Source organism: Oreochromis aureus, linkage group 3 (genome assembly GCF_013358895.1).
Source record: "Oreochromis aureus strain Israel breed Guangdong linkage group 3, ZZ_aureus, whole genome shotgun sequence".
NCBI classification, from domain to species: domain Eukaryota; kingdom Metazoa; phylum Chordata; class Actinopteri; order Cichliformes; family Cichlidae; genus Oreochromis; species Oreochromis aureus.
The window spans coordinates 87,499,025-87,571,113 of NC_052944.1; the positions used below are offsets into that span (position 1 = coordinate 87,499,025).

At 41.5% G+C, this 72,089-nt stretch overlaps 1 protein-coding gene and 1 long non-coding RNA gene across 2 annotated transcripts; one reads left to right on the forward strand and one right to left on the reverse strand.

The window, feature by feature from the left end:
- The first annotated feature begins 36,460 nt into the window (after positions 1–36,460).
- Positions 36,461–39,163, forward strand: LOC120438459. Its single transcript, XR_005611928.1, has 3 exons — positions 36,461–36,519; positions 36,595–36,753; positions 38,416–39,163. It is a non-coding gene; the product is annotated as an uncharacterized LOC120438459 (long non-coding RNA).
- Positions 39,164–43,181: 4,018 nt separating this feature from the next.
- Positions 43,182–45,716, reverse strand: LOC120438397 (zinc-binding protein A33-like). The gene is made up of 2 exons (XM_039608804.1): positions 45,585–45,716; positions 43,182–45,483 (listed from the first exon to the last, which is right to left on the reverse strand). The coding sequence occupies exon 2, from the start codon at positions 45,464–45,466 to the stop codon at positions 44,078–44,080; it is 1,389 nt and encodes a 462-aa protein (XP_039464738.1). The 5' UTR covers positions 45,467–45,483; positions 45,585–45,716; the 3' UTR covers positions 43,182–44,077.
- Positions 45,717–72,089: the final 26,373 nt, after the last annotated feature.

Genomic DNA, 72,089 nt, shown 5'->3' on the forward strand with positions numbered 1-72,089 from the left:
TGCCATCTTGCATTTTTGGAGCCAGAGTCTGTGCAGTAGTGATTTGAGGTGGAGCGGCCCAGGGATCCCTGTAGAGGCCAATCCACACATATTGAGCCCCTGATCCATTCAAAGTGACCGTGATGTTGGATTTCTCCTCTTTGCTTGTTATACTGGTCAGGTCTGTGTGGTATGTCCTGCAGCACGACTGAGCCTCTGACCAGGAGCGGCTCTCCATCACTAAGATGTAACTTGTACTGCTAGCTGTGAAAGAATAAAAAAGGATTAATTTTAAAACACGCAGATAATATAAAAATATAAATCTTATAAAATTATAGGGATAACAGTTTCTTTTTTTAATACCATCATAACACAGGAAAGGGTAAGAATCTCCACAGGGTCTATCATACATCTGTGTTTCTCCTGCAAGAGCCACACAGTATTCATTTGTATTTTGACAGTCTGGTTGGCCGTTAGCCCAGATCAAAAATTCATGTGTACTGCCAACATAAAGTAACTTTTCCTCCATGGATCACTTCCAGCTGTAACGATCATCATAGAGCCCTGTCCACTCATTAACCCTTGGTGACACTGAGAGAAGCAATTGGTTGATGTTGCTGTTGTAGATGGTGACCAAGTCAATGAATTATTCTTTGAAGTGACTCTGAGCTTTGGCCCAGTTCATTTTCTGGTTCACAAAGTGGTATTCTCTGGAGTGGGGAGGAAGAGTGGAAAGTCCTCCTGAGAAAAATAAAACAAAGGTTTTTTATTGTGTAACCTGGGCCCTTGGGTGAATCACTGAAAACGTAAAACTTACAAAATAAAACTTGCAACCATTTAAATAGTCATATTATTTGGAGGCTAACAAGAGGTGGGAGGTTACAAAGTAACTTACAAACGTAAAAGACAGTCCTACTGTTGTGTCAATCACCGGGGCTTACCCCACACAAAGAGATGAAAGAGGCAAAAACATAGAGTTTATTTTTAGGATAGATGATGAATGGGAGGCAGAGCCTTCAGTTTTCAGGCCACTCTTCTCTGGAACCAGCTTCCAGTTTGGATTCAGGAGATAGACACTATCTGTACTTCTAAGATTAGGCTTCACACTTTCCTTTCCTTGAGTCCAGCTCCGTACTTTTTTGTTTTATTTAATTTAGGACACTACTACAGCCGACAAGCTGTGCTACAGTCAACTTTTATTGTGATCCAGACTGCAACTGCTTTTAATTGTTCTTTTAAATAAAATATATTTAATAAAGCCATTTTAGTATTGGAAAAAATCTGTCTCAGTAGTGCATTTTCAAAACTCTGTAGCCTTTTGGTTATCTTGTTTAACCCTTTAAAACCGGTCGGAGCGGGCACGCTCCGTTTTGCGTAACTATTTTTAAATCCCGGTAGCTCTGCAACCACGTAAGCTAGAGCAATAACTTTTTTTGCATATGAAACCGGAGAAGTTGTACTTACATCTTATGCCATCAGCTTGTCCTAGGTCATGGTTTCCTTCCACATATAGCTTTGCAAAAACTGCATAAAAAGCGCTTGCAGCAACAAAAACATTATATTCCAGAAACACGCTTTGCCGATCCGATCAGCTGTTCGTAAAACACTTCCTACGCTGGAATAGACGTCAGCGCAAACTTTCACATGTCCGCCATTACCTGCTCGAAACCGGAAGTGACGTCATTTTCGCGGAAATTTTTTTACTATCAGGGCCTCATGAGCCTATACTGGTGTTTTTAAAACTTATCTTTGACTTTATGACTTTCTGTGTCGTTTCTGGGATGCTTAGGACTCATATTGCACTGCTGGAAATAGTTTATTTTGATGCATATGCTGCTTTTTTGCAAATTTGCATCATAATATTTATTTTCGTTTTTCCTGCAGTATATAAAAATTGGTGTATTTCAAAAATAAAACTATGAAGACACTCAAAATAAATTTCCTGTGGTGGGAAACTATTTTGTGCAACTTTTTTGTATTTACAGTTTTGAGGGATAAGCCTCTTAAATTTCTCTAACTAGAAATATATGTTAAAAAAACAAAAACGATTTTCAATTTTTTTGTAGTTTATTGCACGTTTTTGCAATTTATGTAATTACTATGCACTTAATGCATACATATTATTAAAATGTGGGCTATGATGGTTGTATTGATGTATATCAACTTGAAATGCTCCCAAAATTGGCACTGCAGCATGTAAAAATATAATATAAGCTCTGGCGGACTTGGTTCTATGGTAGGTCTTAAAGGGTTAAAGAGTTCGTCTTCATATTTTCTACTGGTGAAAATGCACTCGGTGGCATTGTTGCAAACTTAATCATAACACCCCTTGACCACCACGCCACACTTCCTTTAGAACAGTGGATCAAATGCATAGGGAAAAATATATATCACATATGCAGGACACCTTAAACTACTTTTTTAATTAAGCAGCAAGGCAGAACAAAATCAGGGCTGTATCAAGACACGAGGACTAAACCCCAATTCAACCAAACCCAGATATGATCCAGAATTAAAACAGGACTACAACAGTTCAAAATCAGGACTACTTAGGATTTAACCAAGACAGAACCAGAATCAAATCAAATCACTTTTATTGTCACATCACATGTGCAAGTACACTGGTACAGTACATGGCATCTAACTATGAAAAAATTACATTCCAAAAGACCCCGGGCTTCTGAAAAAACAACCCGGGCTTAAGTGTTTTTTAATCAATAAAACTGTTTTTTAATACCTTGCTGCATTTTGTATAAGTTCATACTCAAGTTTAAATAAACAACAACACTAAAGCTATTCTGTTATACCTGTATGTAAAAAATACACTGCATTTTTTCATAGTTCAGCAATACTGATCAATCTAATAAACTTAAACCTACTCCATCCTTCCTATTCTGGTATTTTAAAGAGTACTGTAACAGTCACAATGGTGTGGTGTCCCTTTAAGACACCCAAGTCGAGGGTTGATGGTGTCATCAGGTTGTGCCACTGCTCTCTCTCTGTGATTCTCTGGACATGTGCTTGCACGCTAGTGCATGAGGAGAGACCTTTCTTTTGTTTTTCTTTTTGTTTGCAACGCTTGGGTTGTATGAACACTGGGCGTTATGTTGTTGAGCCACAGCCGTTCAGCCGGGCTTTTATATGGTTGTTGAAGATGGCGTATTAAAGAACCACCGTGGATTACCGATACCAGCGTGGGTGTGTGTTCTTCTGACTAGCCTGCTAGGTGTTTTGCCGCCTCCTCTCAACCGCAACACAACCCAACGTTACAAAATGGCGCCCGAACATCTTTCCTTGGACCTCAGCATGCAGTATCTTCAAGCAGTTGATGATTGATACATTAAAAGGTACATCGCGGCAAAGTGGATCTAGCAGTAGTCGGCCATACTTCGCGGAAGCAGACCAGGCTGGCCTCGACGCGGACGTCGGGAAGGTCGCCGATTCACCGGATCACGGAGGTGTGTTTCCACGGCAACGGGTGAAGCCTCCGCAGCGCTGTTTTCGGGATATAATATCGTTATCTGCTGAACGACTTTACCGCGACGTTTTTGGATTAACGTGGATTCACGCTACCTGGACACAAGACGGATGCCGCTTCTTCTTAGTTTCTGAAGTGCATGTATGCCGGGTGAAGCGCACCGGATTTTCTTTTCTCTGTCCTTCACCAGCCGAGCTCACGCTGCAGACTTTGCTTCATCCGTACGGTCTCTGCAAGTGGGAACTTTTCCACGGGACAAACCTCTATGCCGTGTCAGGACTGGACAAGTTTGGAGTCGACCGGAAAATCACCGAACTGATGTTGTGAGTGTATATATTTGAAAAAAAAAGAAAAACAAAACAAAACAACGCTGACTATATTTCAAACTGATTTGCTATTGATTCTCACTGGCTTAACTGTTCTTATTGAGATGCTGTTTTAAGTGGAGTGGTGTTACTCTTACACAGTTACTCATGAGTTTGGATCTATTTTGCAGCTAAACGCTTTTGATTTGGGGTGTTTACTTCTTTTGCCTCCACGTTTCAAAGTCAGAGAAAACATTTGCTGCTAAAATTAAGAATTCAAATGTCTTGGATATTTTTGTGAGATAAGAACTGAAGTTACTTTCTGCTGCCTTATATAGATTTTGGTTTTTGATAAGTGTGTATTATGGCTACTCATCCTGACTTAACTGACATGTGTGATGATATAGACTTTATGTTACACCCTGACCGACTTACTGCCAGACATAGTACTGCTGACCTTGGGCATAAAGTGCAAAGTCTACAAGCAGAGGTTGATATGCTTCAGCAGTGCCTTCATGACTCTTTGGACCTCCAGAGGAATATTTTGGAGCAGTGGACTCAACAAAAAAGACCAGTCCCAAAAGTGCCAGCTGCCCAGATTACTCACCCTTTTCCTCAGGCCTCCTCTACTCCATATGTGCCAGGCCTACCAACCAGGGAAACGGAGCAATCTATCTCAACACCTGGCCCTGCGCATCCCGCCAGGGCCTTGTCCCAATCCCAGTCAGATTCGCTGGAGCTAATTAACACAACCAGAGTCCTTGCTGCAGCATTGCACCAAGCTAAATTAGAGCCCACTGTGTTCGCTAATGATGGCAGTCTTCACCCAGAAGAATGGCTACAGTCTGTTAATGCTTATAAAACCTCCTTGGACTTAACAGACGCCCAAATCCTCAGAGAGCTACCACACTTCCTAGCTAAGGAGCCAAGAAAGTGGTTTAATGTGCTCATTCCTCATGTAGCTACATGGGCTAAGTTTTGTGAACTTTTCAGAACTGTCTTCTTGCCTGCTGACAACCAGGAGCAGATTTTGAGAGGCATCCTGGACCGTTTCCAGCACCCTGAAGAGCCTCTGCCAACGTTTGTTGCCCATATGCTCAGTGAATTCAGGAGACTGAGGAACCCACCATCTGAGCAGGAGCAAATTGAGCTAATCTGTAAACACGCAGTGGAGAAGTACAGAGTAGCACTGTATGGAACACCTGTAAGGTCAGTAATTGATCTAGTGCTGCGTGCCCACGAGCTGCATTCTGTTCTTGGCACCAGCCTTTCACAGCCTTCCCGAGCTCAACTGAAAAACAGAGCTGAGGGAGGACCCCGCTGTTTTAAATGTGCCATGCCTGGTGTTACATCTCGTACGTGCCCTAACTGTTCCACTGATTTTCAGGGAGCTCGCCACTCTCCCAGGACGGCTCCGGAGCCTCCTCAATCGCTGCCTCTTGACCAACATCCAGTAACTCAGCCTGCGGATCCAGATGAAACTGGCATTGTCAGAGAGACGAGACCAGCTGGCAGGAGGCAGGGAAACTTCAGGGGGGGAGAGTGTTTCACAGGGGCAACCCTCCCCCCAGCCAATAACTCAGCCCTCATTGCCTATGCCAGATCCAAGTGTGCCACCTGTGCTCAATCATGTTGAGGATGGAACTTCGCAGTCATCGTGGAACACCCCTCTCAGAGTTAAAGTGAACTTTAATGGGGCAGCTCTGGATGCCACACTAGATACAGGGGCATCTCTTTCAGCAGTAGATGCAGACCTGTTACCTGAGAAAAACCAAAATCAGGCATTGAAGAATCCGTGGGATTCTCCACCCATAAGACTGGCCAATGGTACTAACTGCAGTCCATTGGGAATAACCTGGTTAACCATTGGATTTATGGGCAAGCGAGTCTATCAGCGGTTCGTGATAGTGCAGGACCTGTCATCCCCCTTTGTTCTTGGGATGGACTTTATGACTCGCACTTCACTAACATTACATGTCCCAACAAGAACTGTGATTATGGATGATAACCCCCCATGTCTTGATGAACTCTTTGAAAATGGCTTTGTGGAAGCTGATCTCGAGTGTGGTACAATGACTTTGCAGGGCACCCCGCAGCTCTCCCTCCAGGATAAGGCTGGAGAAGCTAACTTGGATTCTGAGGGGAAGGAAAACCTGTTAGAGTTGTTAAATAGTTTCGGTGACCTGTTTGATGGCCACCTTGGTCGCACTTCTCTGGCAGAACATGTCATTGTAACTGGGGATGCAAAGCCTGTTAACTTGCCACCATACCGCACCTCACCAGCTAAAAAGCAAATCATAGAAGAGCAAGTGCAAAAAATGCTACAGGATAACATCGTCGAACCTGCATCAGGACCATGGGCGGCCCCCGTGGTCATTGTGAACAAACCCCCCCGCGAACCACGGTTCTGTGTTGACTTCCGTGGTCTGAATCAGCTGACCATGAAGGATTCTTACCCACTCCCGCGAGTGGATGAATCACTGGACTTTCTGTCGAGAGGGAAGTTTCTCACAACACTAGACCTTGCTAGAGGTTACTGGCAGGTCCCCATTGCTGAAGAAGCTAAACCAAAAACTGCTTTTATCACGCACTGTGGCCTGTTTCAGTTCAGAGTCCTTCCTTTCGGCCTGTGTAACGCCCCTGCGACTTTTCAGCGGCTTATGAACAATGTTCTAGCTGGCCTGATTTATAAGTCCTGCGCGGTGTATCTAGATGACATTGTTGTCGCATCACCGACCTTTGAGCAACACCTGCTTGACTTAAAAGAGGTCCTTGGTAGGCTTCAGTCTGCTGGCCTCTCTTTAAAGCTGAGCAAATGCCAATTCTGCCTTTCAGAACTCACCTTCCTTGGTTATCGTGTTACGCCGGCTGGCATTCATCCTGACCCTGACAAGGTGAGAGCCGTGACTGAGTTCAAAGTGCCAACCTCAACAAAGCAGGTGCGACAGTTCCTTGGCCTAACTGGCTACTATCGCCGCTTTGTACAGGACTATGCCCGCCATGCAGAGCCACTCTTTGCCCTCACTAAAAAGGCTGTGCAGTTTCACTGGGATGACAAGTGCCAGGCAGCTGTGGACTTTCTGAAACATGCTATAACCTCAGCACCAGTCCTCAGGTTCCCAGATTTTTCGCGTCCATTCTTCATTCACACTGATGCATGCGATGCTGGTCTTGGAGCAGCATTAATGCAGAAAGATGGGGATGGCAAAGACGTTGCTGTAGCATTTGCTAGCCGTGCTATGCACAAATCGGAAAAGCCCTACTCGACTCCAGAGAAGGAGTGTCTGGCCGTGATCTGGGCCTTGGAACATTTCCGACCCTATGTCGAAGGCTTGCACGTAACCATTTACACTGACCACAGCAGCCTCAAGTGGTTGATGTCTCGACCAAATCCCTCTGGCAGGCTTGCTCGGTGGTCTCTTCGCCTTCAAGACTTTGACCTCAGCATTATCCACAAACCTGGAGAACGTAATAAGGTGCCCGATGCCCTTTCACGTAATCCTCTACCAGATGTGGATGCCCCTATTGATCTTCTCCTCCCTATGCCGTGATTGGGAGCATGGACCTTCGTGCTCTGCCTTCTGTAATTGTTTTGGGACCGCCCGCATGTTCGTCAATTGCAGCTTGAGGACCCAGTCACAGGCTCATTGCTCAATCAGCTGGAAAGTGACCAACGAACTGGGGAGGATAATCAAGATCTGGAAAAGTACGTTGTACATGATGGTCTCCTCTATTTCCTCGACCCAAAAACGAAATGTGGTCTCCACCCTCTCAAGCAGCTTAAACTGTTTGCTCCTACTACATTCCGTGGTTATCTGCTTAAGTATTACCACGATCATCCTACAGCCGGACATCTGGGCATTGCAAAAACGCTGGCACGCTTGCGTCTCAGATTCTTCTGGCCACACATGAACTCTGATGTGAAGAAGTATGTGGTTTCCTGTTGTTCATGTCAAGCCACTAAGCCAAGTCAAAGAAAAACAGCAGGCCTTATGGTCCCTATCCAGCCACAAAGACCATGGGAGTACGCTGGGGTGGACTATGTTGGCCCACTGCCCCGCACACAAAGAGGGAATGCTTATATCCTTGTTTTTGTGGACTATTTCTCAAAATGGATCGAGGTGAGTGCTGTGAGAGAAGCCACGGCTCAAGTTGCTGCGAACAAGTTCATTACTGACATTTTTGCCCGACATGGGTCTCCCTCCTACCTTATTTCTGATAGGGGAACACCTTTCGTCAGTGAACTCTTTGAGCATGTTTTGTCGACTCTTGGGACTGAACACAGACTGACGACTGCATACCATCCTCAAACGAATGCAACTGAGCGTGTCAATCGCACTTTGAAAACAGCTATTCGAGCATATGTTGGGGATAAGCACACTTCCTGGGACAAATATCTTCCCCAGATCTGTTTTGCACTGCGCACTGCGCCTCACGAGAGCACAGGCCTGAGCCCGTCCATGATGCTGTATGGGCGAGAGTTGGACACGCCCTTGGACCTTGTCACTCAACCCTCCTGGGAAGGACTGAGCGACCCTGAAACGTCTTACTCAGATGACCTGAGAGCTTCACTTCGGGATGCTCATGAACATGCTCGCTTGGCGCTCGAAGAGAGTCATAAAAGGCAAAAGCACTACTATGATCTGAGACGTCGCACAGTCTCTCATGAAGTTGGAGACCTCGTCAGAGTAAAGTCGCACCCAAAATCGGATGCATCGTCCAACTTTTCTGCAAAGTTGGCCCCCCTTTACACTGGTCCCTACCGCGTCTCCAAGAGGATGTCTGATGTGAATTACTGTCTCACCACAGTGGACACTGGGGAGAAAGTTGGAGTTTTTCATGTTGCAAACCTGCAACCATTCTACACCTGGGCCTCAGCTTTATCTGGCAAGCATGCAAAGCTAAAGGCTGCAGCAGCTTTGGATCTCAGTGTCCCGGACAGCAGCTTGCCTCCTGCTCTTTCAGTCCCAGGCCGCAATGACTGTGACGCTGTTGACGCAACCCCCATTGTCTCTGGCGACACCCCTGCTGGGACTGACTTTGACTGTACTGACACTGTCCCGCTTTCCGTGGACCAGAACTCTTTCCAAGAGCCTGCTGACATTGCTCTGGAGACAGAGGTTAACAGTTCACCTCCTGCTGGAAATGGGTGTGCTGTAAGAGGTTCTTATAACCTCAGACCAAGACGAGTTCCTAGAGTCACCAGTGACTGGTCAGTCAATAGGTGGACCAACCCTTTTCATACTGACAGATTTGACCTAAAGTGACCTTATTTGCTTTTTGATGTGTTTTATGTGGTCTACTGTTGTAACAGGACCGTTGTTTGAGTTTTCTGCAATACATGTTGATAATGTTTTCATGTTTTGGTACGGTGTTCCTGCTGACTGTTGCAGTTTTTGAAAAAGAAGAAACGCAATGTAAGAAAAAAAGGGAATTTCATTCTGTAATTATCCTGGCTGTCCTGAGTTTATTTTCTTTCGCATTTATTTAAATGGACATTCACCATGTGGGACACTGTCATGTATGCCAGTTGTCAATATTGCACTGTACATTTCCCTGTTTTGGTTTCATCTTCTTATCCTGCTGACCATGTATGGAGGCTGGTTAAGTTTGGACTGTACCTTTGCTGTGTTCGGCTGGGGACAGCCTTTGTTTAACCCGGGGGGAATATGTAACAGTCACAATGGTGTGGTGTCCCTTTAAGACACCCAAGTCGAGGGTTGATGGTGTCATCAGGTTGTGCCACTGCTCTCTCTCTGTGATTCTCTGGACATGTGCTTGCACGCTAGTGCATGAGGAGAGACCTTTCTTTTGTTTTTCTTTTTGTTTGCAACGCTTGGGTTGTATGAACACTGGGCGTTATGTTGTTGAGCCACAGCCGTTCAGCCGGGCTTTTATATGGTTGTTGAAGATGGCGTATTAAAGAACCACCGTGGATTACCGATACCAGCGTGGGTGTGTGTTCTTCTGACTAGCCTGCTAGGTGTTTTGCCGCCTCCTCTCAACCGCAACACAACCCAACATTACAGTACTTAGCAGAAATATTAAGCAACCTAACTAATAGGGTTGCAAACTCCCAGCAAAACAAAATAGGGAACCGCCCCCCACCCTCCACCTCATGATGCTTAATCGACGTAATCAAATTTAATTTGATGTAGAGTGGGGGGAAAAAATGCACAGAATTAAATTATTTTTCAAGAATAATTAAATAGATTCAACATCTTTCTTCTACAGAATTGCAGACTGCACAGATGGTATCTTCCCAAAGGAAAAAGTAGTATAGCTTACTAGGGTATATTAGACTTAACAGTTACTATATACAGTAATGCACTTCTATACATTTTACATCAGATTAAAACTTTGGGTGTAAGATTCAGATAATTATTTATTAAAAGCTAGATATTTTAAATGAGAATAAGAAAGAAAAGTATGTCTTTGCGCCCACCTTTTCCCTGTTCATGCCCTATCGGCCCCCCTGGCTAAACTTTGCTAGATCCGCCCATGCACAGTTACCAGCCGTCAGCTACGTAGAAAAGGATCCTGGTCTAGAAAGTAATATTAAATAAATTCTAACAACAGCTTATCAAGGTTAAACAAGCTGATGTTGTTCAGCCGCTGGTTTCCTCTTTCTGGTGCAAAGTGGGCCAAAAACAAAGAAGAGAGATGGACTTGCGACAGAAAAGGCGATCAGCTGATCATTGATAAGTTTCATGATTGAAGTAGCAACAGGAGAGGGAGGGAGAGAGAGAGGCAGTCGCTCCATATATCGGTTGTTAAGCTTAATGTGGGAATGCTTTACAAACATTCAGAGATGAACTTACACACTTGCTTTAGTTCTCTCTGGGATAAATTCCTCTGAGATAAAATGCCTGTTTGGTAGTGAGGCTACAAATACACACAGCCGCTCTATCACGTGAGCATACTGCTCCAACGTGCTACGGTTATGGCCGAGTTACACCATGTCGCAAATTTTGTGAGGTGCTTTTTTGATATTTAATGGATCGGATTACATTTTTTATTTCTCTCCGATATCCGATCCAGTAATTTACGCCAGTATCGGACCGCACCACGACCAAGGGGGGTTGTACCCCGTACATATGGAATATGTAACGGTGTGGAGAGATAGTCTCGATATGCTAGAGAACTCCATAGTTGTAGTTGTGTGTAGCATCAAATGCTTTGCTGACACTGTATTTGTTCTAAACAGAAAGGGTGACACCTACTGGACAAATAGTTCTTTGCATACACTTTAGCTTCCACATGTGTCATCCCCCCCCCCACACACACACCCACCCAACACCACTTCCTGTTCTTGACACATTGCTGTTGTTTCTGTGTTCACTGAAAGCCTGCAGCTGCATGTTTTGTGTTCTCTTTCTGAGCACGTTTAAAGCAGAGAGAAGCTGTCAGACACACAGAACACCCTCCATCTGACATTGCTTCTAAACAGCAGATTGCGTCAGTATTGTAGAATAATTTGTCCATCATTTCATATGCAAAATGATGGAAAATCCTATTAAAACAGCCATCCAAGTTTCAAAATCATAATACTTTATTAATCCTTACGAAATTACAGAAATTTGCCTGTCAGTGAGGACACAGTCAGATTCAATGTTTTACTTTACACTATTAACATTACTATATCTCAGGAAATCGTTTAAGAAAAAAATTACATCTCGGAAGACGGAAGCAGTGATTCTGGCGGAAGATCTGATCAGTGTGCAGGTCTGACTTCACAGTGATGCAATATGAAGGTAACGGCTCTACTGAGGCAACTCGGTGAGTACACGTATATCGAGTTTCACTCTGGACTGAGATTTGACAGTCAGGGCTTTCTCCATGTGGACATACTATTGTAAAAGATTTTAGCTGAATAAGTACTCAGTTGTTCTCAGGATAAATCTAGTTGATCATTAGCATAGGACAAATGATAAAAATGTTTGCTACAAAAACCTCAGTTTTAGAATATTTAAATTGTTCACGAATCTAACTCACCTCTGCTAACAACTAACAGGGGTAAGTTCAGAAAGCATTTGTGTGCCGTTTCTCTCCAACAAGAAAAAAATATAAGTTTGTCACTTCCTTTCAACATGTCAAGTGCCAAACCTCAAACTAACACCTTCAGCGTGTCTTCAGTTTTCAGCTCAGTGCTGTGCTGCACAACAAACCAAGGTCAGTAAATGTCTTCTATCAGCATTCAAACAACCATAATCTAAAAACATTTTAAGAAAGTTTTAGTGTAGCAAGAAGGCTGCATTAATGCTACAAATGTCATGGTTCCTTGTGTTTCCACGACATTGTTGTTGTTGTTATTCTCTCTCGCTCTCTGTTGCTGGGGCAGAACTCATTGTGGGTTCCTGCCTCTGGCCCATGCACCTGCAAACGATCAGCGTTGTCCTGACACTGCAGCCACTACTAAAAGCAATGGCTCAGTGTTTCTCATCACTGGATCTTTATACAACACTCATTTTCTTGGACCCATCCCTGTTTCCACCCCTGGAGTTATGATTGTTTTGAGTGGCGTGTGCGGCCAAAGAAGAGTGTGGTTTTCCCTCCACCTTCCCTGGATTCCCTGGAGCACCCTTCCCCTCGCATTTTGCATATGGTACTCAGTGATTGTGTAAATAAAATGTTTATATTCAACAGTAACAGAGTCCTGCGCTTCAGTCCGCTCATTCATTGTGACAACAAATTTTTCTCAGTGATTTGCCATCATAAAATCATATTACAGGGAGGACAGGGAGTTTGTCTAGACTGTCTTTATAGATGCAGCTTTCCTCTGACTAACTTACCTGGTAACACAGACAATGTAGCTGGCCAAACTTAGCTTCCTTCATAAAGCATCATGAGTAATGTTTTTGTCCTCATGTGGAGTTTGTTTTGGAATCAGTTTGTATTGCTAAAGAGAAGTATTGAGGCAATGAGAGCATTAACAGCATATCCAGTGAGTTTTAGGCCTTCACATAGAAGTCACTTCATTGGCTGTGAACAAAGATTCACAGAAGATTTAATTTTAACAACAATCTGCTCCAATACTCTAAAATCTTCCTATATATGAAAAAAACCCTGAATTGACAATGTTAGTGTGCATATATTCCTCTTTTTCACTACAGCTCGTCTGACTGTGAGTCCCAGCAGCTCTCAGTTCTTTGAATATGACTCTGTGTCTCTGAGCTGTGAGGAGGACGACAGCTCTGCTGGATGGACTCTGAGGAGAAACACAAGCAAACAACAAATGACCCAGTGTGGAGTTCAATGGGGAAGGTATACAGGTTCTTCTTGTGAGATTCGCTTCATCGACCCATTGGACAGTGGAGTTTACTGGTGTGAGTCCAGAGAGGGTCCCATCAGTAACATGGTTAACCTGACAGTCACTGGTAAGCTGAGTGTGTGGAGTTAGTATTGATGAAGCTGTGTGTAAATGGATGAAATGCTGTAGTTTGTCTCTGTGTTGAGGTGGATCAGTGATCCTGCAGAGTCCTGTCCTCCCTGTGATGGAGGGAGATGACGTCACTCTGCTCTGTAAAACAAAGACCACTCCCTCCAACCTCCCAGCTGCTTTCTATAAAGATGGCTCCCTCATCAGGAAGCAGCCTACAGGTCACATGACCATCCAGCATGTTTCCAGGTCTGATGAAGGCCTCTACAAGTGTGACATCAGCGGTCATGGAGAGTCTCCATCCAGCTGGATCACTGTCACAGGTGAGGAGCCTTCATCAAATTTCTGATTTGGTATATATAATATATAAATAAATATTATATAAATGAAATCGAATTGAATTGAATTTGGATAGAAGCTTCACTCTGATATCACCACTTTTTTTCATCCACATATTTATCTGATCAAGTGGGACTCTCTCTACAGGTCAACCCTCAACCACCACCTCACCCACCACCTCAGCCTTGGCCACCTCTGAAGACCAGTCTCAGGTCTCAAACCCTCTCCAGCTTGCATTGACCCTGACCCGCCATCTGCTGGTGTTCTGTCCATACTTTATCTCCACTATCCTCATGATTTCTTTGTATCGGGAAAAACCCAAAGGTAAAACTCTGAGTAATTCATTAAACTTACAAGTCAGGTGACACAAATCAATTAAATTTCCTTCTTATCTTGAATGTCTTACATACAGTGTACATTTCCTCTGCATATCTTCCTGTGAAGACACTTCTGCTTACTGTCACCAAGCGGTGCTCATAGTGGTTTATGGGTTTCTCATGGTTTCTGGCTCTCTGACCCAGAGTTTTGAACTTGTGGGACATTGAAGTCTTCTCAGGAGTCCTGTCTGATTCCTAGTTTATCTGTTTTTATATTTAGTGTTCATGTTTTATGTATCATGAACCTTTATTAATAGCTTCAGTTTATTTCCATATATATTCTGATTAGAGTACCTTGAGTGTGCGCCATTGTTTCCTATTATTTCCTGTGTCAAGTTTTGAATATGTTACTATTTTGCCTCAGCGTTATGTTAGTTCCCTCCGTGAATTGCTACCTCATTGTGGTGGAGGAGTTTATGCGTCCCATGGGATCTATATGTTGTCGGGAGCAATGAAACTTAGGCTTGACAACATGAAACACACAGAGAAGACACACATGACAGACTAACCCAGAAGACCAATGTGAAACATAACCTACACTAAAACTCAAAGCAAACTAATAATCGTCTCACTGTAACCAGACCAGGGGACGGTGCCAGAGAGCGAGCATCTGGTGGCCAGACCTTAGTCCATGGGGCCTGGCCAGGCACAGCCTGAATAGAGGCATTAGTCCATCCTCCTGTAGGCCACACACCTGCAGGAGGTGCCGTAGGGGTCAGTTGCAATTTGTGTCGGGCGACATCCAGGAGTAGACGTCCTGGCAGTCCTGGTATCAGTTTATTTCCATTTATATTATGATTAGAGTACTCTAAGCGTGCTCCTTTGTTTCCTCATGTCAATTTCTGAATATGTTACTATTTTGTCTTAGTGTCATGTTAGTCCAGGATTGCTACCTTATCATGGTGGAGGGATTTGTGTGTCCCAGAGATCCTAGGCGCTATGTTGCTATGTTGCTCGGGCAGGCCTGGGGAGGGTGAGCATCTGGTGGCTTGACCTTAGACCATGGTGCCTGAAAAAGAGACATGAGCCCATCCTCCTGTAGGCCTACCACCTACAAGAGGCGCCAAAGGGGCCGGGTGCAATGTGTGTTGGGCGAGGGCCAGGAGTGGAGGCCCTTGCAGACTGATCCCTGACTACCAAAACTAGCAACTTTGACATGGAATGTCACCTCTCTGCTGGGGAAGGAGCCTGAGTTAGTGCTTGAGGTACTGGCTAGATACAATCAGGCTCACCTCAATCCACAGCTTGGGCTCTGAAACTAATCTCCTAGAGAAGGGCTGGACTCTGTCTCAGTCTGAAGTTGCCCTTGATGAGAGGTGGTGGGCTGTTAGTTGAGAGTGAAGAAGTTGCTTAAATGAGTAATGAAGCGTTTCTCCCACTGAAAATGTTACATTCAGATCAACAGAATCAACTTTTTTGGGATTTGCAAAACTAAACAAATATTATAACTCAGCTCATATCACAACGTACAACAATCTTCTGCTAAAAATTTAAGGGTACATGCTACATGGCCATATCTGTAGCTACCACCACCCCTGCTCCAAACGCCCTGATGTACAAAGGTAACTTAGGGGAGTAACTTCATTTTCTCAGGTGAGTTGTTGCTTAATTGGTTAGTAATATGTGGGCATGTATACATGTTTAGCTAGCATGAACACAAACTCATACTATGAATGGACTCATGCTTAAAGTATTTGCATTTGCACAAAAATCTTGCTCACCTCAGTTCAGAAGCAGCATGCCTCTCACGTGAATGACAGTTCTATACACCCTCTGTTAGAGCCATCTGTAACAACGTCTAACTTTAGTACTGTTGGTGTTGAGATTTCACGAATCTAGTGTACATCACAGGAAAACATGTAAATACTGTGCTTTAAATGCTGCTACTGACAGTGACATATAAATAAAAGATAAAAATGCTGAAAAGTCAGGATATAAAATGGAAAAAAAAATCACTTAAAACTTTTTTTTAAGTTGATCTATATTTTCTTTCAATTTTGCTTCTATGGTGGTGACCCTGTCTACTGAAGATGAGCAGCCATTGGAGAAGAAGAGGGATGACGTTACTACAGAGCATTACTTCTGAACTGAACCTGTACAGATGGAGAAATTCATTAGAATTCTTATTTTATTGATCTTGGTTGAAGTTATTATTTTTTTATATTTTCAGACATCAAAATTAAAGAGATAAATCAGACAATATTACATGACACCTATCAAATGAACATATAAAGCTCAAGATTTTTTAAATGTTGACAAAAATTGTTTGTTTTTTTGACTGAGCATGAAGTCATAACTCATTTGTTTTTATCGTTGCACACAATGTGTAATTTCTGGGAAAATCAAACAAGTAAAATAAATGTGTCAGAAAATGTTTATCTGAAGTTATCTTGTCTTTGGATTTCTTTTTTTTATGAACATTGCAATTACTGTTTATCAAAACTTATCAATACTGTTTTATCAACCTTCAAACATGCGATTGTTCAGCCCCTTCTAAAGAATCATAACTTCCCTTTAGTGTTGCCAATAACTGTCACATTTTTAAGTTACCCTTCCTTGGAAAGAGTTTAGAAAAATATGACTCCTCCCTGTTCTGCTTTATTTAAATACTAAAAAACCCCAAACCCTTTATTGTTATGGTTATATGCGTATATGTAATTGCATGGTAGAAAATGTTTACAATCCTAACCACTGACACAGATCCTTCCCCCCTCTACACAGTGATTAGTTTAGATACTTGCAGATATTTTTAGAAAATTTAAAAAAAAATGCAGCCACTGGACTTTTCTTCTTTGTCATTGAGAAAGCAACAACAAATGGGACAGCATTATTTTGTGAGGTTGCAGGTATTTAATGTACCGATTAATTGCTTCACTTTCCTCATGCAGGTGTGAACCTCACTCCAGTGCATGCTGGAGAGCTGTGGGTTGCTTCACAATAAAGAACACTTTGTGTGTCCCGCATTAGTCTCAATTGTATAATTTCAATGTTCCTTAATGACTCATTTCATATACAATCATTCAAATATTAAATGAAATGATTTCAACCAAAAAGGATTCCAGATTGAAAAAAAAGGAAGTCAACTAATACATTTCTGTAGATATTTTTTTTGTTTTGCTTAAACTCAAATTGGTTCTTCATATTTGAGTCTTGACTTTGATTTAATGCGGTTATGATCTCATCCTTTCAGGCAGTGTCCATACTTCTGGGATCAGAGGGCAGGATGGGGCATGAAAGGTTTTACTCAGAACTGTGGAAGTGGAGTCAGTCTTACTGCTGTCAGGGGTTGTGGAAGTGTTGGAAGGCCAGACATCAGAGCAGGAAGTTGAACGTTCAGAGGAAGATGCATCAGCTTTTGAGCAGGGACAGTGTGACTGCACCTGCCATCCATAATGAGACAGTGTTTAATGTAGGGCTCTGAAGTTTTTAGGCATCACGATATCCAGAAGGGGAGAGAACTTTTTCAGTTGAATTTTTTAGGATGAAATGTAAAACATTCGCAATGCTGCCCACAACCATCAAACAGCTGATCCACCGATTACATAAAACCAAAAACAAAATTTCAGAAGAAAAAAAACAAACAACACACAAACAAGAGCGAGATGGTACATTCTAAAAGTAGCATTAAAATTGCTCTCACAACCTGGCTTCAAGGACGTAAAAAGTAAGTGGGAGACCACACACAGGCTTTCAAAGGATGTAAGATATTTTAATGAATTAAAGCAAAGGAACCCAAAAACAGGTCAAATGGTACAACAGCCATAACTGAACGTAACCAAGGGAGCATAATGAGCCACAGATGGGGAGCTGGCGGTTTATTCAAAGTGGCTTTATAATACACTGGGACTGGGCTTCTCAGGTGTGCTGCATCTATAAGTGGATCAGCTCCACCTACCAGATACCTGAAAGAGACAGCCAACCAGAAAACAAGGCCAGTCCACCTGCTGTCACACTGCAAACATTCAGGAATTCAGACACATTCTTCAGCACGTCTGTGGTCACATTACTTAGATGACCTCCTTGTTACAGCCAATTCAATAAGTTGAGACAGATTCTTCAAGATTAGGCAACCATCAAAGGGACAAATGATCTTGATTTCACTGATAAGGGGGCAAAGAATAAAGCCTTGTTTCTTAAACAAAAGTCAACAAGGTTGCCATGTAAAGAAGATTCACTTCAAAGGATGGTGTCCTGTAACAGCGGAGAAACCAAATCCCACAACCTCAGAGCCCAAGCTTATACACTACTTCTTATCCATAACGAACTTTGGATGTCGTTATTCTGCCAGCTCTCAGAATCCTCAAAAACTGACTTGTCCTCTGTTTGAACTTTCCTCATCTTGCTCTAATGTCTTGTCCTCCTCCATCTCATGTCCTGACAGCTTTAAGTATGAATGTGCCTATGAAACACAATTCTTCAACTAGAAAAATTTGCATTTCCTGCGAAAATGCTGTGTGGATGCCTTAACGCTGAAGCTGTCTGCTGAAAAGCTGAAAAAGATGAAAAGTTGCAAAAAGTTGTATGGTGGTGAAAAAAAATTGTCACCCTGAGCAGGATTCGAACCTGGCCCTCCTGGGCTCAAGGCGGCTGTTCATCTCACTGACCCAAACTCACTCTCACAAGGAAAGAGATGGAGAGACTGACAATTATGGTGAAATGAGCAGAAACTGCTGAGAATTATGCTGATAAGAGGTGAAAAGGCTGAAAATTTTGCAGAAAAGAGGTAAATCAGCAGAATTTCTGCAGAAAAGAGGCAGAACAAAAGAACAAAAGAGAAAACTGAAAACAGGTTTTGCCATGACCGGGATTTGAACCTGGCCGTTCCCGTCTCAAGGCAGTTGCTCATCTCACTGAACCAAACTCTTTCTCTCAAAAAGAAGAGATGGAGAATCTGACAATTTTGCTAAATGAGCAGAAGCTGCTGAGAATTGTGCTGAGAAGAAGTGAAAAGGCTGAAAATTTTGCAGAAAAGAGCTGAATCAGCAGAATTTCTGCAGAAAAGAGGTAAAGAAGCAATAAGTTGCGCTGAAAAGAGATGAATCAGCAGAATTTCTGCTCAAAGGCGGCTATTCATTTCCCTGAGCCAAAGTCATTCTTACAAAGAAGAGGTGGAGAGACGGACAATTCTGCTGAAATGAGCAGAAGCTGCTGACAATTGTGCTAATAAGAAGTGAAAAGGCTGAAAATTTTGCAGAAAAGAGGTGAATCAGCAGAATTTCTGCAGAAAAGAGGCAAAGAAGCAGAAACTTGCGCTGAAAAGAGATGAATCAGCAGAGTTTCTCCTCAAAAGAGTTGTCTTTTTTCTGAATACAGCCAAAAAAGCTGGAATTTGTGCTGAAAAGGGGTGAAAAAAATGAAAATTTTGCTGAAAAGGGGTGAAGAAGCTGAAGAAGCTAAAGTATACTAAATCAAAGTATTTGTGCCAAAACATAGTGTTTCTGCCATATTGTGGTACTACTACATTACAACATGAATACGGATTAAAGATGAAAGAAACTGGCAATAAATTCCTCCACTACAAACCAGTCTGATACCACTTCTTTGCAGTGTTCACGTTTACTAAGGCACTACCCAAAAGGCGCCACAAGAGGGCACTCCCACACAAGAGAAGAGGTGAATGAGCAGAATTTCTGCTGAAAAGAGGCAGAAGGTTCGGTATGTAGAAAAAGAAACACTGTTGAACCATGTGTGAAATAAATAAAGAAATGAAATGAAAAGAACAACCTGGTTCTGCTCAAATTCACCAATCAGAGGTACTGCCTCAGTCTGCTTCATCAGGCTGTGTACTTGTTTCTGCCATGGAGCGTTAACAAGAATCTGAGGTCCATATTAGAAAAGCTGCTAAAATCATAAAACTTTGCAGAATTGTAATAAATTAGCAATATAAATTACAGGTCTGTGATAGTGTATAAATTTGTAGTGAAAAAAAAAAACGTGGACCAAGGTGGGATTGAACCCACGACCTTTGAGCTGCAGAGCCGTGTCATTACTGATTGCGCCACCTGGAAAGGGGCGGCGGTCTGAAAGACAGATACTTGGGCAGTCAGAAAATAGATCGCGGTGAGAGGCGAAAAACGCCGCTTTTTGGAGTTACAAAACGTCGTGTAACTTAAAAACTAGGAGGGCTAGCAGCATAATTCTTGTACTGGGTGAATCAGCGGACTTTGGTGTATTTTGACTGCGATTTTCATAGCTCGTTCTACCTCCGTCGCGGAGATATGACGAGAGAAGAAACGGCTTCATTTCCAGAGTTTGAAGACTGAGAGAAGGACAGATTTCCACTCCTCAAACAAACGTAATTCATTGCTCAACGGTAAGATAATTGTAAAAACTGCTTCCACTGTGAGTGTCAGCAGTGTCTGAAGATATATTGGCACAAGCCTCATGTCCTAACTTTGCTTTGTTAAAGAGATATGGCAATTTTAAAATGCCTCCCGTTCCAGAATTTCAGCTCTGAATTTTAAAACCTCCCATAGACTTTGAATGGGAGTTGTCAGACCTTGTGTCACCCGAGGCAAATTGCGAAAAAACGGTAAACCTCACAATAAAGATAGTGACATTTTCTGAAAGCCAGCAAAAATACCTACGTTTTGATGTATAATTTGTGGGGGTTGAGTGGAAATTGTGTGAGTAGCAAGAAGTTGTTCAGACATGAAGAGAAAATTCAGAACGGACCAGCACTCACTCTGACTTAATTGCATAGCAACCATAGCAACGCATGTATTTTCTGAAAAATCACAATTTTGCAACTGAAAACTTAAAGAGAGATAAGATTAAAACGGTAGAAGATCTGAAAAAGCTGAATCAGACAGGAATAGCCCAATAATCTGAGAACATTTTAAAGTTTGAATGGAGTTTCTAGGTGAAAGCATGAGGACGTAGTTAAGTTTCAAAGACAAGCAAGTTTTAGCAGAATTGTGGAAGTTTCCCATTCATTTCAATGGGACAAATTAAAGGAAAAAAGTGTAATATTTTAAAAAGTATAACAGTAATAAACACCAAAAGATATAGCCGGAATTAGCAGAAATAGCAGAACAGTTTAGAGTTTGAACTGAGAAAATCGGCTGAAAACTGAGAGAGTAGTTCAGTGCCGAAAAACGGGGCAGCAACTTGAAGAATAAAGTTTCAAACAGGAAAACAATAGTGTGGAAGCCCTTTAGGGCATCCACACAATTATCTTAAAAAGAAAAACAAAATATCAAAAGGTTATTGTGTTCTAGGTCTCAGGAGGCTATGTAAGCCAGGAAATCTCTTGGAATTTACAGCTGCAGGGGGCACTGTTATGCCCATTCAGTGTTCTCCTTTAGATTAGATTCACTTCCCATTTAACTTCTCCAAACTAAAAATAAACAAAATAAGTCAGAGTCAGCAAGAAGGAATGGGTTTTGAATTAATGAAAAAGTTGGTGTAATTTCACAGAGACGCACTATGAAAGACAGCGTTGTGTTTTTGCTGCTCTGTAAGTACACTCATTGTTTTTATGTCTGATCTGAAATGTCACAATAACCTGTACTCGTGATTTTCTCCATGTGGACTTACAATTACAAAAGCTTTTAGCTGGATAAGCACGTTTGTGACCTACAGGATAAGTCTAGCTGCTTATGTGAGCATCAGTAGCCTGGATAATAAAACTAAATGTTTATTATGACAAAAAAAAAACTGTTTCTGATTATTTTTATTGTTGGTAAATTAATTTCTCTAGCCTTCAGCACCTCATTCTCTGGTCTGTTAAAAAATTTAAGAAAAAATTGAGTTCTGTGCTGTTTCTCTCCAACAAGAACAACCAAACAAAAATGACCAAGAGCAACTTCCTCTTGTCTAAGCATCAGTTTATTGTTTTCAGTTTTCAGCTCACTGCTGTGGAGCCCAACAAACCAAGGTTAGTGAATATCTCGTATCTTTAAGTGGTGACACAGACTTTTGGGGGGGGTTATTTTTAACTCTGAGGTCTACATCGTTGATGACTTCTGTCGCTGTTCATTTTTTAAATTGTTCTTACACAGAAAAATGTCACATTCTTAGCAACAGACATCAAAAAGTGTTAATTTTTTTTTGTCTTTGTTAGACATAAGAGGTCAGGTTTTGAAGAAAACTATTTTCACACTGCCAATATTAACATAAAAAACATGAAAAAAACTTGCAGTTATGGAAGCAGTTGTAGTACTTGTTTTCCTCTTTTTCGGCTCCAGCTCGTCTGACTGTGAGTCCCAGCAGCTCTCAGTTCTTTGAATATGACTCTGTGTCTCTGAGCTGTGAGGACGACGACAGCTCTGCTGGATGGACTCTGAGGAGAAACACAACCACACAGCAAATGACCCAGTGTGGAGTTAAATGGGGAAGATATACAGGTTCTTCTTGTGAGATTCGCTTCATCGACCCATTGGACAGTGGAGTTTACTGGTGTGAGTCCAGAAAGGGTCCCATCAGTAACATGGTTAACCTGACAGTCACTGGTAAGCTGAGTGTGTGGAGTTAGTGTTGATGAAGCCTCTGTCAGTGCGCCCCAGGGTGGCTGTGGCTACAACGTAGCTTGCCATCACCAGTGTGTGAATGTGAGTGTGAATGGGTGAATGACTGGATATGTAAAGCGCTTTGGGGTCCTTAGGGACTAGTAAAAGCGCTATATAAATACAGGCCATTTACCATTTATTTTTTACCATGAAGCTGTGTGTAAATGGATGAAATGCTGTAGTTTGTCTCTGTGTTGAGGTGGATCAGTGATCCTGCAGAGTCCTGTCCTCCCTGTGATGGAGGGAGATGACGTCACTCTGCTCTGTGAAACAAAGACCACTCCCTCCAACCTCCCAGCTGCTTTCTATAAAGATGGCTCCCTCATCAGGAAGCAGCCTACAGGTCACATGACCATCCAGCATGTTTCCAAGTCTGATGAAGGCCTCTACAAGTGTGACATCAGCGGTCATGGAGAGTCTCCATCCAGTTGGATCACTGTCACAGGTGAGGAGCTTTGAGACAATTTCTAATTTGGTATATTTAATATATAAATGAATAGTATATAAATGAAATTGAACTGAATTTCAATTAGAAGCTTCACTCTGATATCACCATTTTTTTATCCACATATTTATCTGATACAGGTCAACCCTCAACCACCACCTCACCCACCACCTCAGCCTTGGCCACCTCCGAAGACCAGTCCCAGGTCTCAAACCCTCTCCAGCTTGCATTGACCCTGACCCGCCATCTGCTGGTGTTCTGTCCATACTTTATCTCCACTATCCTCATGGTTTCTTTGTATCGAGAAAAACCCAAAGGTAAAACTCTGAGTAATTCACTAAACTTACAAGTCAGGTGACACAAATCAATTAAATTTCTTTCTCATCTTACATTTCTTACATACAGTGTGCATTTCTATTGTACTTGTAAATCAAATGCATAGTTGTGAACTGAGTTTACCTTGTAAACCAAAATATGTGAAAATTTTATGTTTGTGGATCTACAGATGAGAATTCAAACTGTATTACCCTTCCAGGACCTGAAGCTCAGAAAAGCATCCCTCCGAGAACCAAACCCATCTGTTCTCTGCGCAGTTTTACACGTAGTTTTTTGCTTTGTATCTGTAACCAGACCCTAACAAAAAAAATGTGTAACTCGTGTAAATATTTTTTACAAACACATCTTTTTTTTTTTCTTTTTTTTTACACACGCACAAATTCTCATCTGTAGATGCACAAACATAAAATGTTCACATATTTTGGTTTACAAGGTTACAAAACTCAGTTCACAACTACGCATTTGATTTACAAGTACAAAACATTTATGACCACAATATGAGCCCATACATTTCTTCCCCATATCTTCCTGTGAAGGCATGTCTTCCTCTTATGTCACCAAGTGCTGCTCATAGGGGTTTATGTGATTTTGAGCTTTTGGGACACTGAAGTCTTATTTTGTGTCCTGTTTGTTTGTTTTAACATTTAATTTTCATGTTTTATGTAGTATTATAAGGCTTTAATTATTGGTATCAGTTTATTTCCATTTATATTCTGATGAGAGTACTCTGAGTGTGCTCTGTTGTTTCCTCGTGTCAATTTCTGAATATGTTACTATTTTGCCTTAGTGTCATGCCATGGATTGCTACCTTATCGTGGTGGAGGAATTTGTGTGTCCCAGAGATCCTAGGCGCTATGTTGCTGGTAGGGTCTCCCATGGCAAATTGGTTCTGGATGAGGGATCAGACAAAGAGCAATTCAAAAGACCCCTATGAGTAGAAAATTGAGGGAAAAGTTCACCCTGCCCAGGATAGGATTCCTGGGGCCCAGTCCAAGGAACCAGGCTCAGGGAGGGTGCCCGAGGGTGGCTGTACCTTAGACCATGGGGCCCAAAAAAGAGACATGGGCCCATCCTCCTGTAGGCCTACCACGTACAAGAGGCACCGTAGGGGCCGGGTGCAGACTGATCCCCGACTACCGAAACCAGCGAATTTGACATGGAATGTCACCTTTCTGGTGGGGAAGGAGCCTGAGTTAGTGCATGAGGTTGAGAGGTACCAGCTAGATACATTCAGGCTCATCTCAATGCATGGCTTGGGCTCTGGAACTAATCTTCCAGAGAGGTGCTGGACTTTGTTTTAGGTTGAAGTTGCCCTTGATGAGAGACGGTGGGCTGGGGTAGGTATCCTAGTAACCCCTCGGCTTGATGCCTGTACATTGGGGTATCCCCCAGTGGACAAGAGGGTTTGTTCCCTGCGCCTTACGGTCAGGGAACAGATTCTGGCTGTCATCCGCACTTATGCGCCAAACCACGGTTCAGAGCACCCAGCCTTCTAGGGCTCTCTGGGAGGGGTGCTTGAGGGTGCTCCACCCAGGGACTCTGTCATCTGTCCTACTGGGGTACTTGAATGCTCATGTGGACAATGACAGTGAGACCTGGAGGGGTATGATTGGGAGGAACAGTCTCCAGGATCTGAATTCAAGCAGTGTTTTGTTACTGGATGCCACCAGGACACCCTAGAACGCAGGTCGATGATCTGCACTACCTGCACTATGTATAGTGCGGATGGGGCGCTGGTGTCTTTAACTGAAAACACTGGCACGTCTTTCCCAGAGGAAGACAGAAGATGTTGCGTGGAGATCAGTGGCGGTACCTCTGGATTGGCAGACTGGGGTGGTGTTTCCCCATCTTTAACCCTTTAAAACCAGTCGGAGCGGGTACTCTCCATTTTGCGTAACTATTTTTAAATCTCTGTAGAACTGGAACCACATAAGCTAGCGCAATAATTTTTTTTTGCATATGAAACTGAATGAGTTGTCCTTACATCTTATGCATTCAGCTTGTCCTAGGTCACGGTTTCCTTCCACATATAGCTTTGCAGAAATAGCATAAAAAGCACTTGCAGCAACAAAAACATTCCAGAAACACGCTTTACCAATCCAATCAGCTGTTCATAACACTTCCTATGTTGGAATAGACGTCAGTGCGAACTATCGCATGTCCGCCATTACCTGCCCGAAACCGGAAGTGACATCATATTCGTGGAAAATGTAGGGGTTTTTTTACCTTCAGGGCCTTATAAGCATATTGTGGTATTTTTAAAAGTCATGTTTGACTTTATGCTTTCCTGCATAGTTTCTGGGATGCTTAGAACTCAAATTGCACTGCTGGAAATAGTTTATTTTGATGCACATGCAGTTTTTTTGAAAATTATAATATTTATTATTTTATAATATTTATCTCTCTATACTTGAGGGTGCATGGGAGTTTACTCAAAGAGACTACATATATTTTATAGACTTCGACCATGTCCTTTGGAGTGTCCTGTGGTAGGTGTTTTAGGATTATGGGGGGTCTGGCCCATTGCTTCAGACCATTTGATCCTTATCGAACTGTTGCAAGAGCTTGGTCCACATAGCGGGCAATAACTATGACTTGTTTCCAGTAGGTGATGGACTCCGCCAGGGCTGCCCTTGTCACCAATTCTGTTCATAATTTTTATGGACAGACTTTCTGGGGCTAGTGACATATTTAAAAAAATGAAAATGCTGAAAAGTCAGGATATAAAATGGGAAAAAAGCAACTTTGAACTTTTTTTTTTTTTTTAATTGATCTATATTTCCTTTCCAATTTTGCCGCCATGGTGATGACTTTGCCTACTGAAGATAAGGAGCCATTGCAGAACAAGAGGGATGATGTTACTACAGAGCATAACTTCTGAACTAAATCAGTACAGGTGGAGAGTCAAGTCAAGTCAGCTTCATTTATATAGCACATTTAAAAGATATCAAGTGTTGGCCAAAGTACTGAACAGAGAGAGTTTTACTAAAACTCTTATTTTATTGGCATTAATTGGTTGAAGTCTTGTTTTTTATTTTTTTCAGATACTGTATCATGATCTAAATTAAAGAGATACATCTGAAAATACAATATTACAATAAATATGTCATTTATCCAATGTATGGAGAAAGGTCAAGATTTTTTAAATGTTGATTAAAAAAAATGTACTTTTTTTTTGACTAAGCGGGAAGTTATAAGTCATTTGTTTTTATTGTTCCACATAATGTGTAATTTTTTGGAAAATCAAACAGAAGTATAAAAATGTGTCTGGAAATGTTTATCTGAAGTAATGTATTTTTTGGTTTCTTCTTTTTCTCTTTATCAAATTATTAATTTTAACAAACAAAAGACTGTTCAGCTTTGCATTTGTTGTTGTCAATAACTACAGTCGCATTTTTAAGTTACCCTTTCTTGGAAAGAGTTTAGAAAAATATGACTTCTACCTTTTCTGCTTTCTTTAAATACTTTTATATACCTTTATATACCTTATTGTTATGGTTGTATGTGTATATGTAAATGTATGTTTACTTATATTTTATGTTGCACAATTTGCAATGTACATTGAAAGTGAATGACTTGTGATGATTGTGTATCCCGCATTAGTCTCAGTTTCACAACTTCAGTTTTCCTTAATGGTTGGGCTTGGCGATATGGCCTAAAATCCATATCACGGTATAATTTGAAGCATGTGTGGTAACGATATATATCGCAATATATTCTTTTTTCTGTATAACGTATTTTACACACTATAAGACACACTTAAAATCCTTTAATTTTCTCAAAAATCGACAGTGTGCCTTATGTATGAATTCTGGTTGTGCTTACTGACCTCGAACTGATTTTATGTGGTACACGGTGCGCAGAAATTTGTCAAAAAATGTTTTAGTACGACTTTCCTGAGCTATGAAGGCGCACCACTTGATGGATTGCCAGAGCATTACGGCTGCCGTAGTCAGGAGCCTTGTGGAGTAATCTGGGTCACCTTCAGGTACGAAAGTCAAATGAACACTGCACTGTAAAATGTAATTCTAGATGTTTGTTATTTCAACATATTATTCTATATCAGTTTGACGATAGATGACTGAAGTTGTTGTTATAACATAGAATTACAAGTTAAAAACGTCCCAATCACACCAAAAAAAGCTAACTTGAAAACTCATGTCCAGCTAAATCAGCAACTTATGTGAACTTGACAATGTGGGTAAGTTGAGCACAGCAGGATTCAAAACTCTCCCACGTGACTGCTACCGAGGTGCATCATGGGGAATTGGCGGTTAACGACATGCTCACTTTACTTGGACGTTTTCTAATCGTCTTCTTTGGAATATGCTTTCAAGGTGAGTAACATTGGTTATAACTATAAGGAAAGAGAGCTACAAAAGTTGGAACATGTTTTGAATTTATGACATGATGTGTGTTTTTCTCTTTTACCGAAATGTTTGCTTTAGCTAATGTAACTTTAGCCGACAAGGTCCAGCTTGTGTGTCATGACCAAACTTGACCTAATAAACTGACATGTGGCCTTTTTTATGGGTTTAATTTGGCACTGACCAAATCACAAGTATTGTGCCGCTAGCTTTAAGATTGTGCACTCAACCACTGTTGCGATATTAGCAAGCTAACTCAGCTAATTAATAAAGCTTATTTCATATTGTCTCTGTACTTGTAAATTTCTTTCAAGTTCACAGGCTGTTGTATTTTGGTGGAAGTTCATTTTGGCAATATTTCCAATAACTGGCTGGGTTCAAAAAGAACTTTTTGGCAGGACTCCGATGCTTGTTGTCATCTGTTTACTCCTATGTAATCACTTAGGTTGTTATTAACTGCTGCATGCTAAGCTGCAAGAGTGCACTGACGATTGAGACAAAAATATGGTCTACAAACCAGCATTATATTAGTTTTTATCAGATAGTCCTCCCGTGTGCTTATTTTTTGCTTTAATTATATTGTGCAGTTATTTGTTACCCTGAAATGCTTTATGCTTAACAACAGCTCACTATTTTGACTTATTTTTGAACTCTTGTGACTAGTATGACTAGATTGTGTGAGTTTCCATACTAAAAGAGCTGTAGTGATAAAATAATTGGCATCAGAGACACTGATTTTTGGCATGGTATACTGCAGAAGTTTTTTTTTTGTTTGTTTGCTTGTTTGTTTTTTGCATAATTTACCTTTTAATTAAACTGCATTCCCTGTATTGTAACAAAACTAACATTGTTTATATGTCAGAAAACTAGCAAACATGAATAAATGGTGAAAACAATATAATTATAACATATATTTTTATTTTACTTATTTTAGGTCTGTGAAGCCAAACTTGATGCTGGGGATTCATTTTTGTCAGTGGAGTCAAATGGTAAGTTCCAATTTGTGCATTTTGTCATACTGGAAACACCACAGATTATATTGTAACTTAATAGCTCTGTAGAACAAATGATATAAAGATTGTAGTGTCAGGGTACTTCTTAAGAAGTAATATGGCACTATTGATGATTGCATGCAGTTGGCATAAACTAAATATTCAGATGTGTTACCAACAAATGATTCATTAACAAAAGCAATGGAGCAGACTGTTTAGGTTCTTGTGGTTGTAATAACATCCATAACTGCAAGTTTGTCATTAATTTATTTTCACAGGTCTAGATGATCACATCTGTCTTTGTCATTTAAATGAGGTGGACTTGCAAACTTTGCGCTCTTTGGGGTAAATTGCTGTCCACTACATATACACAGAATGTGCACAGTATTTCAGATCTAAAAAGGGAGTATGTAATGGACTTGCTGGCTTTAATGTAAAAAGCCTGTTGTGTAACTTTAATGAGGCAGTTGGACTAAAACAGTATTGCTCATCAAGGTAAACATCTGAGGAATAAGGAAACTGTTACTTGTCCTTTTACTCAGTGTTCTTTTAATCGCATACGTTTACTAAAGTTTTACATCACATAAGTCATTTTCACAATCATTCTACTTTAAAAGATTTCGAGACAGAGCTTATTGTTCTCTGAACTTCCTTGTTTGCTGAACGGCAGGTAAAGTGCATCTTTTGTTTGTTTGCTTTTTGTGTGTTTGTGTTTTCTCTAATGGGCCTCAGATGACTGTTTGCTTAAATTTGGGTCTCAAAGAATCTTTTTTTATTCTGCCTGTACTCTCCACCCCTCTTCTTCTATTGCTCAGGTTGAAGCAGAATTTGCCCGTCTTACATCTGTTGACCTGAAAGGGTTCCTTTTTGCTGTGCTTGACCATTATGGAGAGGTTCGTGGAGCTGTACCAAATCAAGAGCGGCATAGGAGGGCTAACTAGGCTCATAAGATGCTTCGGTGATGATGTAAGTGTTCAACTGTGAAATCTAATCCTTTGTTTACGTTTTAGGTTATCCAGTTCAACTGATGAACTCATTGAAAGAAAGCTGATAAGTAAAGTCTGTCATCATATTTCACAACCGGACATTTAGTGTGGTAACTTTTACAGAATCTATGTATATTGGTGGTAGGTTGGATATCATTTTCTACTTGAATGTCCTGATAAGCCTGATTCAAAATCTCCAATGATAATCATATATTGATGGAATTATGTATCAAAAAGCTGTGAATTTGGAGCTGTCTACATGCTTTATAAACACTGTTTAAAAAATGTTTTGGTTTTGTTTTTGACTTCTTTGACCAGAGCCCTACACAAAGGAAGAGGACAGAGGACCTCACCTTCCTTTTCTAAAGGAAGATCCCTCACACACTTTCAAGACTGTGAAGGTTAGCATTGTTTCTTTTAGTAAATTTAATAATGACAGCACCACAGTGGATTTTAAATGAAACATGTGGCATCTATGAAACAATAGATGCCACATGATAACGTGTACTTTTTCCTCACCAAATGTATTATTACAAGATCTTTGACAATGGATTTGGTCTAGGTTTCAGAGAAACTAACTGGCAAGCTAGCATTGATATTATTAGTGTCTTGTGTTTATTCATGTCTTCACCAGGGTCTTTGACATTTCGCTGCTGTACTGTTCACTTCAGCTTTACGTTTGATTTCTCACATTGTATATTGTAATGGCAGAGATATTAGGATATTTAAGGGGCTGCAGTGGCTGCTACAGCTGTGGGGGGCAATACTTTGGTGAAATGTCCTGGACCCTGGAAAAGAGACTGTGTAGACTGGGTAAGCAATTAAAGGTTACTGGCCCAGAGTCATTGGGCAGCTGGGTAAAGGTGGATGTTGATATTCAGTGCCAATTATGCAACCTGTTCAGCCATGTCTATATGCTCTTTTTTCATGCTGTTAATATAGGGGAAAAATAATAAACTTTAATCAATAAACTGATTAAAGAAGCATTGTCTATGGAGCCACAATCTGATCTCGTAGTGTAGCTGCAGTTTGCACATTTCATGTATTCTCAGCCAGATTTAGTTTAGAGCACAGCCAATATTTAGTATAAGTAGATTTAAATTCACACACTGGTGATGGCAAGCTACATTGTAGCCACAGCCACCCTGGGGCGCACTGACAGAGGCGAGGCTGCCGGACACTGGCGCCACCGGGCCCTCTGACCACCACCAGTAGGCAACGGGTGAAGTGTCTTGCCCAAGGACACAACAACCGAGACTGTCCAAGCCGGGGTTCGAACCGGCAACCTTCCGATTATAAGACAAACTGGCAACTCTTGAGCCACGATTCAGTCATCCACCCATGTGTGTGAATGACTGAATGTGTAAAGCACTTTGGAGTCCTCAGGGGACTAGTAAAGCGCTATACAAATACAGGCCATTTACCATTTAAATTGAAAATTTTGTTTGAATTCTGCAATTGAAGACATGCTCAGTTATTTATGAACATGGTCTTTGTTTAAAGCAAGAAATGGATTTGTAACATGGGGGTGCATATCTCATTCTGAAAAAACTTTAACAACTAATAAGTGTTACCCAAAGCCAATCACCATCATCCAAAGCATCAGTATGGGCCTTCTTTGGAAAGACAAGAATTCATAAGCACAGCGGACATTGTGTAATTGTAATTGTGTAATTTTATTTATTTTTTTGTCTTTGAACCCTTTTATAGCCGACAGGTATTGAAGACACGTTGTCTAAGAGGATGAAAGTTGGCATTGCGATGGTGGAAGAAGAAGACATCATCGATGTGTTGGTTGTCCTTGAGGCGGCAGTAATCCTGTCTAATCTGAGGGATGTCTCAAGTGCCATTTCCATGCTGATGGGCCTTCTTTCTGCCCTCAACATAGACTATCCAAAGGAACTTAAGGACATCTTTGAAGTCATTCACAACGTCCTAATGAACATTGGTGGAAGGCAGTGCATCTCACTAGTGCATGGTCTAAGAAACAGACTCTTGCAGAAAGCCATGCAGAACTGTAATTGTATGCTCACAGCATACAATTGCCTTAGTGTTAAGGACAGTTTTTATTTTACTGTTTGTTTTTTTATTCTTGCAAGTTCTCATTCTCACTTTTGTATGTCACTAAATGACTACACTTTACATTTCAGATTAGACAATTACTCATTTGTTCATGGTTTAAGAAACTTATGTGAACAACAATATAATGGTGGAATTTGCAGATGCTTATCTCATGCAAGTCAGTAGTTTTTCCTTTGTTTTGCAATTGAGCAGACTCAAACTGATGTTTCTGAAATATTCATATTATCAAATGTTTCAGAAGCATGCACACATTGTCAGAGATATTGGTTCTGTGGAATTTGTTGCAATTGTAAACGAAGACAAATACAAGAGTTTGATGTCTTAGTTGTTATAAACTGATCTTTACTGTCACTTATCAAAGGTTTTGTACTATTTTAATATTTCACGTTTTATGCTAACAGGTGTGACTGAGCACAATGAAGTTTAAAAATTTTGCAAATGTAAAGAATAACTTTTCTAAAATAGCAAGTGTCCCATTGATACATTACATTAATGCAGACTTTATGTTGTTACTTCACAAGAATCACTACTGCTCCTAGAGTATTGGTCAGAATTTAATCTTCACCCAAACTGGGCTCAAGACCAAGTTCAAATTTATTGTTTCACAGGGAGCAGCCTTTGAGTTTTGATGGATTGTGAGCCTGATGAGCTACGTCACTGATTTTTCTGTTTCTCAGATGACTAAGATGGCACAATAAATGGTGAATGTTGGGTGCTCATGAGTAATTGTCTTGTCATGTTTCTGCCTGAAATGATCAGATACACTTTAATGGAATCTGTGGGGTTTTATTTTTTTCTGTAAACAACAGAAAATTAATTTAAAGGAATGTAGATATTTAAACCTGAGATCTAAGATAAACCTAACAGGTAGTTTTGCTGAAATGGATGTTAGAAAGCTAAAAAAACAAAACAAAAAAAACTTAAGATGTTCAATACACATTTTTCTTTACATCCAGTCAATCAACTCTGATAATTAAAATGAAACTGATTTACAAGTTCACTCAGCTACCTTAAGGAGCTCCGGTAATTAATAAACTTAAATCAACTTAGCTAACAGATTATGTTAGTTAAGCTAAAATAGATTCCTAAGTTAAAAGAACTACTAAAGTATTTGAATTAACTAAAAAACCCAAGTCAACTGAACTAGGACAAGAGTTTAAACAATAGATTATTTTAATTTAGCTGAAAGGGTTTTCCCAAGTAAAGATGACAATTAAAGGAGTTGAACTGACTAACAAATCTCAGTCAACTAAACTAAGACGAAAGTTTAGACAACATGCGATTTTTCATCAACATAACATTTGGTTGTGTTATAAGAACAAACTCTATTTGTTGACTTAACTTAAAATTTTAAGGCAGCCCTGTACCTGATATTTTTAAGTTGAAACAACAAGTTATATTTTACAGTGTGCGGTTTCACTGAGGGTTAAAAACTGTCTAAATTCTTTCACCTTTAATAAAATGATCAGCATTGCTGCTTTACCAGGTGTAACAATTAAATTTAACATCCAGGCATCCATGAATACGGAATTTATTAAATTCAACGGAGTTAGAAGTTAGCAGGAAGTTAGCTCGCTAGTTTCCACCTAAACATGATATGCCATGTTCTAACTGAGAGATTTCTGAAAAAATTAAAACGTACAGCTCTGCTATCACTTCCAACAAAAATCAAGACAGAAAACTAAACAGCAGTGACTTTTGTAGGGTGACTGACGTTGGAGTAGCTGGTATATAATGATGTCCTATGTGATGACTAGCAAAACAGCTACGTTAGCATAACATTATCCTTCAGCTTCACTGTGCTAAACGCTAACTTTTTTCCACTGATAAAAGTTAACGTGAGGGTTTCTGGTGGTTAAGGGACAAATGCAATTGCATGGTAGGATGCTATACACGGACCAAACTTCAGTTAGGAGAACAACTGAGATAATCCATTCACAATACAAGGTTAGTCATTATTATACTGCAACAACATAGGAATAGAGCAGCTGCGAGAGAATTCAGCATTAATGAATCAATGCTAGGGAAGTGGAAGAAGCGCAGTTTTTGGCTTTCCCCATATTCCAAAAGTGCTTTGACTCTTTGCTATTACTGTTGCCCGGCATAATTTGCAGATGATGTTATTTGCAGCCGCTGCAATGTTTTCGACCAAAACAGGGGCAGCTTGATGACGCCATCAACATGTGCTATCGCGATACAGCGGTATAGTCAAAATCTCCAACGGTGGTCAAATTTAAATTGTTTCTACCGTATACCGTTTATACCGCCATCCCCTACTTAATGGCTTGATCCATATACGATTGCTCAAAGATTAAATAAAATTACTTAGACCTAAAAGGATTCTGTCATGGTAAATAGGGGACTCAAGTGCAGGACTCCGATGCTTGGAAGAACACAGAAAGCTTATTTTACAATCTCCAACTGCAAAAACTGGAAATCTAAAGGGAAGGTAAAAATGGTAAATCACTCTCGCTCATCATCAGCCACACACTGCACCCTGCTAGCCACTCTCCACTCGCTCATGAATATCTTCTCAGGGAGAAAAAGAGAGAGAGAGAGGGAGAATAACAAAACATAGTCACCGCCGATCATCTTCAGGCTGGGCCATGACAGTACTACTGGAAGTGACCAGGGCCGGCCTGCTGAGGAGGGACGATGAGAATAATAAGTGCAGGGGTGGAACTTACTGTTCTTTTGCTGGAACAGCACAGCCCATACCGGTCCAAACAACATAACTAGATATTCTAAATGACCGTGGTGAGTATTGAAAGCCGTTTCTCGTCTACCTCCCTTATCCTCAACAGATGATACCTGTTGCGCAGGTCTAATTTGGTGAAAATCGTGGCCCCCTGGTGTAATTCAAAGGTGGCGGTCAACAGCAGCAATGGGTACTTGTTTTTTTTACTTTAATGTTATTAAGACCACAATAATCGATGCAGGGCCCGAGACTCTTGTCTTTCTTTTCAACAAAAAAGAACCGAGCAATCATTGGGCAGGAGGATGGTCTAATTATCCTTGCGCCAAGAGAGTCAGTGATATACTTCTCCATAGCCTCTCCTTTGGGTTGAGAGAGGATATACAATCAACTGGTCAGAAGTTGTGCACCTGGGAGGAGGTCTATAGATAGACAGATAGAACTTTATTAATCCCTTGGGTAGTTTCCTTGGGGAAATTCAGTTTCCAGTAGGAGAACACCAAAAGAAATTTGCATAGTAAAGAATTAGAAAATACAATAAAAGGAATAAGAGAATATGAACATAAGCATAAATATAGCATATATACACGTATATAAATACAGTCTATTCACACAGTCATAAGGTCTGTGTGGGGGTAACATACAACGTATGGTCTTTTCTAAATACCTCCTTGAGATCACGATGAAAAGGAAGTACAGATGAAAGATCAGATGGATCGGACGATGAGTAGGCGTTCGATGGGCTGACAAACACAATGTGCCTATGAAACACAATTCTTAAATTATCTTTAAAAAAGGAGATGTCAAAAAATTATTGTATTCTGCGCCTCTGGAGGATATGAAAGCCAGGAAATTACTGGAATTTACACCTGTGGGGGGACACTGTTATGTCCATTCACTGTTCTCCTTAAGACTAGATTCACTTCCCATTTAACTTCTCCAAAATAAAGATAAAAATAAGTCAGGAAAAAGGAAGGGGGAGTGAACTAATCAAAGTGTTTGTGTGATTTCACAGAGACGCAGTATGAAAGATAGCGTTGTGTTGTTGCTGCTCTGTAAGTACACTCGTTGTGTTTATTTCTGATCTGAAATGTCAAAATAACCTGTACTCACGATTTTCTCCATGTGGACTTATAATTATGAAAGGTTTTAGCTGAATAAACACGTTTGTGACTCACAGGATAAGTCTAGCTGGTTATGTGAGCATCAGTAGCCTGGATAATGAAACAAAATGTTTGTTACGAAAAAAAAACAAACTGTTTTTGAATATTTGTATTGTTGGCAAATCTAATCTCTCTAGGCTTCAGCACCTCATTTTATGGTCTGTTAAAATATTTAAGAGCAACTTCCTCTTGTCTAAGCATCAGTTTATCACTTTCAGTTTTCGGCTCACTGCTGTGCTCCCCAACAAACCAAGGTCAGTGAATATCTTGTATCTAGTAGTTGTGATTTGGGCCAATTTCAAGTGTAAAGAAAGTTGCATTTTTGCTACAAACAAAGCAGATATCAAAACATGCTAATATTTAGCTTGTATTTCTTGTCTTTGTTAGACGTAAGGATCAAGTTTTGTAGGATATAATAACAAAAAACATGAAAAAACTTGCAGTTATGGCAGCAGTTGTAGTACTTGTTTAAACTTATTTTCCTCTTTCGGCTCCAGCTCGTCTGACTGTGAGTCCCAGCAGCTCTCAGTTCTTTGAATATGACTTTGTGTCTCTGAGCTGTGAGGAGGACGACAGCTCTGCTGGATGGACTCTGAGGAGAAACACAAGCACACAGCAAATGACCCAGTGTGGAGTTAAATGGGGAAGATATACAGGTTCTTCTTGTGAGATTCACTTCATCGACCCATTGGACAGTGGAGTTTACTGGTGTGAGTCCAGAGAGGGTCCCATCAGTAACATGGTTAACCTGACAGTCACTGGTAAGCTGAGTGTGTGGAGTTGGTGTTGATGAAGCTGTGTGTAAATGGATGAAATGCTGTAGTTTGTCTCTGTGTTGAGGTGGATCAGTGATCCTGCAGAGTCCTGTCCTCCCTGTGATGGAGGGAGATGACGTCACTCTGCTCTGTGAAACAAAGACCACTCCCTCCAACCTCCCAGCTGCTTTCTTTAAAGATGGCTCCTTCATCAGGAAGCAGCCTACAGGTCACATGACCATCCAGCATGTTTCCAGGTCTGATGAAGGCCTCTACAACTGTGACATCAGCGGTCATGGAGAGTCTCCATCCAGCTGGATCACTGTCACAGGTGAGGAGCTTCACTCTAATTTCACCACTCCCTTTGTGTTCACAGTCAATTGAACAGGTGGGATTCTCTCTGCAGCTAAACCATCAACCACAGCCTCACCCACTACCCTTCCCATGACCACCTCTAGAGCACCTCCATCGCTTGTCTCCACCCCTTTCCAGGTTGTGACTACAGTCTGCCACCTGCTGTTGTTCTTTTCGCACTTACTTCATCTTCACTGTGCTCATGCCACAGGTGAGCCACTGAATCATTTATTCACCTTTGAAACATCAGTAAACAAACCATCAGGCTGTTTATTACTGACGCTTAACTCTAAATAAACTCTTCACATGTTAATGTCCGGAAAAGACAAACATAACAGTGAGTCCACTGCTCTTGTAACCTAATAGACATCAACAAAAAAATATTCATGGAGTTCTGCAGCTTTAGCGTTATACTGTAGATATTTCCAATCTCACAGGATATTATTAGAAAATTCTATATACATTTCCAATTCTATGAAAATGATATTGATATATTTATCCATGATGCCAGATGACACCAATAAATAAGTTCAATTATGTTGTAAACACATAAAGGACTGAATCATTTCAGAAACATTGAGGATTTTTAGAGCCACTGACATCTTCATCAACATGCATATTAAACAACCCAGAAGAACTGTTTTTTGGGTTTTTTCTAAAATTAGATAACAGTGACATGGAAAAACTATTTCACGCATGTATTACTACTGTAATTCATTATTATCAGGATGTCCAAAAAACTCCCTGAAAAGTCTTCAGCTGATCCAAAATGCTGCACCAAGAGTACTGACAGGGACTAGAAAGAGAGAGCATATTTCTCCTGTTTTGGCTTCCCTTCATTGGCTTCCTGTTAAATCCAGAATTGAATTCAAAATCCTGCTCCTCACATACAAGGTCTTAAATAATCAGGCCCCATCTTATCTTAATGACCTTGTAGTACCATATCACCCCATTAGAGCACTTCGCTCTCGCTCTGCAGGCCTACTTGTTGTTCCTAGAGTATTTAAAAGTAGAATGGGAGGGAGAGCCTTCAGTTTTCAGGCCCCTCTTCTGTGGAACCAGCTTTCAGTTTGGATTCAGGAGACAGACACCATCTCTACTTTTAAGATATGCTTCACTTGCCTTTTTAATAAAGTTTATAGATAGGGCTGCGTCAGATAATCCTGAATCCTCCCTTAGTTATGCTGCTTTAGACTCAGGCTGATTTACCATAATGTACTGATCATCACTTCTTCCCGTTTTTTTGCCTGTGATGCTGCTGCATGTCATTAAACCATGGCCTTCTCACAGTTTGTGTTTTGTTCTCTCTTTGTGCTCTCCTCCCCCCCCCCAATTCTCTTTCCTCTCACCACCAAAGTTGTCAAGGCAGATGACTGCCCCTCTGTGTTCACAGTTGGAGGTTTCTTTCTGTTTGAAAGGAGTTCTTCCTCACTCTGTTTAATTAAATAAATATAATGTGTTGAACAGCATTTCCATCAGTATTGCTCCCATGATATCAGGTTATTTACTGCTCAGTTGTTTACTAATATGGATTAGTTGTTAACATGTTCAGCTAACATAACCATCAATGTTTACTGTGAGGGTACACATGTCTAAATAGTAACCAGAAACAACTGTTCATCAGCTGATGTTTGTAAAGACTGAAGAGAAGAAAGCTAAACTAAACTGGAGCTAAACTACTTTTAATCTTAAACTAAAGTACTGCTGGTGTTAAGATTGATCAATCTTTTCTGCAAGTTACAGAGCTGACATAATAAACATAATATGTAGTACAATATGAAAATGCTCTAAAACCAGGATATAAAATGTAAAAACATCGCTTTAAACTTTGGTACATGATCCTAATTTACTCTCCAATGTGCTCTCCATGTAGAAAACACCCTACCTGTCTCCATGGTGACGACCCATGTACTGAAGACGAAGGTTCGATGGCAAGAATGAGAGTATAATTTCTAAACTGTGCCAATGAAGATGGAAATTTATATTGCAACTCTATGAAACTTAATTAGCTGAATAGACGGCTTGTCTAGTTTTACATACTTTATGACAAGGTTGTCCAAGTCCAGGCATCGAGGGCCAGCGTCCTGCAGGTTTTAGATCTCACCCTGGGTCAACACACCTGAATCAAATGATCAGTTCATTACCAGGCCTCTGGAGAACTTCAAGACATATTGAGGAGGTCATTAGCCATTTGAATCAGCTGTGTTGGATCAAGGACACATCTAAAACCTGCAGGACACCGGCTCTTGAAACCTGGACTTGGACACCCCTGCTTTATGGCAATCAAAATGAAAGAGCTGAATCTGGAAATATTACAAAAAATATCTTTTATATCCAGCAAAGCAGGTCAAGAGTTTGACATTTTGATGAAAATATACTATTTGCAAGATTGCACAGGAATCTATTACTTGTGATTATGATTTACAGCTTTACATACTGTCTAATTTTAAAATGTACAAGTCAGTTGTTAGAATTTATGAGGAATGTTTCTCTGGAGAAATCAGTGTTTTATTTTATTTATTTCTATATTGTTATTACTTGCTGTTAACGAAAAAAGCCACTTTTTAATCATACACATGTTCAGCCCGTCCCAATAAAATGCATATCTGCTGTTTTTATTAATTGCATACCCATGTACAAGTTATCTTTCCTTGCTATAAGTTCAAAATAATATGACCTCTGCTTGGTCTGATATTATTTAAGCACTTAGTAGTAGAGAAAGTGCAGTAAGCTTCACTTTCTCAGACCAATTCTAAAGTTTAGAGTAAATCTTAACGCAGTAATGTTGTACCCACAAACAGGGGAAATAGTGAGGCAAGATTAATGAAGATACTGGCACACAGCTCTCACCTTCACTCATCTGTACTGAGTGTCAGTGACTGAAAAACAACCAAAACCATATTCTCTCTGCAAGGATATACCATATTTTCCGGACTACAAAGCGCACCTGAATATTAGCCGCACAAGATAAATCAAGGGAAAATCCTGTTTTGTACATACATTAGCCGCACCTGACTAAAAGCTGCAGGTGTTTCAATGTTTACTTATCATATGTAAGAGAATATGCACAAAGGGAATTGTCAGGAAAGAGATGACTGTTTGGAGACATCCCTTTTATTAATATTTTGAAAAACAAGTGACGGGTACATATTTGCATAACTTTTTAGGTATATGTACAAGTACCGGTAATTACAAGTACGAAACATGTACTGTGCTTTATAAATGAGTAACAAATGTAGTATATAACAATAACCTACAGCACACCAGAAAAAATAGATTCGGCCTACCTTTTAGGCTCAGGTGCAGTGACACGGCTTTAGCAAGAAGAAAAGTCAGTCATTCACCACCATCTTCCTGCGCACTAAAACCACCAAAGTCCTCTTCTCCAGTGTCGGAAACGAACAGGCTCAGGATGGCTACGTCATCTACTCTCTGCTTCTCTCCTTTGTTGTCACTTTCAAAACCAAAGAAATCCTCGTTGTCAGTGTCGGAGTTGAAAACCCTCTGAAGGGCCATGGCGGTGTCCTCCTCTCCATCATGCAGCAGTCCAGCCCTTCGAAATCCATTGGTGATCGTGGATGTTTTCACACTTTTCCACGCTGTCAGAATCCACTGGCAGACTTGGGCAAAACTTCCTTTCGCATGCGACCAGTTTTGTTGAATGATTTATCGCCACACGTCATCCACGCCTCCCACTGAACGCGTAGCGCTACTTTGAAGTTTGTTTTTCGCGCTACTTCATACGGCACTACGTTGCCTGGCGGACGGACATGTGACCAACATACCACTCTTGAACCCCAATACTATGTGTCTGATCACATGCCCTTCCGCCAGGCAACGTAGTGCCGTACAACAGCGGAACAAACAAAACAAATCCTCTTACAGTATCACAAAAATCATGGACAATCCATAGAAAAACCGCACCTGACTAAAAGCCGCAGGGTTCAAAGCTTGTGCAAAAAGTAGCGGCTTATAGCCCGACAATTACGGTACTCAGTCTCAGGACCACAGTTTCCAAACCAAGTTACTCTTATTTTCTGTTTTAACTGATGAGCGTAACTTAGACAATACACAACATGAAGTGTAACATAAGGTAAATACATCTTCTTAACTCACATGTTAGCTGACAGATTCACTGGCTTTCCACTGTAATGATATAATACTTTAAGATTTAATAAGAAAAAAGTATTAAGATTTAATATTTTAAGAGCTGTATATGTCATTCAGCACTTAACTTAAATACAGACAGTGGCAGCAAAACCATCTTATAATATGCACTATTGAAATCTAGCTTGCACAGCAACGGAGTTCAGCTGAAATTCCTCAGCAAAAACAGTCCACCACTCACCTCTTCCATTACAATGAACAATGATGATGGGATAACGGTCAGCAGTAAAACGTATTGCCACATTTATAGAGTTCTGTGCAGTGGGCAGTTACCTTAAACAGGGAAAATAGTGAGGAGAGCTGAAAGAAGCTCCTGCTCATCTGAAGCATCGACTGAAGCATGAGAGGCGCAAATCCCCCTACTGGAGCCCTGAGACATTACCAAAATCAAAATCAAATCATTACCAAATCAAATCACTATTCACTACATATACAGTTAAGCCCATAATTATTCATACCCCTGGCAAATTTTGACTTAAAGTTACTTTTATTCAACTAGGAAGTTATTTTTTAACTGGAAATGACACAGGCGTCTCACAAAAGATAATAAGATGATGTACAAGACGCATCATTGTGGAAAAAAATATTTCTCAGCTTTTATTTACATTTGAGCAAAAAGTATCATGTCCAGAATTATTCATACCCTTTACAAACTGTCACAGTCTCTGGGAAAATCCAAAGTTCCATCCATTCCAAATAGTCAAAGCTGTTCTAAAGCATCCTAATTACCCTGATTAATTGGAAATAGCTGTTTTGATCAACTCAACAGGTGAAAAACAGCAGCTCTCTGCAGGTGGTCTGTGGACATTCATGGCTAAGACAAAGGAACTCAGTGAGGACCTGCAGCTGTGCATTCTGGCTGCTCACAAGTGAGGAATGGGCTACAAGGCCATATCCAAATGTTTTCAAGTTCCAGTGGCTACAGTGCAAAGTATTATTAAAAATACAAGATGTTCCGCACTGTGGAAAATCTCAGAGGACGTTGTCGGAAGCCAAAAGTGAAACCTGTGCTGGCCAGGAGAATAGTGAGAGAGGTGAAAAAGAATCCAAGGATCACCACCAAGGCCATTCTGGTGAATCTGGGCTCTGCTGGTGGCAATGTCTCAAGGCAGACAGTCCAACGGACACTGTTGGAGTTCCACGGATGCAGACCAAGGAAAACGCCACTTCTCCAGGCACTTCTATGGCATGCAAAAGCTCATTTGGCCTTTGCAAATGCTCATCTGGACAAAGAAGAAGGTTTCTGGTCTTCAGTGTTATGGTCAGATGAAACAAAAATTGAATTATTTGGTCACAATGATGTTGCCTTCATTTGGCATAAAAATGGAGAAGCCTTCAACCCAAAGAACACCATCCCCACTGTCAAACATGGTGGTGGGAACCTAATGCTTTGGGGTGTTTTTAGCCAATGGACCATGGAACCTAATCACAGTAAACAGCACCATGAAAAAGAGCAATACATGAAGATTCTCAACAACAACATCAGGCAGTCTGCAGAAAAACTTGGCCTTGGGAACCAGTGGACATTTTAGCACGACAATGACCCAAAACATACAGCAAACGTGGTGAAGAAATGGTTAGCAGACAACAACATTAACGTTTTGCAGTGGCCTAGCCAGAGTCCTGACTTGAATCCAATTGAGAATCTGTGGAGGGAGCTAAAGATCAGGGTGATGGCAAGAAGACCTCCAACCTGAAAGATTTGGAGCTCATTGCTAAAGATGAATGGGCAAAAATGCCTGTGGAGACATGCAAAAAGCTGGTCTGCAATTATAGGAAGCGTTTGATTGCTGTAATAGCCAATAAAGGCTTTTTTCTATTGATTATTGAGAAGGGTATGAATAATTCTGGACATGATACTTTTTGCTAAAATATAAATAAAACCTGAGAAATATTTTTTTCCACAATGATGCCTCTTGTACATCGTCTTATTATCTTTGGGGAGACACCTGTGTCATTTCTGCTCAAAAAAGAACTTGCTTGTTGAACAAAAGTAACTTTAAGTCAAAATTCGGCAGGGGTATGAATAATTATGGGCTTAACTGTACGTGTGTGTGTGTGTGTGTGTGTGTGTGTGTGTGCGTGTGTGTGTGTGTGTGTACATATACATACAATTAACAAAAATTTAATATACAGAGGTTAGCGGTTGGATATTGTGCAAAAGAAATGGCATTTATGTACAGTATGGAGTGCATAATGTTGAAGTTCTGGTAAGTGAAGGTGAGGTGTCTATGAAGTGTTCAGCAGTCTGATGGCCTATTGGAAAAAGCTGACTCCCAGTCTGCTCGTTCAGGACTGGATACTGCAGTACCAATGGATCAACGCAAAGTGAACCCAGACAAAACTATTACCATCATCTCCTTTTACATTCCCACTGTGCATAGCCATGAGACCAGTTTTCCCACGCTTAACTCGTGTATGTTCATGCGAAGAGAGGAAAAGAACAAAAAAAACTTCCACAGGACTCTGATGTGAAAAGATATAAACAAAAATTTATTCCACAGCTTGTAAATCTTCTTATAGGAGTAATTAGGACTAAGCTATCCTGAACAACAAACACACTACAGTAGAAAACTGTGGCTCTGTCCTCCTCTCCTGCAGCATCTTGCCTCTGCTATACTAACTTTTTCCTCTCTCTCTCTCTCTCCCCCTTTAGCGACGCATGTGCTCATTTGCATAAATCCAGAATGCTGGGTTTTTAACTATAAACCAAGCCTTTAAGGCACACATATTCATGGTTTTACTTAATCAATCCAACAATAATGCAATAAAAATAATTTTAGTTCAATCATAACCATGAATTTACTTATTAAATTACTAAATACACAAAATAAGTTTAACAATAAATATAAATACTAAAATATATTAACTATATTAACTTTGCTCGCACACACTGCATATTCCATACAGCAACACATTCAAAACAACAATGAAGACATGTCATGAAACACAAGGAACAGTTGTGTATGAAGTGTTTCAAACTTTGTGTTATGGAAAAAGAAATCCAGCTCACATTCGAGCAAGTTAGCTATTAGCTTGTTCCTAACAAGAACAAAGCTGACATTAAAATTCGTAAATCTAACTTTCCTTGAAGCTGTAGCAACCATGGTTCCTCAAACACAAAGAAAAACACTAGAAAACCAGAATCTAGACAAAACAGGGAAAGGCATGATCAGTTGAAGTCTGTATTCAGTCAGGAGATTATTTATATAACATACCCTATGGCGAGTGCTGGCTTGACTAAAGTGAATGAAAGCCAAATATGAATTGTGATTTCAACAATATGTTTAAGTAGGCAGCAGGAGGACAGCTGCAGTTTAACAGCTTCAATTCACTGACAGGAAACAACATTAGAAATATCATCATCCTCAACTCATCTGCTTCACTGACACTGACACCTTCAACGGCAACACCTTCACTTCATCATCAGCCCAAATATATGGAAACATCCTGTCAGTGAAAGTGTGTGTGAAGGTGTGTATGTGTGTGTTAGTATCAGGATCAGAGAACGACAGCTTTCCTCTGTTCCAGTCCAGATTCACTCTGATCCTCTGGAGCTTCTTCTCTACTGAGAGTTCAGTGGATCCAGCTGATGGTGAACATGATGAGTATGTACCTTTATATAACAATATAGTCCATAATTCAGACTGAATGATTCCCTTCCTCTGCACAGACTCTGCTAACACACCCAGTCTCCACCATTTACTGTCTCCAACATCAGCATCCCAACTGTGAGTCCCTGAGTTAAAGCCCTCAGAGCCCAGGACAGAGCAGTAGAAATCAAACCTCTCTGGATTATCAGGAAGCTGCTGTTCATCTCCTTCTACCACACTGGTCAGATCTTCAGACAGGATGAGGTTTGGATGAGCAGTGTTTGGGTCCAGAATGAGAGGAGTGTAGGAGACCATGTCCTTCATGTTGTTCCAGATGTTGAAGGTCAGGTTGCCCAGGTGTTTGGCCTGGTCTATCAGAGCTCCTGAGGGCAGCTGTGGATCATCCAGCAGGGGGCAGCGCTGGACTCTTTCCACTGCAGCCTTGTAGTTGTGCAGGAATGAGACGTCTTCAGCTCTCAGCTCCTCCTCTGTGGCTCTGACTGTGTCTGAAAGAGCTGCTATCTCTCTGCTCAGAGCCTCCATCTTCTCCTTCATCATCCCACTCTTCTGCTCCTCTTCCTCCCTCAGTGCAGCCAGCCTGGCCTCCTCTTCCTCTGCTAGAAACTGGTGAAGCTTCTTAAACTGCTCCTTAATCTGCCTCTCTGTGTGTCGGGCCTGGACCTTAATGTGTTCTGCTGTTTGACCAAACTTCACTTGAACTTCTTCACAAACCTTTAACTTCTTCTTTAAGGGCTCCAGAGTTTCCTGAAGTTCCTTCTTGTGTTGTTGTGCAGCTTCATCGATGGGTCTGAATCTGTGATTGGTGTGATTTTCTGAGTCTCTGCAGACGAGACAAACTGGCTGCTGATGGTCCAGACAGAAGAGTTTGAGTTTCTCAGAGTGCAGACTGCAGAGAGCCTCTGAAGCTCTCTGATCTCTCTCCTGTAAGAACGACTCACACAGGTTCTTTAAAGCCCGGTTTAAAGGTGGTTCTTCCTTTGAAGATATTTCCTTACAAACTGGACACTCTCGTATCCGTTTTTTGATCCACCATCTCTTCAGACAGTCTTTACAGAAGCTGTGGCTACATGACAGAATAACAGGATCTCTGAAGACCTCCTGACAGACCGGACAGCAGAGATCCTCCTCTGATCTGGAAGCCATTGAGTCTGTGAGTGAAGCTGAAAACAGCAGACAGGAAGTACAGTCAGTCCTGGCTCCCCTCCCTCCTCTACTACCTTCACTAAAACTTTCTTTGAGTCGTGTTTTGGCTCAAACTCACATTCAGTGTGTGGAGCGTCAGCAGCTTGAAGCAGCAGTGTTGGAGTTTTCCACTTTTCTCTCCTGTAGCTGGACTCACTCAGAGGAAGCTGCTAGTTTGGTCTGAGGTCTGATCGTCTGTGCGTCTCTCTTTACTGAAGAAGAAAAAGAACCTGTTTCCTGGTTTGTCGCATTTGAATGACGTTAGGGGCGGAGATTCATTCATCTTCCCTAACCCCATCGGCGGAGCGGGGGGGACGGGGGCCCGGGCTTACTGGTCTTAAGCCCGGGTTGTTGTTTCAGAAGCCCGGGGTCTTTTGGAGTGTAATTTGCTTTATAGTTAGATGCCTGACTGACAACTGTATAAAACAAAAACTACACACAATATTCAAAGCACATAGCGGACAGTCGTAAATTCCCCCTAATTTTGGTATGATCCGAGCTCAGGCACTAGCCGACTGAGCGCAGCACCCATGTGAGCCAGGGGGGAGAAGCTGCTGCGAGTTTGCTGCAGACAGAGGAGAGCTTAAGTTCGACCAGGTACCAAAGCAAATCATTCGTACTGTACAAATAATGTAAATATGACGGTTTATTATGAACGATTGATATCAAACTGATCACTTGACCCATATTACGTTACTTGCTCTTCGAGTGAATCAACAAATGGCGAAATGAAAAGCCGAATAACAACTGGTTTTTTTTTTTAGAGAGAGTCTTAGCTTAGCTTACATGTGTGTTTATTTCATATTTTCAGTTGTTACCCTCCACGACTAAACAAAGCACTCTAAATTGGTTTCAGTTATGTACTGATGAACAGAACAATGGACATAAGGAGCTTCTTTCAAAGACAAAAACTCAGGTAGATGTTATTTTATATATTATGCTTTTTATGTTGTTCAATATATTTCTATGCAAAACAGGATATGAAACAGGAATTTCAACACACAGCAGTATATTCACAGTTGAAACCACATATTTACATATACTTTAGGGACAAAATATAAAAACTTTTTTTTTACTGTTAAACATCAATTTAGAGTAAACTTGTTTTGTTTTAGATAAATAAATATTGAAATATCTTTTGAATTAGTTAAATGTCAGGATAAAGAGAGACAGAGCTGTCTATTTATTATCACTTTCATCAAATTTAGGAGTACATATACACTAAGTTTATTGTTAATTCATAAGAAAACTGCAGACGATTCCATTCTGAGCTGAAGAAGCTTCTGATAGGTTAGTAGAGTCCATGTGAGTAAATTGGGGCACACCTGTGGATGCATATAAGGCACCCCAACACACAACGGTCGTGTCCAAATCCTCCTGAGGACGCATTTGTAGACCGATTACATCACAGTGACACGCCAAAGGCTGTCCAAATTCGTAGACTCCGAATGCAGCCGACAAATGTGTCCTCCTTTTCCCCGAATTTGAAGGATGGGTCAGGTGTGTCCTTCGTGGCCCACCATATCCCAGAATTCATATCGCGGCCCAGCCAAACACCAGTTTCTGGCAATGGCGGCCGCTACTAAGTTTTAAAATTACTCTTATTAATCTTTCTGGGTCACAAAATAAACTTTTAACATGTTTTCAGGTGAGAATGTAGCTGTGTTTTCACACAGCTGAATAAAAGTCAAACAGAAAACTGATTACACAGAAGTGTAATTAGTTTGAAAATATAACAGGACACTGGAGTGTCCTGTTATATTTTAGCGGTGATGCTAATCAGAAGGCTAGACCGTCCAATTTCACTGCTGTTTACTTCCGGCCTACCCGACCTTCTGAGGACCCGGCCCACGTAGTCCACGAAGGCCGGGTCCTCAGGAGGATGCAGCCCATGAATTTGGACACGACAAGAGCCTGTTTCTTTGACATGGGGAAAATCAAGAGATATCAACCAAAACACCAGGAAAAGAACTGTGGAGCTCCATAAGTGTGGCTCAATTTTGAATACAATTTGGTGCCATTTGCAATTAAGGCTACGTCCACACGTACCCGGGTATTTTTGAAAACGCCGATTTTTCTATGCGTTTGCACCTTTCGTCCACACGTAAACGGCGTTTTCGGTCACTGAAAACGGAGATTTCTAAAAACTCCGGCCAGGGTGGATATTTTCCAAAACTCCGTTTTTGCATTTACGTGTGGACGAGGAAAACGGAGAAAACGCAGCGTCAAAGGTGTGCGCCTTTTTTGACGTCACACTGTGCGCCACGTTATTGTTTCGGTTAAATGAATTTCTACAATACTGTTAATTGTACTCTCTGCAGTGTTTAAATGCTTACATATACACACACAGTTACTGTCCCTCCACACATACGACTCGGTTCTGCTTCTATGCCCCATCTTTGTTTACTATTTCCCACCGAGGCGTCTAGACTTCTGATTGGCCAACATTTCTACACGGTTAGGAATATATCGCCACCTGTTGCTTTGGCATGTTCCTAGCAGCGTTTTCCTTCATTTCTGCGTTTACTTGTGGACGGGATTATTTTTTAAAACGAAAACGGAAAATCTCCGTTTTCAAAAATACCCGTGTACGTGTGGACGTAGCCTAAGAAATACAGACAATTTCTTTCTTTACTCTTAAAGTTAACAAATATGTTTTTTATATTTATCAATCAAAAAAAAATATTTAGTCTGATTTGATGTTTTGTGTTTTTATCTGAAGAGTATGTAAATATCTGGTTTCAGCTGTATATTTGATGATGTTGGTGTTGATGGTGGCTTGATTGTCAGCACAGAGAGGGAGAGAGAGGAACAGAGAGGAGAATGAGGACAGAACAGAGATGGAACAAGAGCCAGGTGAGACACACATGTTAGTCAAATGGTTGTTTGCCAAAACTTATTACAACTCTTTTTAGGTTTGGTATTTTTCAAATTCTACATTTGTTAAGTTATGCAGGCTTGTTTGCACAACAAGGCTAAATAATTACATAAACTTTTCTGAATCTAAATAGTGGACTTTGGTAGAATTAAAAAATAATATGGTACAAAGTAGTAACTCATGAAGACCAATACAGAGGGATCATTAAATAGTAATGATTCTCTTTCTGATCTTTCAGATAGGTCAGGGGAAATCAGGAAAGCGACAGAAAACCAAAACACAACAGCATCACAGCAGGAAGCAGCAGGTGGATCGTTAAGGACAGCTGAAGGAGGTTTACTGGAAGGAGCAGCAGGAGATGATTTAGGAACTCTAGGAAGTGGTCCAAGACAAACTGTCCTCACACAGTTTCCACTGAGCCAGTTTGGAGGCCAGCAGAGGGCGTTCAATAAGAGTTGAACAGTTTAAATGGTAGGAGTATTCAGTTGTGACGAACTTTGCTTTCTTTTTTTCATGTCGCATTTTGAAAAGCAGAATACTTAAAAAAAAAAAAAAAAAAAAGATGGCCTCGGTCTTTCAGGGTTCTGCAACTGGAAGAGGGCTTTAGATGCCTTTAGGAGTACGAAAAGAGTTCCAACTGTTCGTCGTCTATGATAAGCTGGCACAGCTTTAAAACCACAAAAAATCAAGGTGATGTTGTTGAGGAACTTACATCAGCAAACAACACGACAGTATCTCCACAGGATCTTAGCTGTAACAAGTTTCCTTGGAAAACAAGGAATACCATTCTGTGGCCATGATCAGCAGGAATCCACCAGTCATCATCAAGGGAACTTCCTTGAGTGCATGAAGCTGCAGAAGATTATTTGATCAATATTTCAAAAATTACAGTCCTGTCTCACATATTATCTATCTGTCTCATTTTTCACAAAATGAGATGATAACCAGTATTTCACATGAAATAACTGGAAATATAGTTAAAGAGATGAAGGAAGCTAAGATGTACTCTGTTATGGCTGATGAGGCTAGAGATGGGCACACGGAACAACTTGCAGTTTGTGTATGTTTTGTGTCATGTAAAGGCCATTTCAAAGAGTGTTTTCTTGGTCTACGGAAACTAGAAAGGTTTGCAGACCCTATTGAGGAGCTGTTGCAGTATTACACGCTCAGTGACTTACTTTGTGTTGCACAATCCTAGTTCGCAGAAGTCGAGTCTACGGTAGTGCAGAGTCTACACTGTCTGTAGACCGTTACGTCTTTTCATTGGCCCGGAGTCTACGGTGAACATAGACACTGTAGACTCAGGTCAATAGGAGCACCGAATCCCACTGTAGACGACCAATCGTCTGGTCAACGGAAGTTGCGTCACCAAAACAACAAAATGCAGCGGAACAGCGAGGAAGCCGGCAAGTCCACTATTTTTTATGGAAACTGACATTTCTTTTATGTTTACGGTAAGTTATCGACTCTAAGACACTCCTGGATTTAGCTAAAGTACACGACGCTGAATACCTAATTTAACCTTTTTTAACTCCAATTTCTAGTCCTGGTATGGCGACACCAACGATTTGGGTAGTTAATCCAGATGCCCCTGCACATCATCAGCTGGCACTACTTATGGCAACCAAAGAGGTACGTTACTACCGGGTGAGAAGTATGGTCTTCCCCAAACCTCCACAGGAGCTGCTCAGCCAAATCACTGCATTGATTCACGCAGAGAAGCTTCTTCAAGCCGAGGGTATCCACGCGCCTTCACGTCAGCAGTGCCTGGGAAAGCTGGTGGTGCCATTTGGATAATATGAAAATGTGGGGGATATATGAAGTAGTGAGTGTATCATATATTTAATACCATACTATAGGCAGGTTTACTGAACTTCCATTTACTGCACATTTCCCCGTGTAAGGCAATTATTAGTATATCTTGTTCGTTGTAAACTTTCTTGTAATATTCACGGAGATATTGCTGACAGTATGTATGATTCCAGCATACTTGACAGGCACAGAACAGAGGTGACAAATCCACAAAGAAAGGGAGAGATAGGGAACCAGTGGGTGAAGGATTACCTCACAGAATATGCAAGTCTCTGTAGTCCTCAAGGCCAACATTGACAGGTGCATCTATGGTCAGAAAGGGTTTGAACATCCCACCTTTCAAGAGATGTGGGAATTACATTGTCAGTACAGCAGCCAAAAGGACGGACCTGAGAAGTTCAGTGATGAGCAGAGGGAGGTCATTCAGAAGGCACACAGTTCTGTGAAGAGGTGGTTGAACACACCAGTGACGCACATCACAAGCATCCAAATGAAGAGGTTCAGAAAATATATAAATGACAAGGAACAAGTAAGTGCTATGGAGGAGAACAGCAGAACAGGGCAGTAAGTGACTTAGTTAAAGATAATGATATGTGATTAATCTTGCCAAAGTGTGCATGTGCATTTTTTTCCATCAGTCGCGGTACTCACAATAAACTGTATTGTTTAGCAACAGCTGACAAGTACCCCCAGGTGTGATCCTTCATTGTGGCCAGGTGATGATGCTGAACTGATAGCTGCATCCCAGTCTGTGGAAGGTATGTGAGATTCAGAGTTAATATACATTGTACTGTTTGTACAAAGTCATTATAATTACAAAACTAATTGGTCACCTCATTTATAGATTCACTGAAGTCCCAACACTCCTTGTCTGCAAGTCAACCTCTAAAGCAACGGCTGACAAGCAGAGGTGCTTCCTCCTCCCAGACGTCTGGAACACAGGAGAACTCAGCTCCCCTGTCCAAGGAGTTTGAGAACACTGTACAGTCACATCAAAATAAAGCTACTGTGCAGCCCAAACATCGTGAGTCCACAGAGACTGCCGTACGGTCCAAAAAACTTGACACCATTGGACTCACTGAGTCATCTGCATCCCAGGGTCATGATCATACAACACAATTACCGTTGAGTCATTCACCTGTAAGTGATATTTATTTGAAATCAGACTGTTTCAGTTAGAGCGTGTGTGTGTGCGCGTGCGTGTGTGTGTTGTTGTAGTATTCTATGTTATATGTGTGTGTTTCAGGTGGAGACTAAGGGATGGGTGCGTCTCTGGGAAAATCCCAATGGTATCCCATCTGCTGACATTTCCTGGCTTAAAGAGGACACTGAAAGAGGGCTGTTTACCCCTGTTCAGACATACAAGGATGTTACTGGTGTGTTAAAGAGGCGACGGGTGATTAAATCAGATCGCATGTGGTTTTACCCACCAGAACCTCCTGGCGTTGCGGTTGTTGTTGTTGTTGTTTTTTCCCGTACTCTTTACAACACAATGATCACGACATTATACTTCTTCTTCTATCTTTTACAAAACCTTACATTACAGTCAGAATCAAGTTCACTGATTGATTGCAGTGCTGTCTTTGTGTTTTACTGATTGATTGCAGTGTTGTCTTTGTGTTTCACTGTTTCATTCATTTTAATAAAGTGTTTTGTATTACAGTAACAGTGAGTTGTGGAATAACTTAATGAATGAATGACTTAGACTTACTGAGCTTCTTTGAATCAGCATCACTATAGCCCGAAAGGCACTGACAAAACATACAAGCATAAATAAATACAATCTATAGAAAGAGAAACATGTTGTATGTTTTTTATTAAGTTACACACAAATAGCATTCTCTGCCAACAGATTTAAAAGACACAAATATGTAGAAACATAACAGACCCGAACCAAAGAAGCAATGTGTACAAGCAAGTGGCAAAGTCAAGTTCATGAAGTATTTGCCTCTGCAAGAGCTTCAGTGTTTACTGGAATTGATTCTGAAACACTAACAGAGCTATTATCTATCTGTTATGTCAGTCAAATTTCCCCTGATAGTCCTGGTTGAGATCTGGTGACTGTGAAAGCCATGGTATATGATCACACCATTTTCATAATCAACTATTCAGTGACCACTCTTCAAATACTTTGTCACAGGACAAACATAATCTCTCATAGCAACTTTGTAATCATTTTGCAACTCTTTTGCCTTTCACAAGTGGACCCTAACATGGCAGCAAAGTGCAACAATGTCTCTCCGTCTGAGGGTCAAGAGTTCAGGGTATGCCTTTAATTTCTTGCCTATCTGTAAATGACAGTACAATGGCATGAATAATCCTTCACATTTTACCAGTATAAAGTAAAACAATTACATCGTCTCATGGGGGCAACATAAAAGACTCCTCTTATGGCTAGTCATTGCACATCATAACACAGAAGAAAAGAAAGCAATTCGTTCTCAATTGCCTTTGATTTCGGGACTTTCCAACCTGTTTTGGTTCAAAAGAGCCAAAGGAAAATCATCATCAATGTTGGCATAAAAACTAGACGCTTTTGTTGTATGTGCACTGATAATGCTTACTGTCCTGTCATTGTAAACCAGTCAAAATACATAAATAACACATTGTGATCATGCTGAAGACCACAGACAGCAGTCCAGGCGTCAGGTGGGATAAAGGAGCTGGAAACATCACCTGATAAAGAAAAAACAGACAACAGACTGAATGAATAAAAGAAGGCTTCTTCATTGCACATTTTTCACCAATCACAAGCCTCTTCTTTCACTCTAGACTTTTGACCAATCACCGATCAGGATGAATTGCACTACTGTACTGTCCATCCCCTATGACAGGGCATCTGTCATCAGTGGTGCTGTGGGTGGTGTGCAGGCCGTTTTAGACAGAGCCACCCTGAAGCAGTATATGTGCACTGTTATGCACATGAGCTCAACCTTGTCCTTTGCCATACATGCAAGGCTATCCCAGCTGCTTCCAACGTCTTTGGACTTTTGGAAAATGTGTACACATTTCTGAACACCTCCCTGGTGAACCACACAAAGTTTAAGGAACTGCAAAAGGACCTTGGACTGTTTGCATCTGATGTTGTGCAGCTTTCTAACACAAGATGGGCTTGCCAAGTAAATTACGTTAAAGCCCTTTTCAGCAACATTTCTGCAGTTTTAGCAACTCTCGAGGCTACAAACACTCCTATTGCTAAAGGGATCTTGTCCAAGCTGTCAAAGCCCAAGACTGTGTACATGTTAATTATGTTCTCACAGCTGCTTGGCATCACTGAAGGCCTGCACCGCTACCTGCAGGGAGAAAGGTTAGACATGGGCAAAGCTGTGGAGTACAAGATGTCGGTAGTTGATACACTAAGTAAACTGCGCACAGAGGCTGCTGCTGAGGAAATATTTGAGAAGGCCATGGACATTTGTAGAAGCTGCAACATCCATATTCCTTAGGGAGCATGGCACAAACGGAAAAGACTCGAAGGATTTGTGCTTGAGTCCAGCTGTGGTGCAACACCAAATCTCACAAGCTCAGCAGAGTTTAGGTGCGAGATATTCTTTCCTTGTTTGGACTGAATGTTGCAGCAGCTAGCAGACAGATTTTCAGGGGCAGGACAGAAAATAATGGAGGGCATTCAGGCAATCCATCTTCCCCAACATTCCTTTCCGAAGATGCTTTAAAACCCATTGCGGCACACTATCATGTCACGATAAAGTGCAAAGAACTTGTTGGGGCAAAAAACTTTATGAAAAGAAAAATGGAAAAAGAGGACATTCACAACATTACAACTGCCTTCCACTTGCTTGACGAGGAAATGTTCCCAACTCTGAAGGTCATCTTTAGAGTTGCACTAAGCATTTCTGTCAGTAGCTGCAGCTGTGAGCACTCTTTTAGTGCCTTGCGTCGTCTCCACACGTGGATAAGGAGAACCATGGGACAAGAGAGGCTGAATGATTTTGCCATATTATCTATTGAACAGGAATACTTGAATAATTTTGACCCAGAAAATGTCATTGATAGGTTCGCAAAACCCAAGCCTCGAAGATACAATCTCATGTTACCACAATAAAGAGATGTTGTCAGTGTAGTGCAGGTCTATGATGATTTTTAGTGCTACTATCATCTAGTTTTGATTCTGGTTCTGTTTTGGTTAAGTCCTAAAGTCGTCCTGTTTTAATTCCGGATCAATTCTGGGTCTGGTTGAAATGGGGTTTAGTCCTTGTGTCTTAATACAGCCCTGATTTTGTTCTGCCTTGCTGCTTAATTAAAAAACTAGTTTAAGGCTCCGCCTCTGCTTCACCCATGAACGAGGATGTTTTTCATTCCAGAGTTCAGTCGTTTACCTGCCAGCAGCTATGAAACATGTCACAGCATGAAACAGAAAATAAAGTGTCACTCAGTGTTTCAGCTGTTTGGCAACTTTTATTTCAGACAGGTGTTAAATGAAGTGATGTGCAATGATCTATAGTCAGAAAACTTGGTTATAGATTCAGTAGTTATAAAGCTGATTCACTGAAACATCAGGAGACTGTGTGAGACAAGATCTGATTAATATAAGCCAGATTCATCTTCTCAGCTGGACGTCACATATAAAAAATGAATCCGATTCTATTGACTCAAATGATGACGCAAAAACATAGGCAAATAAAGAACTGACCATTTATAGAATAATAAATTAGCTAAATGCTCTCAGTGATTTAGTGCTATAGTAACTTCACTGCTGACCACAGAAGTGGTTGCATGTGGTCCACCTGCACAGTTGAGATTGTGTCCAGCTGCTCTCACAGTAGCCAGGAGAGGCACACATGGTTCAAAGTCCAATAGAAATGGTATTCTTTGTTCTACTGTTAGTGACCCTCCAGAAATGAACAAGACAACTAAGATGGAATTCTATCAAGAAGCTTATAAGCCTCTTTGTGAACAGCAATGCTGCAGCTCTGACCTGCACCAATGCAACAGATCAACAGATATGGAACTATTAAATATTAAGATATGGAAATATTTTGGGGTATATGTTATTTATAAACTAAACACCATATTAGGAGATAGCAAGCATGTAATGATTGCATTTAATTTAGGTGGTCTTAAATATCTTTTTTTCTTCTTCTGCTTACTCATTATACGTATCTCCATTGTTGGTCTGGTGTTTCATAATTCTTTGAGTTTTAAGCCTCTATGGATGCAAAGTTTTTATCATTATTCCTATTCATATTATTATATGCCTTACCTTAGTTACTTTTATTCACAACTAATGCATGTCTATCTTTTAGGCTGGTTTCTGTTGTACAGACCTCATCTGTATTGGAGAGGAGTCTCACCCAGTGTAAGACTCATTGGCAAAGGTATTGAGCTTCTGGGAATGCTGTTCGCAGCCAGTCAACATGCTGTCATGGGAAAATTGATGAAGACCCTGATGTGGTTCCCCAGCCACTGATGGATTTCCAAAAAAAGAACCCGTGGTGTACAGCCACCCCTAAATTTTGGAAATCCAACAGCGGGTGAAATATTTTCACATTTTTTTGATGCCGACATCCTCAAAATGTTGTGTACAAACACAAATAAAAATTTAGCAAAAAATCTACAGAGAGGGAAGAGGTTGGAATGGAAGGAGCTAACGCCAGTAGAGATGCAGAAATACCCGGGACTGCTACTATATATGGCTGTGATTTTCTTCCCAAAGGTTTCAGACAAAAACAATTTTTCAACCTCCCTTTCCTTCCACTATCATGTCCAGGAGCCAGTGCCCACTCCAGGTCAGGGATGAGTTCCTGTCCCAAGTAAAGGGGTTTTAGTATGCCGTGGTGTTATTCATGAGTGTAAAAGCGAAGCGTAGATTACATCTCTCAGTTGAGGGCTTTTTCAGGATTAATGTTGATATTTTCCAGAGATCTGATAGGTCTGTAGATGGTAGTTATACAGTGTTGGGAAAGTTACTTTTAAAACTACAGATTACAGAATACATGCCCCAAAATGTTTTTGTAACGTATTCCATTAAGTTACTCAATGTGAGTAACGTGTTCTGAATACACTTGATTACTTTATACACTTGATTACTTTATGTATTGTCATGCTTTTTACAAGTACATGAATGTACTATTGCTGTGTGATTTATTACTATTACTGAAGGTTACTTATGGAACGCCAGGACTGCCATAATGAATTACTTAAATACACCATTAAATAATTAATTAAATGTGTCAATAATTAATTAAAATGGGAATTAATTAATTAAATACATAGTTATGACACATGTAATTAATTAATTATTGACACATTTAATTAATTATTTATGTATTTCACATTTTAATTAATTATTGACACATTTAATTAATTAATTATTGACACATTTAATTAATTATTTGTGTATTTCACATTTTAATTAATTATTGACACATTTAATTAATTATTTCATGATATATTTATTTATTTCATTTTGGCAGTCCTGGCGCCTGGCTCTCATCATGAATTAATTTTATCTGTTAGCCTCACCCATCAAACTCAGGGGCGGGGTTAACGCTGATCGACTCAAAACCATTGCTTTGGCCTGGTGGCCATTGTTTTAGCCCACAACAACCGGCAGAACTGAACTTTGAAAACCCTGTTTGTGTGTCACCAAATACAGTTTTAATATTTTTTAGCCGAGAATGTAGTGGTTTAATCTTCATATGTCTGGTCGGTTTGTCAAGATACAGCCTCTTTGCAAAAGTGCTTCGATGATTTCGGAGATGTCTGCCCAGTCTCACGGCAAAGCGTGGGATAGACCCGCTCGCCTCGCAAGCAATCGAGCTGTTGTTACCGCCGACAAAGCGCAGGCCCCGGTACACAGCTGTAATAACCCCCGCTGACACTGACTTATTTTACTGAGGTTATATTTATCGGGGTTTTATTTCCTGATGTTCTTATGTGTCCTACGTGTTTCAGTCGCCAATTCTGAATTATAACTAACATTAAAAACATGTTTAAGGAGGAGAGAGAGCAAATAAATTCGATTAACAGCTGATCTTTGGGTTTCTGTTCAGTAATCAGGGTGACCTGTGTATAAACGCATAAAAGAGATAACGGTGGTGTTTCCGTCATGTAGTAACTGCTGGCTTTAACTGTACAAAGGTTGTTCGACACTATGAAACACATACAGACTTCATGATGTTCGGCTAATATTTTTATTGTGAATATTAATCATGAGGGTGACCTGTACACCACGGAGCGAGGTCAGCATGTCCACGATATCTTCAGATCTCTGAGTTAACCCAGTTTCCCAGCTATCTAACTGTCATCTACGAATATGTCACGGGTCATATCAATATGATTTTACAGAAAAGCATCCTTAATACTGCCAACTATTCCAGAGACGTGAAAATCTACAGCATAAAGAACACAAAATTATAGCAGTCTAACGCAACACTGTAACAGAGATGAACCGTCAGTTTGTCGCAGATCAAAGTGGAATGAAAGTGATTGGTTGAACAGGTGTTCGTGATCTGTGTTATCTGCATTTTCATCAGTGTAAGAGACTCAGCAGCAGATTAGAATAACAGTTATACATTTAATAAATTACCAAATGAATCCACGATCGAACCTGTTCCGACAATTTGAGTTTGTATTCCCTCAGCTGCAGACTCGCTGCTGTTTAAATGTTTGAGAGGAAGATTAGATATAAAGCAAACATCAAACACAGACTCAGTGGTCACATTTGATATGAGGCCAGCACGGATATTGGCTGTGTCCTGTTTTAAGATCATACATGTAAAATTGTTGTCTGACCTCCGTCGATCCAGCCGCTCAGAGTCCGTGGTTACCATGGTTACTGCATAAGCAGCTATAATGTAAACATTACGCAGCATGGGTGTTTATGTTTTTCATTGCAAAAGAACTGTCTGAATGGTTAACTGACGTTAACTTGGATAAATTATAGTTAAGGAGTATCACAGATAACGCCCATGTGAGCTGCTGAAATCAGTAGGCTATTACTGAAATACACGTGCTATATCATAAACTACGATATAAATAGGGAGGTCCTATTAACATGTTTAGTTTTAAAGGACACCTTCCTGCCTTTAGTCTCATTCATGAGCAGTATTAGTTTTCTTCTAACATCCAGAAGTCTGCACGATGTGTTTCATAGTTTGTAACAAACCTTTTACAGTTAAACATAACATGACCGAAAAGCAAAAAAAAAAAAAAAAAAAAAAAAAGAGAGAGAGAGAGAGAGAGAGAAATCACACAAATTATATGTTAAGCTCATTTATTTTTAGTTAAGTAAACTCTAAAAATTCTAACATAGCTGGTGCTTAGAATACAGTTAAATAACTATTAAAAACAGATGATATAATATTTCTGTCCAGGTTGCAGTCTTCATGATGAACACGCTGTTGCAAACTCTGCTCCTCTCGGTGGAAATGCGCCTTCTCTTTCCTCTTTGTATAAAAACATTTTAAAAGTCAGTTTAATCTCAAAATTCACTGTTAAATCCGAAACACACCAGATAAAGAAAAGCGAATAGTTCAGTCTAACACATGTGCCAGTGAACCATTAAACGTCTGTAAAACTCTGCAGTTATGAAACATAACTTTAATTTGAGCCAAACCGATTTGCTCAGTTGTAAATAAAACAGCGAAGTAAACGTGACCCGACAGACAAAACCTGAGTGAATTAAGTCCAGCGTTTAACCACTGAGAGCTAAAACTCAGGTGAGGTTTCAAAGCTGTGTGCAGGTGATTGGACATCAGCTGCCGATAAAGTGGGTTCGCCTATAAAGTCCTCTGTAAGGAAACAAGCTCCAGCAGCTCTGCGCTCGGGAAAAATACTTTATTTACTTATGTTGTGCAGAAAAATGCGCTGACATTGCGTTATATCAAGCACCGGCTGCCCAGTTAAACTGTGACTATCACCAGGTAACGTGGGCGTGTTTCTTGAATTAGCAGCAGGTGTTAAACAGCTGACAGGTGAGGAGGACGCATGCAGGTAAACTGAGGGCCTGCTGAGCTGATCGCTGGTGTCCTGAGAAACATGTCAGCTCGTTCTTTATGTTACAGAAGCACAGAGACACAAGACCAGGCGGAAAGAGACGATCGTTCGGTGAAAATGCAAATCTGCGAATGCAACATGTGGAACACGGAGAGTGGAATATGTAAACAAACCGGTTGACGTAACCCCTCGGTGCACTCTGCATGCTGACTGTTAGCAGAGCTACTGAAATCTCTGAAAACATCTGAGCACTTTTGCAAACATGTTCTATGTTGACAACCTGACCAGACATGTGAAGATTACGACGCGACATTCGCGGCTAAAACACTGTTAAAAGTGTAGTTGGTGACAGAAAAACGGGGTATTTTAAAACTACACCAGCACCATTGCTGCCTGTGATTTGAAACGCATTCTGGGATACCTGGCTGCCTCAAGTCTACCGAAGCAATCGATTATCTAGGATCGACCTGTTTTGACTTACATTGCACGGCAACCAATCAAATGTTAGAGAAGCTGCATGGGCAGCGTTAACCCCGCCCCGTGAGTTTGATGGGTGAGGCTGACAGATAAAATTAATTCATGATGAGAGCCAGGCGCCAGGACTGCCAAAATGAAATAAATAAATATATCATTAAATAATTAATGAAATGTGTCAATAATTAATTAAAATGTGAAATACATAAATAATTAATTAAATGTGTCAATAATTAATTAATTAAATGTGTCAATAATTAATTAAAATATGAAATACATAAATAATTAATTAAATGTGTCAATAATTAATTAATTACATGTGTCATAACTATTTATTTAATTAATTAATTCCCATTTTAATTAATTATTGACACATTTAATTAATTATTTAATGGTGTATTTAAGTAATTCATTATGGCAGTCCTGGCGTTCCATAGTTACTCGCCATACCAATACCAACTAGAGTTTTAAATCTTAAAATAAAATGAGTAACAGTAGGGTGGACATTAGGTAAGGCTGCACCTTTTGCAGCGATCTCGTATACAAAACTACTTCTATATCACTAATATGTTTTCTTTTTGTCTGTTAATAATCATGTGGAATTGCACATGATTATGTACAGCAAGCAGGTTATTAATGCTATACATCAAGTCTAAAAACAGCATGGTAATAAGTGGAGATAATATGATCAAAAATGATCTGATTTTATTTTAAATACTTGTTCAATTCAAATCAGTTCAAAGTATTTTTTTTTCTTAAAGAATACTACATCATGTCTAATGTTTTTTTTATATATATCATGTGTAATTTCCATTGCAAACAGTTAAATTAAGAGGGGATGGCAGCAAAAACTCTGGAGCTGTGATGTAGTCACGCGCTGCGTTCTTGGGAATTCTAGACCCCTGTGTGAACTATAACGTCCGCACTAGTGAAAACGCGGGTACGGACTCACATGCTTGAGTATTTAGTTTGCTCATTATCATTATACAGGACGACCCAGATAAAACAGGACAGTTGGCAACCCTACATAGAAGTAACAACAGATCAGAGTGGACTGAGACAACCCTTAAATGTTATACACATGGAGTCTTATTTTACTGTGATGGTATTTTTGTGTTTCCGCTCATGTAATAACAATAATATCTTCCTCAGAGGATCCACCTGTGCTTCCTCTCCTCTCTCCTCCACCTGTTACAGTGAGGGAACGTCCTCCATGATGGAGGAGCTGCTGGAAAGTGCTGAGAGTTTCCTCCAGAGTGAGACCTCTGTCACAGTTCAGAGGATCTACGGCAGCAGAGACCTTCATGGACACTAAAAGTCTCAAACACACAACAACAACATCACACTGACTCCAGTCTGACATCACTGATCAATAATCAAAGAATACACAGATCAAACTGATTGATCAGCCATCAGAGGAGTCGGATCAATGGAGCTGCTTCTGTTCCTGATGTCCCCTGTTTGATCCTGGACCTGAACTCTCCCTGCAGAGGAGACACAAGACAGTCAGACACACAGTAAGACGCATGCACACACACACACACACACACACGCTCACACACACACACACACACACACACACACACACACACACACACCTGTGACTCTGAGCAGCACTCTTTTGTATCTCTTGATCTTCCCGTAGACTTCACATCTGTATTCTCCTTGGTCTCCATCTGTGGGCTGTTTCAGGGTCAGACTGAGGTCTCCAGTTTTCAGCAGGTCTTCATTCATCCTTGTTCGGTCTCTGTAATCCTGGTGCTGTTCTCCAGGCTGATCAGAGCCGTTCTTATACACGTGGACCTTCCTGTCATCGCTGTCCCTCCACACCACCTCAGCATCTTCAGGCAGGTTTTCTGTCGTTTTGAAGGGCAGCTGGACAGACTCCACACCTTCCTCCACCTCCACCTGACAGACTAAGAGGACAACAAACACAACATAAGCTATACAGACAGACACAAAGTCAGAGTTGCTGAAGATCTTGGGGCTGAGAATCATTATCTGTCTGCCTGTAGTTTCACTGAATGTTGGAGGTTCATAAACAGTCTAAAGCATAAAGTCTGATTTGAGTTCACAGAGCAGATCTCACTGTTAGACTGCTGCTGATGTCATTATTTGTTTGGTCCTGAGCTCACACACACAGCAGCACTGACCTCTGACTTTCACCTCCACTTGTTTTGTCATCAGGATTTCTTTTCCCTCCCTGCTGTAGACGGTGCAGGTATAGGTCCAGTTGTCTCCATCTGTGGGGTGTTTCAGGGTCAGACTGAGGTCTCCAGTTTCCAGCAGGTCTTCATTCATCTGTGTTCGTCCTCTGTAACGGTGGTACTGATCTTCAAGCTGGTCAGAGCTGTTCTCATACACGTGGACCTTCCTGTCAAATCTGGTCATCCACTCCACTTTAGCAACTTTAGGCAGGTTTTTTGTGGTTTTAAAGGGCAGCAGGACTGACTCCACTCCTGAATCCACATCCACCTGGGGGACTGAGAGGACAACAAAACACAACATGAGATGTACAGCAGAAGCAACTCTGCAATCATGCTTGACTGCTTCCAGTGTGAAACATGTCCTATTGATCTACTGAACAGGAACTGTGGTGTCTTAGGTTTCTGTCCAATCAGCAGCAGAGCTCTTAAAGAACTCTTCTGTGTTATTTCAGAGTCAAAGATTTATTTGCCGTCTTTGAAAAGAATCCAGATGTTCACTGCAGGCAACTCTGAACCTATTAACTAAGGCAGTGTTTTCCAACCAACCTTTTTCAAATTAGAAAAATCCCATGGCACACCACCGAACAAAGATGTCACAAAAAGCATATTGATGATTTTTAGCCGCGCACCAGGTATAGCGCAATTGGCTCGGTTTGTCCCCAGTACACCTTCTTTGCTTTCTTCTGACCACTACCCATGCTAGGGCCTTCATCTGGGTCGGAATTTTCTCCAGGTCAGACTGACTACATTTCTTTCAAATATTTATTTGCTATTACCTGCACCGTCACAGCATGACTATTATATAATAGCTTCATCCTCTTCTTCCTCTTCTGTTTTACTGGCAGTTGGCAATCCATTTAATTAAAGCAGGTAGTTGCATTACCCTCTAGTGGAGGAGAATGTAATTGTTCTGCTGGTTAATCATGCTGGTCGCTTAGAGTACTAATCAGGTGTAATCAGGTAATCTTGTATGGCACACCTGATTATTTATCACGGCAAACCTATGTGCCGCAGCACAGTGGTTGGGAAATACTGAACTAAGGAATATCCTATGATGTAAGTTTGATATATATTGACACTTTCTGTGTGTTAGCAGAGTCAACAAAACCTGAAACCGCAGTTAGACATAATATGATTATTAAATTACAGAAACTGAAGTTGTAGCTGTAATAATCAAAGCAATAATTAAAAAATTGAAATAAAATAAAGAAGTTACAAAATAAAAGCAGAAGGGAATATAAATGTCAGCAAAATCAAAATTAACACGATTCTCTGCCTGCCAGACACAGGGTATCATAAAGAAGTCTGTAAAAGTGACATGAAAGATTTCTTCTTTAGAAACAGAGCTCATCAGTAAAGACATCTGTTTCAGCATTTCTGTCAATTTTTAGGTGATCTAGTATCAGTGATACCATTAATATAAAGATGTTCTGCTTCACTTCCTGTTGAAAACAAAGTCAAAGCAAAGTGAGACAGTTTGATGGCAGTACTTGAAGGTTTACTGTAGAAGTCAGCAAAGTACTTTAATATGTTTTAGTATCATCATTTCCAATGACTTCATTTCCAGTCTAGTCCCTCTATGAACCATTTTATAACTGAGCTGATAAATGATCTTTCAGTTTTATGATGATTTATTTCATCCAGTCTGCTGCTGATCAATAAGCTCTGCCTTTCTAAACCGCTGAGAACCCAAACTCACCAAGAGGCTGAAGTATGGAGAGAAAATATTGTCAAATATAAAATCTGTTTATTGTACAAAACTATAGTCAGACCTCTGACATGGAGCTCCACTTGTTTCTTCTTCAGGATTTTTCCCTCCCTGCTGTAGACGGTGCAGGTGTAGGTGGAGATGTCATCATCTGTGGGATGTTTCAGGGTCAGACCGACGTCTCCAAGTTTCAGCAGAAATGTGCTCTTCATCTTCGTTCGTTGTTTATAAAACTGGTGCTGTTCATCTGAGTGGTCAGAGTCGTTCTCATACACATGGACCTTCCTGTTGTTTTTGTCCTTCCACTCCACTTTAGTGTCTTTAAGGAATCTGACTATAGCTTTGCAGGGCAGCTGGACAGACTCCACCCCTGAATCCACCTCCACCTTGTAACCTGAGAGGACAACAAAGGACAACATGATGACATCAGCAGCAGCTGTGATGGTCACATGACCTCCCTGTCCCCTCCTTGTCTTCTAGTCTCAGTCAGATTGTGTCTCAGTTTGTTCCTGATGTGTTCCTGACTCGTTCTTTGGTAACTAGTCTGCAGCATCCTGTAAAGTGCTGCAGACATGTTGGATGAAGAGCAGAAGAACAGACAGACTGAGCCTCCACAGTCGGCCATGTCTCACACACATCAGCACAGAGACCATGAAGATCTCATGTGTCTGCTCTGAACATCTGAAGCTCTCCACCACATGACTGAGCACAACTCAAGGAGGAACATTTACTGAAGCTGCTGCAACATTTACTGTCAGCACATGTTTCCATGTCAGCCTGCTGTTTACCACCACAGAAGAAGAACAGCTTGTCCACATGCAGCCTCTGTGTCAGATCAATGCAGTGAAGCACACACACTGTTTAGTAAAGTCATGTTGTGGAGCTGTTTCACTGATCAATGACTGAGTCTGAAGGAGGTTTTCTGACTGACAGGAACAAACCTGGAAGTTTCTCTTCAGCTCTCTGTATCAGCTGTTTGTAACTCTCAACTCTTTCAGCTTCTGGAACAAGTTTGTGTGAGCCACAGTCAAGGAGCCACCAGAGACACCTGCTAACCATCTGCATTATGGGTAGTGTAGTAGGAGACACTCACCTGACATGCAATACTGCCGGAAATGATATAAAAGGCCTCCAAAAACAAGAAGAACAAGGAGAACCAGAAGAGCTGTGGCCCAGGATGGAAATGGTTCTGTAGAAAAACAAAAAATGTGACGTCTGATTTCTGACTTGTGTCCAGAAAATTGAACTCTGACCTGTATCTCCAGCACTGACCTTTGACGCGCAGCAGAACTTTCTGTGTCAGGATGTCTTTGTCCCTGTAGATGGTGCAGATGTATCCTCCACTGTCTCTCTCTGTGGGATGTTTCAGGGTCAGACTGAGGTCTCCAGTTCTCAGCAGGTCGTCATTCATCTTTGTTCGGTCTCTGTAAACTTCATCCTGAGTCATAAGGTCATCATTCCTATTTGCATACACATGGACCGTCATGAGTCCGAGGTCAGAGCGAGTCCACTCCACTGTGGTGTCCTCAGGCAGGTCGGGTGTTGTTTTGCAGGGCAGGGTGACAGACTCTGACCCTTCCTCCACCTTCACCTCCACCTGGTGGTCTGAGAGGAAAATAAAGCACAATATCAAGTATAGGACTAGTGTGATGATAAGCCACAAATAGTAAGCTCCACACCTCACTACGAGAATGAAAGAATGAAAAGAAAAAGGGATCTGCTCAGCAAATCTGTGGGGAAGAGGAGGAAATGGAGCCTTGGGAGTCACTGAAGTTGTAGAGAGATAGGAGAAGGAGCCTACTTTGTTTGATCTAATCAATATGCTACATGCTCACATGGGACAATAGGACGCCGGCAATGCGAAACAGAGTGAGGTAAATGTATGACAAGAACAGTGATTTAAAGCCTTTCAACATCAGAAATTTAGTCAGAAATTCAAATCACAACATCACAATGAGATTCTGCAGAAGCTCGCTCTGATTCATTAGAATCTGATAATCATTCTTCTTCCTCTGCTCAGCAGGTCCAGGCTGAACCAGTTTTGACTAATTCCAATCCAGCCATTTCACCAGCATTTAAGTTCCCCTGCAAACAGAAGGCAGATTGGAAAGATTAACTGAAGATGATGATATTGAACATTTCCTGATCACATTTGAACGTATGGCTACAGCTTATTGATGGGAGGAATTGGATTGGGGTTTTTTGTTTGATACCCTTGCTTACTGGTAAAGCTAGAGGTACCTACGTACACATGGACATTAATGATTCATTAGACTATGATAAAGTTAAATCTGATATTTTGTCAAAATATGACATTAACCCTGAAACATATAGGGAAAGATTCAGATCTCTTGAAGTTCAACCAGATGAAAGCCCTTGTGACCTATATGCAAGGCTGAACGAGCTTTATAGGAAATGGATCCAGCCAAAGGGTAAAACTATTCATGACACTGGTGAAACCCTCATTTTTGAGCAGTCTACCACTAGACTGCCATAGCCTCCGGTAAGAAGCTCGTTTGTTATCTTTATGGATTAGAGGGCCATACGAATCCCATGTGTCCTAGAGATTCTGCCAAAATGGTACAAATGTGCATTGCTCCACATTCTAATGTTGATCCTGAGCAGGAGAGTGACAAATGCATCAAAATAAGTCAGATCAAAGTGAATGGGGTTCTACTCAATGCCCTTCTTGACTCCTGGAGTTCTCTTTCTCTTATCCATTCAGATTTTGCTCCACCTTATGTTGTTCGCACCATATAATTTCAGTCTGCTGTGTCCATGCAGATGAGAAAAGATATCCGACAGCTAACATTTACATTAAAGTTCAGTACCAGATGTACTGTATCTCCTGAATGTGGGTGTTGAGAACACCCACTCTGAGATCCTGAGTGCCCTGCCATTTTTTACTGAGGAGTTGGAAAAAACTGTGGTGAAGCCAAGGAAGACCTGAGGAGAATAAAGGCAGAAGAAATTAAAATTTTCACCTGTGGAGACACCAACAGATGCTGAGCCAGCATTTTCACCATTAGGGTTGAATATTCCAACTGAAATCGCTGAACTCCAAAAATCTGATCGATCTTTAATATCTCTTTTCCAGAAGGCAAAAGAAAAGGAACCTGGAGTGGTGCAGGTTCTCAACAGTGAGTACATCTTGCAAAATTACATTCTCTATCGTCAGTAGGGGTCTATGTTGCAGCTGTTGGTTCCACAGAAGGTGAGAACCTGAGAACTTCACCATACCACCCTCAAACTGACGAGCTGACAGAACGCTTTAACCAGACATTGAAACAGATCCTAAGAAAGTTTGTCAACGACAGTGGTAATGATTGGGATCAGTGGCTGCCATATCTTCTCTTTGCCTATAGGGAAGTTCCCCAATCCTCGACAGGTTTCTCTCCTTTTGAGCTGTTGTATGGTTATGAGGTTCCTGGCCCTCTATCTCTGTTAAAGGAGATCTGAGAGAGAGACAAGGTGGAGGTGGGACCGATAACATTTTGTCTTATGTCATTCAGATAAGAGAATGGTTGGAGAAGATGAATGAGCTTGCCCAATCACACATGGCGGAGGGCCAGCAGCAACAGAAGTCTTGGTATGATAAATCTGCTCAGCACATGTAAATCGGCAGTCTTTCAAGAGAATCCAGGAAGAGCTCAAGTTCAAGTTCAAATTTTATTCACCACATGCAGGTTGCCCTGCAGTGGAATGAACCCGCCCCCCAACCCAGACCCGCCGTGTTCTCCAGGAGGGAACAAGCATCGAAGGCGTTTGGAAGGGGAGGGGGGAGATTGAGTGAGTGCTTATCAGTGTAAGTGTATGTGTGTGCGTGTCCATAGTTCAGCTGAGACAGTATCCTTCGCCCTGCCAGGCTAAGTAAACAGTCTGCCAGCCAACCCAGGTAGCCTTGCATGGTTTGGGAAGAACAGTCTAAACACAGTCGTTATCAGGGAGTTTATGTTCGGCTCCAGCCTTGAGCCCACAGCTGGCGCCGAAGGGATAGCCGCATTATGATGATGATTTTTCTTTTGTGTGAATAACTCCTGAGAATTTCAAAGCTGTTCTTAACACTCCGACACTGGTCTCTCAATCTCCCGTTGGAGAGACGCGAGCTTCTCCATGATGTTATCAAACTTGCGCTCCGTGGTATTGTCCAAATCTTGCTAACATTGTCAAACATTATTGTAGAATGACCACTCGGTGGCTTAGTACCATGGCGGTGGTCGTAGTAGAATGCCTGCGTGGCCTTCTGACCAGTATCCCTTCGTTTAACCTCTCTTTTGTTGGGCCATTTAGGTTGAACATTCTTCTCCAAGGTAGGCAGGGTTGTCCTGATCTTCCTCCCCATAATGAGTTCTGCTGGGCTGAAGCCTGTAGTGGTACAGGGAGTAGACCTATAGCACATTTGTGCTATCAGTGGGTCATCATGCCGGAGGATTTTCTTTGCAGTCTGTACTGCTCTCTCCACGTGACCATTTCCCTGTGGGTGGTGGGGACTAGATGTTACGTGGGCGAAATCCATCTCTCTTGCAATGGCCTGGAACTCAGAGCTTGAGAACTGAGGGCCATTGTCATTCACCACCTCGTCAGGGATCCCAAACCTAACAAAGGTCGACTTCAGTTTCTGAACAACCTAGCCACTGGTCGTGGATGGTAGGTGCAGTATTTCCAGCTATGTAGCAGTCCACTTCACTGTGAGTGCTAGTGTCATCCTCAGCCCGAGTCTGTGGACTCCGTGACAACGTATCGGCGATGACAAGCGTTTTGCCAGGGACATAGACGGCCTCCAGCTTGTACCTAATGAGCCGCATCAGGAGGCGTTGACACCTCAATGGAACATTATCAAGGTCCCGGCTGTTGACCAGGGGCACCAAAGGTCTATGGTCGTCTCAAGCCTGAAGCGATCTAAGCCACATAGATACTTATCAAACTTCTCGCAGGCCCAAACACTCGCCAAACACTCCTTTTCGATTTGTGCGTAGCGTGTTTCAGCCTCCGTGAGGCGTCTAGAGCAGTAGGCAACAGGTTTCCACTCTGTGCCATGAAGCTGAAGCAGCACAGCCCCAAGCTCGTAGCTACTGGCGTCGGCAGATATGGCTGTGGGTCTGTTGACGTCATAGAAGGCAAGAACAGGTGCTGATGTAAGCGCTCTCTTAATGTTCTCGAAGGCTGCCTGCTGTGGGTGGCCCCAGGTCCAACTGTTTTTGCTTTTAAGCAACTCGTACAATGGCTGGCATACTGTGGCAAGAACAGGAATATATCTGCCCAGGTAATTAACCATTCATAGGATCCGTTTAAGTTCTTGCACGTTTTCTGGTGACGGCAGCTGAAGAATGTCGTTCACTTTCTCAGGGTCTGGCCTGACCCCAGAATAATCGATCAGGTGCCCTAGAAAGCGAAGTTGGCTCTGTCTGAAGGAGCACTTCTCTCGGTTGAGCTTCAATCCGGCTAATTCAATGCACTGCAGCACCTTCTCAAGTCGGGTGTCGTGTTGTTCCATGGTGGCCCCATAGACCAGGATGTCATCCATAAAGACCTCCACACCTTCAAGCCCCTCTAAGGTCTCCAACATCTTTCGCTGAAAGATCTCTGGTACACTTGTTATCCCAAAGGGCAGCCTCTTAAAGCAATGCCTGCCAAATGGCGTGATGAATGTCATTAGTTTGCAACTCTCGTGATGCAACGGGATCTGCCAAAATCCACTGGCTGCATCCAGCGAGGAGAAGACCGTTGCCCCACTCAACCTGGACATGGTTTCCTCAGGGGTAGGCAAGATATAGCGCACTCTTTTGACAGACTTATTCAGTTTTGTCAGATTGACGCAGATCCTGGCCCTTGCTGTGTTCTTCTTCAAGACAGGCACCATTGGGGCACACCATTCGGTAGGTTGGGTTACCCTCTCAATGACACCATGGTTCTCCATTCTTTGTAGTTCCTCCTTCACTTTCTGCAGCATGGGGAAAGGCACACAGCGTGCCGTATGCACCGCGTATGGCACAGCATCGTCCCTTAACTGAATTTTGACTGGCTCAGTTTTTAGTGTTCCGTGTTCACCGTAAAGTGGTTGGTTCCTGGTGGCAGTGAACGTTGCTTCATCAATTCTTCCCACCAGGTTCATCTGCACTGACAAGGAGCGGCTGAGAAGGTTGTTAACTCTGCGTCCACGAACCACATACACCTTGGATAGGTAGTCTTTGCCTTTATAGCTTATTGTGGCCTTTAAGTAGCCGAGATCTTAAATCTTAAATTCTATTGGGGCACAGTCCATGCTTCGCTATTTCCTTTTGCATTACACACTGAGCCTAGAAAGTATGAGGCCTGCTCGCTTTTCTGTGTCTCTGTAACCTCATTCACTGATCTGGTGTTACGACACACCCTGGCCCAGTGTCCCATTTTTCGGCAGCCATGGCAAACAGGTTTTGCTGCCAGGCACCTTTCATCCCTGACATGCTGTGTCTTCCCACATTTACCACATTTCTTGTCACGCCCCGCCCATTTTTTTTTCCGCGGGTAGCCTGCCTCGCTGTTGTTGTTGTGATTTCCAGTCCATGCTTTTCCATTTATCCCGTACCTCCTGTACTGAGCCTCCCGCATCTCCCTGCAAGCTGAACTGCACTGCGACCTCCTCTGACTGTCTAACGATCTGGGTCGTTTGCGCCAACGTGAGGTCCTTCATCAGCTGTAGCCTGCGGGAGAGGTCCTTGTCTTGTATCCCGACTACAATACGGTTGCGGATATTTTCCTCTTTACATGCACCAAAACTCACAGTGCTCTGAAAGGTCATACAGGGCTCGGATAAAACTCTCCGCCATTTCACCTGGCCGCTGGACACGCTGGTGAAAACATGCTCTCTCATGTATAATGTTCCTCTGTGGGAAAAAATACTCGTCGAACTTCCTCATTACGATGGCGAAGTCATCACGACATTCATCGGCAGCGAAGGTGAGTGACTTGTAAATGTTCTCCGCTTCATTGCCCATCGCGTAGAGTAGGCAGCTCACCTGTACTTGTCCTTTGTCTTTGTGGAGTTTCGTTGCGATCCTGTAGCGCTCGAAACGCTGTTTCCAGTCTGGCTTTTCCGTCGGCTTATCAAAGGGGAAGCTTGTCAGGGGATTAAACTTAACCATTCTGTTGTTTTCTCCCCTATGGCGTTATTCCGGCGATGGTCCAGGTCACGTCTGACACCATGTAGAATAACCACTCAGTAGCTTTCTTATGATGCTGCTTTATTGAACGTATATCCAGCATGGGTTATAACAGCACAACAACGGGTGTGGCAGCTAAGAGAAGAACTGCACATAGACAGCCCTGCTGCAAAGCATGTCATGGTGGCGTAAAGCCACAACGCCCACCCGCTCAACACAGGCAACCCAGTATATGACAATTATATTGTGGTATGAGAAGGTGCCTCTGTGAGATGACTAAGTTACAGGATCCTGGAACTTCTGCTGTCTTCATTTAAGAAGGAAATTGATTTGATGCTGTGCCTAGGAATCATCAAAAGCTCTAAAAGCGAATGGTGTAACCCCATGGTCTTCGTACCCAAGAATGATGAGAGCACGAGGTTTTGCATTTACAGTGGCTTGCAAAAGTATTCGGCCCCCTTGAACTTTTCCACATTTTGTCATATTACAGCCACAAACATGAATCAGTTTTATTGGAATTCCACATGAAAGACCAATACAAAGTGGTGTACACGTGAGAAGTGGAACAAAAATCATACATGATTCCAAACATTTTTTACAAATAAATAACTGAAAAGTGATCGGGGCTTGGGAGCTGTCTTCCTTCAGGAATCCATAGGAGGCCGCCATCCAGTGGCATACATCAGCTGGAAACTGTTTCCAAGGGAAGTTCAGTATTACACAGCAGAGAAGGAGACATTAGCGATGACTCCATCCGCTACTATCTACTGGGAAGACACTTCACCTTGGAAATGGACCACAAAGCACTCCAGTGGCTTGAGAAGATCAAGGACACAAATGGGCGAATTACCCGCTGGTACCTGGCCTTACAGCCTTTTCGATTCTCTGTCCACCATTTACCAGGCAGGGAGAACCTTACTGCTGACTATCTCTCTCACTGTACCAGGACTGGACAGGTGTTGAAACCACACCTGTCCAGTCCTCTGTGCCCTCCTTCCAGGCCCCCGCCACCCGCCCGGCTCGTTGATGGCCAGCCCTCGTATTCTATTATGCGCATCATGGACCCGCGGCGCCGTGGACAGGGAGTTCAGTATCTGGTGGACTGGGAGGGCTATGGCCCGGAGGAACGCTCTTGGGTCCCTAGGTCAGCTATCCTTCACCCGGGTATGGTCCGGGATTTCCATCGCGCTCATCCGGACAAGCCTGGTGGGTCGCCTGGAGGCTCCCGTTGAGGGGGGGGTACTGTCATGGTTCTGAAGATCTGGAGAGGTCGTGGTGTGTGTATTTTTTGTCTTCGCCTCTCCCACCAAGCTGGACCTTGATTCCCCGCCTCTGAACCCGCCCTGAACACACACCTGTGGCTCATCCACACTGATCCTGGCAGACTACTTAAGATGGCAAGAGACGC

Bases quoted from the DNA above. Each gene is read 5' to 3' on its own strand.
- LOC120438397 (XM_039608804.1), bottom strand. From the start codon at position 45,466: ATGGCTTCCAGATCAGAGGAGGATCTCTGCTGTCCGGTCTGTCAGGAG.